Below are 63,230 nucleotides of genomic sequence, written 5' to 3' on the forward strand. Positions count from 1 at the left end.
TTCTAACACTTCCACCCTCACCCCCTCCCCTGCTGCTTCTCCCAGTCTTCTCAGCACACTCACTGCACCTCCAACCCTTCCCCTCCCTGCTGCCCCCCCACAACCCCCCAGCCCACTCATAGCACCTTCTACCACCCACCCTGCTGCCCCTCCACCTAGCATGGTGTTCTCCACAGCACAGGTAGAGGGAACTGGCCAGGCTCAAGATCAAGAAGGCGTGGTCCAGATGGCACCAGCTCTCGGCTCCTCAGATCCAACTGTGTGGGATTGTGGAGCACATCTTCAGCCTGAGCGTGCAGAAGGTACCGCTGCTATGGAAGACATCCTGTGTAGTACCGGTGCCTAAGTCATCTGGCCCCAGGGATTTAAACCACTACCGCCCAGTGGCTCTGACAGCCCACCTGGCAAAGACCTTGGAGAGGTTGGTCCTCCATCATCTACACCCTCTGGTGAGCTCAACTGCAGACCCACTGCAGTTCACCTACCAGCCAAACATCGGGGTTGAGGACGCCGTCATCTTCCTCACGCAGAGATCCCTGTGTCACCTGGAGAGGCCTGGAAGCACTGTGAGAATCATGTTCTATGATTTCTCCAGTGCTTTCAACACCATCCAGCCAGCTCTGCTGAAGGACAAACTGGACCATGCAGGAGTGAGCCAACAACTGACACCATGGCTCGTAGACTTCTTAACCAACAGGCCACAGTTTGTGAGGACAAAAGGCTGTGAGTCTGACACTGTGGTCTGCAGCACGGGGGCTCCACAGGGGACTGTCCTGGCCCCTCTCCTGTTCACCATCTACGCAGCAGACTTCACACACCACACAACAAACTGCCACCTGCAAAAGTTCTCGGATGACTCAGCCATTGTCGGTCTCATCAACAATGGAGACGAAAATGAGTACAGAGAACTGAACCAGAACTTTGTGGCCTGGTACCAGCGGAACTGCCTCCAGATTAATGCTGGAAAACAAAGGAGCTGGTGGTGGACTTTCGCCGGCACAAGGCCTCCCCTCCCTCCCCAGTGAACATCCAGGGTACAGACATTGAGATAGTGGACTCTTACAAGTACCTGGGTGTTCACCTGAACCAGAACCTGGACTGGGCTGCCAACACCCAGGCCCTTTTCAAAAAGAGCCAAAGCAGACTCCACCTACTGCGGAGACTGAGGTCCTTCAGAGTGCAGGAAGCTCTCCTGAGGACCTTTTACAACTCTGTAGTAGCATCTGCCATCTTCTACAGTGTGGTCTGCTGGAGCAGCAGCATCACGGCAGCAGAGAGGAAGAGACTGAACAAACTGGTGAAGAAAGCCGGTTCGGTTCTAGGCTGCAGTCTCCATCCAGTGGAGGTGGTGGGGGACAGAAGAATGACAGCGAAGCTGTCGTCAGTCATGGACAATGTGTCCCACCCCCTACATGAGACTGGAAGAGCCTGGGAAGCTCCATCAGTGAGCAGCTTCTTCACCCACGCTGTACGAAGGACAGATACCGCAGGTCCTTCCTTCTGCTGTCAGACTGAACAGTCAGTCCTGCTCCCAGAAGATCACCACATATGTGGAGGAAGAACAACCTTCACTGCATTCCATCTAATGTTGTATATATTCAAATTCATATTTATATATGTATATATTTTTCTATATTTATAACCATTGCACTACATACCAAACCATATTTGCTCTCTCCTTTTTAAACTCTTTCTTTCATTCAAATTTATACGACTGTTTGTTTTATGTGTATGTTTCTATGCTGCTGTTAACACTGGGAATTCCCCCATTGCAGGATCAATAAAGGAATATCTGATCTTATCTTATCTTATCTGATCTTATCTTATCTTATCTGATCTTATCTTATCTTATCTTATCTTATCTGATCTTATCTTATCTTATCTGATCTTATCTTATCTTATCTTATCTGATCTTATCTTATCTTATCTTATCTTATCTTATCTTATCTTATCTTATCTTATTTATGCACATTTTTGTTCGTTTTGATGATGAGCAACACAAATCTTTGTCTCCTGGAAACTAAACCATCTAATTATTTATTTTTAAAATTAATATATTTATTTATTATTTATTTATTCCACAAGAATTAGGCTCAAGTTTCAGGAAATATGGAAGATTTTCTACAACTCTAATAAAAATGGTCATAAATTCACTCTTTTTCTTTTATGTTCATGTGCTCGGTATCCTGCTTTTATATGTTGTATTTTTTTTCATCCTTTTCGACTTGTGTTCTGATTAAATACTTTAAAAGGATGTTTTTTTTTTTTACACCGTTGTGCCTGTTTTGTTTCACATCCTTCAGTCACGTTATTCTTTCAGTTTTTGTTCCTTAACTCTGTTCCTCTGTTTTTTAATGCGTGGGATTTTCTACAGACATTTTCTGTGGCTAAAATACAAACAGACTCTGATCACCACGTTCTCAGGTCGTGTTTTTTATACGACTAACGCTAATTCAGTTTTTTCATCTTTCATTTGTGAAGCATCATTCTAACCTGAGCATGAAACCACCTCAGGGCTGAGGAAAATGTCTAAAAAAATAGATATAACGTTAGCTTTTCGCCATTTCCCAACATGAGATCATTAAATCGCATAAATATACGTGCCACTTTTAATTGATGCGTATATTTATGCATTATAAGTGTTCAGCTTGTATGTTCACACTGCATAAAACACCACATGATTAGCGGTTAGGGTTAGGGGTCAGCACAATTAGTGGTTAGCATGATTAGGGGTTAGGGTTAGATTTAGCAGTTAGCACGATTAGCAGTTAGGATTAGGGTTAAAGTTGGGGTTAGCCGTTAGCATGATTAGCGCTTAGGGTTAGAGTTAGGGTTATCAGTTAGCATGATTAGAGTTAGGGTTAGCAGTTAGCCCGATTAGCGGTTAGGATTAGGGGCTAGGGTTAGCACGATAACTGGTTAGGGTTAGAGTTAGCATTTAGCACAATTAACGGTTAAGTTAGGGGTTAGAGTTAGCAGTTTGCACGATTAGTGGTTACAGTTAGAGTTAGCACGATTAGCAGTTAGGATTAGTGTTAGAGTTAGGGTTAGCAGTTAGCATGATTAGCTGTTAAGGGTTAGGGTTACAGTTAGGGGTTAGCATGATTAGCACCTAGGGTTAGAGTTAGGGTTAGCAGATAGCATGATTAGCAGTTAGGGTTAGAGTTAGTGTTAGTGGTTAGCATGATTAGTGGCTAGTCGTTAGGATTAGGGTTAGCGGTTACGGCTATGTGGAGCAGAGATCTTGGCGTACGTTGACATGTGAAAGGATGAAAATGCGTACGTAAACCACATCCAACACAATGTGAACTGGTGTGACTGACGTGGTTTCATCAGATCTGTGTGGTTTTACCGTTTTTCCTGAAATGACTGAACAGCCCCATCTAGAGGAGGACTGAAGCACCGATGTTCACGCACATACACTGTAAAAAATACAAAACTAAAACAGATTCACAAGAGCAGGAAGCAGTTTTCAGAAAACCAAACCAAACCAAACCAAAAAAAAGTATGTTTAAAACCTTAAATCTACGTGTTACTCTGTAAACATGTTCACAGTTTCATGTGGTTTTTTTGGGGTTTTTTTGGTCAGAAATGGTGTCAAACCTTTAATCAATGATCTTAAAAAAAAAAGACAGAACTTTATGGTCCGCAAAAACACAAATTTGGTTCACAGATCTGTGAGATCAGCCCAAGATAAAAACAAAAACATGACGACGACGAACGACATTTAACATTTAATTAAGGTCATGTTTAATGTGACTGTGCTTCAGTCTGATTCGACATCAGGTTGGAGGTTTTCCAGGGTTTGAAATAAACACACACTTACTCCTCAGTCTGTTTTCTTCAGATACAACGAGAAAAAAATACAGGAAATATGTGCACAGCCTTAAAAGACAAACACACACCAAAAACAGAATTAAAAGGGTCAAAGGTTACAGTCAGTGTTTGGTTTGACCTTTGACCCCATGACCATAAACAGCACAAACATAAAAACAACTGATGAGTTTAAAAGAGGAAGAAAACGGAAAACTAACATCACACATGTCATAAGTACAGGTCACACACTGGTTTATTCTGTTGTTACAGCTGTGTATGAAACACATAAATGCAGACATGTATATATTCATGGAAGTACACAGACAAAGCCATATGTGTGAACATTAGAACAAGAAGAAACAAACCAACACTGTTAAACATGTAAATAGAACAGATCCTCTGTTGTCCACAAGGAGGCACAATTCTATTATAATACAGATGAAAGAAACAGGAAAAAGAATGTGAGTAGGACTAGGAAAAGTAAAACTGAATAAGTAAATAAATAGGAAAAGTGACAATAATAATAATAATAATAATAATAATAATAATAATAATAATAATAATAATAACAATAATAATTTAATAACTAGTAAACTATTAAATAAAATAAATAAAATACAAAAATAGAAAATTAAAATAAAATAAATTAAATGCTATTAAATAAAATTTAATAGTAACTTTTAATAATAGTAAAAGTAATAATAATAATAATAATAATAGTAGTAGTAGTAATTTGATAACCAGTAAACTATGAAATAAAATTACCATAAAATAAAATAAAATATAAAAAATAAAGTATAAAAAACAGTATTAAATAACATTGTATAGCAACTTTTAATAATTATAAAAGTAATATTAACAACAGTAGCAATTTAATAACTAGTAACCTATTAAATAAAATTACAATGAAATAAAGTACAATAGTTTTTTTTTTTTGCCACTTATGAGTATGGAACCAAATATGGTAACTTCACTGATCTAATCGACATAATAAAAAATGTGAATAATTTCCCTGAAGAACATTAGAACCTGGATTTGAAAACTCGCCCCCCCCCCCCCCCCTCCCTCTCTGACCCAGTACCAGACCTGTTTCTCTTAAAGTGGATCTGAGGGCTCTGATTGGTCAGTGGCGTCCCTTCCATGGGCTCTGATTGGCTGGACCAGTTGGACGGAGCAGTGGAAAAAGAACTGGTCTATTTATAAAACCACCAGGACCACATGACCAGGACTAAACCACCAGGACCACATGACCAGGGCTAAACCACCAGGACCACACGACCAGGACTAAACCACCAGGACCACATGAACAGGACTAAACCACCAGGACCACTTGAACAGAACTAAACCACCAGGACCACATGACCAGGACTAAACCAGCAGGACCACATGAACAGGACTAAACCACCAGGACCACACGACCAGGACTAAACCACCAGGACCACATGACCAGGACTAAACCACCAGGACCACATGAACAGGACTAAACCACCAGGACCACATGACCAGGACTAAACCACCAGGACCACATGACCAGGACTAAACCACCAGGACTACATGAACAGGACTAAACCACCAGGACCACACGACCAGGACTAAACCACCAGGACCACATGAACAGGACTAAACCACCAGGACCACTTGAACAGAACTAAACCACCAGGACCACATGACCAGGACAAAACCACCAGGACCACATGACCAGGACTAAACCAGCAGGACCACATGAACAGGACTAAACCACCAGGACCACATGACCAGGACTAAACCACCAGGACCACACGACCAGGACTAAACCACCAGGACCACATGACCAGGACTAAACCAGCAGGACCACATGACCAGGACCAAACCACCAGGACCACATGACCAGGGACAAAACCACCAGGACCACATGAACAGGATTAAACCACCAAGACCACATGAACAGGACTAAACCACCAGGACCACTTGAACAGAACTAAACCACCAGGACCACATGACCAGGACAAAACCACCAGGACCACATGAACAGGATTAAACCACCAAGACCACATGAACAGGACTAAACCAGCAGGACCACATGACCAGGACTAAACCATAGGGTCCTCCAATCCTGCCCCCCCCCCGCACTGGGCTGGAACCCAAGTCCCACAGCTGGACCACATAAACCACATGGAGCCGACCTCCTGAAATAAAAACCCACAAATCCACACTCCATGGAGGTCACCGCCCCTCTAAAGGCCACCGCCCCCTGAAGGTCACCGCCCCCTGAAGGCCGCCACCCCCTAAAGGTTGCCTCCCCCTGTCCCGTCTCCAGGGTAATCGCTGCAGAGGCTCCCAAAGACCCCCACAGACCACCGGTCCAGTTCTACCACAAGACCCTGGATCTGGAAAAAGACCAGAGGAGGTTTGGACGACCTGGTAGACAGTCCTGAAAGAGACAGAAGGAAAGAAGGATGGGAGGAAAGAAGGACAGAAGGATGGTAGGAAAGAAGGACAGAAGGATGGTAGGACAGAAGGATGGTAGGACAGAAGGACAGAAGGATGGTAGGACAGAAGGATGGTAGGACGGAAGGACAGAAGGACAGAAGGATGGTAGGACGGTAGGACAGAAGGATGGTAGGACGGTAGGACAGAAGGACAGAAGGATGGTAGGACAGAAGGATGGTAGGACGGAAGGACAGAAGGACAGAAGGATGGTAGGACAGTAGGACAGAAGGATGGTAGGACGGAAGGACAGAAGGATGGTAGGACGGTAGGACAGAAGGATGGTAGGAAAGAAGGACAGACGGATGGAAGGACGGAAGGACAGAAGGATGGTAGGACAGAAGGACAGAAGGATGGTAGGACAGAAGGATGGTAGGACGGAAGGACAGAAGGATGGTAGGACAGAAGGACAGAAGGATGGTAGGACGGAAGGACAGAAGGATGGTAGGACAGAAAGATGGTAGGACAGAAGGACAGAAGGATGGTAGGACGGAAGGACAGAAGGATGGTAGGATGGAAGGACAGAAGGATGGTAGGTCGGTAGGACAGAAGGATGGTAGGACAGAAGGACAGAAGGATGGTAGGATGGAAGGACAGAAGGATGGTAGGACGGTAGGACAGAAGGATGGTAGGACAGAAGGAAAGAAGGATGGTAGGACAGAAAGACAGAAGGATGGTAGGATGGAAGGACAGAAGGATGGTAAGACAGAAGGATGGTAAGACAGAAGGATGGTAGGAAAGAAGGACAGAAGGATGGTAGGACGGAAGGACAGAAAGATGGTAGGACAGTAGGACAGAAGGATGGTAGGACAGAAGGATGGTAGGACGGAAGGATGGTAGGACAGAAGGACAGAAGGATGGTAGGACGGAAAAACAGAAGGATGGTAGGACAGAAGGATGGTAGGACAGAAGGACAGAAGGATGGTAGGACAGAAGGACAGAAGGATGGTAGGACGGAAGGAAAGAAGGACAGAAGGATGGTAGGACGGTAGGACAGAAGGATGGTAGGACGGTAGGACAGAAGGATGGTAGGAAAGAAGGACAGACGGATGGTAGGACAGAAGGATGGTAGGACGGAAGGACAGAAGGATGGTAGGACGGTAGGACAGAAGGATGGTAGGAAAGAAGGACAGACGGATGGTAGGACAGAAGGATGGTAGGACGGAAGGACAGAAGGATGGTAGTACAGTAGTAGAGTAGTGCAGTAGTAGAGTAGTGCAGTAGTACAGAAGTACAGTAGTGCAGTACTACAGTAGTACAGTAGTACAGTAGTGCAGTAGTACAGTAGTAGAGTAGTACAGTAGTACAGTAGTGCAGTAGTACAGTAGTACAGTAGTACAGTAGTAGAGTAGTGCAGTAGTACAGTAGTGCAGTAGTACAGTAGTACAGTAGTAGAGTAGTGCAGTAGTACAGTAGTACAGTAGTGCAGTAGTACAGTAGTAGAGTAGTACAGTAGTACAGTAGTGCAGTAGTACAGTAGTACAGTAGTAGAGTAGTGCAGTAGTACAGTAGTGCAGTAGTACAGTAGTACAGTAGTAGAATATTACAGTAGTACAGTAGTAGAGTAGTGCAGTAGTACAGTAGTGCAGTAGTACAGTAGTGCAGTAGTGCAGTAGTACAGAAGTACAGTAGTGCAGTAGTAGAGTAGTGCAGTAGTAAAGAAGTACAGTAGTGCAGTAGTACAGTAGTGCAGTAGTAGAGTAGTGCAGTAGTACAGTAGTAGAGTAGTACAGTAGTACAGTAGTGCAGTAGTAAAGTAGTACAGTGGTACAGTAGTAGAGTAGTGCAGTAGTAGAGTAGTGCAGTAGTGCAGTAGTAGAGTATTACAGTAGTACAGTAGTGCAGTAGTACAGTAGTACAGTAGTGCAGTAGTAGAGTAGTGCAGTAGTACAGTAGTACAGTAGTGCAGTAGTACAGTAGTACAGTAGTAAAGTAGTGCAGTAGTACAGTAGTACAGTAGTACAGTAGTACAGTAGTACAGTAGTGCAGTAGTAGAGTAGTGCAGTAGTACAGTAGTACAGTAGTGCAGTAGTACAGTAGTAAAATAGTACAGTAGTACAGTAGTGCAGTAGTACAGTAGTACAGTAGTAAAGTAGTAGAGTAGTGCAGTAGTAGAGTAGTGCAGTAGTACAGTAGTAGAGTAGTACAGTAGTAGAGTAGTGCAGTAGTACAGTAGTACAGTAGTACAGTAGTGCAGTAGGACAGTAGTACAGTAGTACAGTAGTAGAGTAGTGCAGTAGTAGAGTAGTGCAGTAATACAGTAGTACAGTAGTACAGTAGTGCAGTAGTACAGTAGTAGAGTAGTGCAGTAGTACAGTAGTGCAGTAGTGCAGTAGTACAGTAGTACAGTAGTACAGTAGTGCAGTAATACAGTAGTAGAGTAGTGCAGTAGTAGAGTAGTGCAGTAGTACAGTAGTACAGTAGTGCAGTAGTACAGTAGTGCAGTAGTATAGTATTACAGTAGTACAGTAGTGCAGTAGTACAGTAGTACAGTAGTAAAGTAGTGCAGTAGTACAGTAGTACAGTAGTGCAGTAGTATAGTATTACAGTAGTACAGTAGTGCAGTAGTACAGTAGTACAGTAGTAAAGTAGTGCAGTAGTACAGTAGTACAGTAGTACAGTAGTGCAGTAGTAGAGTAGTGCAGTAGTAGAGTAGTGCAGTAGTAGAGTAGTGCAGTAGTACAGTAGTGCAGTAGTAGAATAGTGCAGTAGTACAGTAGTGCAGTAGTACAGTAGGACAGTAGTACAGTAGTACAGTAGGACAGTAGTGCAGTAGTAGAGCAGTGCAGTAGTACAGTAGTACAGTAGGACAGTAGTGCAGTAGGACAGTAGTACAGTAGTGCAGTAGTACTGTAGTGCAGTAGGACAGTAATACAGTAGTACAGTAGGACAGTAGTGCAGTAGGACAGTAGTGCAGTAGTACAGTAGTACAGTAGTGCAGTAGTACAGTAGTGCAGTAGTACAGTAGGACAGTAGTGCAGTAGGACAGTAGTACAGTAGTACAGTAGTACAGTAGGACAGTAGGACAGTAGTGCAGTAGTAGAGTAGTGCAGTAGTACAGTAGGACAGTAGTACAGTAGGACAGTAGGACAGTAGTGCAGTAGTACATTAGTACAGTAGTGCAGTAGGACAGTAGTACAGTAGTGCAGTAGTACAGTAGTGCAGTAGTGCAGTAGTAGAGTAGTGCAGTAGTACAGTAGGACAGTAGTGCAGTAGTACAGTAGTACAGTAGTGCAGTAGGACAGTAGGACAGTACGACAGTAGTGCAATACTACAGTAGTACAGTAGGAAAGTAGGACAGTAGTACAGTAGTACAGTAGTGCAGTAGTACAGTAGTACAGTAGTGCAGTAGTACAGTAGGACAGTAGGACAGTAGTGCAGTAGGACAGTAGTGCAGTAGTACAGTAGTACAGTAGTACAGTAGGACAGTAGTACAGTAGTGCAGTAGTGCAGTAGTACAGTAGTACAGTAGGACAGTACTACAGTAGGACAGTAGGGCAGTAGTACAGTACGACAGTAGGACAGTAGTGCAGTAGTACAGTAGGACAGTAGTACAGTAGTGCAGTAGTAGAGTAGTGCAGTAGTACAGTAGTACAGTAGTGCAGTAGTACAGTAGTTGAGTAGTGCAGTAGTAGAGTAGTGCAGTAGTACAGTAGTACAGTAGTGCAGTAGTATAGTAGTACAGTAGTACAGTAGTGCAGTAGTACAGTAGTACAGTAGTAAAGTAGTGCAGTAGTACAGTAGTACAGTAGTACAGAAGTACAGTAGTGCAGTAGTAGAGTAGTGCAGTAGTACAGTAGGACAGTACGACAGTAGTGCAATACTACAGTAGTACAGTAGGAAAGTAGGACAGTAGTACAGTAGTACAGTAGTGCAGTAGTACAGTAGTACAGTAGTGCAGTAGTACAGTAGGACAGTAGGACAGTAGTGCAGTAGGACAGTAGTGCAGTAGTACAGTAGTACAGTAGTACAGTAGGACAGTAGTACAGTAGTGCAGTAGTGCAGTAGTACAGTAGTACAGTAGGACAGTACTACAGTAGGACAGTAGGACAGTAGTACAGTACGACAGTAGGACAGTAGTGCAGTAGTACAGTAGGACAGTAGTACAGTAGTGCAGTAGTAGAGTAGTGCAGTAGTACAGTAGTACAGTAGTGCAGTAGTACAGTAGTTGAGTAGTGCAGTAGTAGAGTAGTGCAGTAGTACAGTAGTGCAGTAGTACAGTAGTACAGTAGTAAAGTAGTGCAGTAGTACAGTAGTACAGTAGTACAGAAGTACAGTAGTGCAGTAGTAGAGTAGTGCAGTAGTACAGAAGTACAGTAGTGCAGTAGTACAGTAGTAAAGTAGTAGAGTAGTGCAGTAGTACAGTAGTGCAGTAGTAGAGTAGTGCAGTAGTACAGTAGTACAGTAGTGCAGTAGTACAGTAGTAGAGTAGTGCAGTAGTAGAGTAGTGCAGTAGTACAGTAGTAGAGTAGTGCAGTAGTACAGTACTAGAGTAGTACAGTAGTAGAGTAGTGCAGTAGTACAGGAGTAGAGTAGTACAGTAGTAGAGTAGTGCAGTAGTACAGTAGTACAGTAGTGCAGTAGTACAGTAGTACAGTAGTGCAGTAGTACAGTAGTACAGTAGTAGAGTAGTGCAGTAGTAGAGTAGTGCAGTAATACAGTAGTACAGTAGTGGAGTAGTGCAGTAGTACAGTAGTAGAGTAGTACAGTAGTAGAGTAGTGCAGTAGTACAGTAGTAGAGTAGTGCAGTAGTACAGTAGTACAGTAGTGCAGTAGTACAGTAGTACAGTAGTAGAGTAGTGCAGTAGTAGAGTAGTGCAGTAGTACAGTAGTACAGTAGTGCAGTAGTACAGTAGTAGAGTAGTGCAGTAGTAGAGTAGTGCAGTAATACAGTAGTACAGTAGTGCAGTAGTACAGTAGTACAGTAGTACAGTAGTAGAGTAGTGCAGTAGTAGAGTAGTGCAGTAGTACAGTAGTAGAGTAGTGCAGTAGTAAAGTAGTAGAGTAGTACAGTAGTAGAGTAGTGCAGTAGTACAGTAGTACAGTAGTGCAGTAGTACAGTAGTACAGTAGTACAGTAGTGCAGTAGTAGAGTAGTGCAGTAATACAGTAGTACAGTAGTGGAGTAGTGCAGTAGTACAGTAGTAGAGTAGTGCAGTAGTACAGTAGTGCAGTAGTGCAGTAGTACAGTAGTAGAGTAGTGCAGTAGTACTGTAGTACAGTAGTGCAGTAGTACAGTAGTGCAGTAGTATAGTATTACAGTAGTACAGTAGTACAGTAGTAAAGTAGTGCAGTAGTACAGTAGTGCAGTAGTAGAGTAGTGCAGTAGTACAGTAGTGCAGTAGTACAGTAGTACAGTAGTAGAGTAGTGCAGTAGTAGAGTAGTGCAGTAGTACAGTAGTGCAGTAGTACAGTAGTACAGTAGTACAGTAGTAGAGTAGTGCAGTAGTACAGTAGTGCAGTAGTACAGTAGGACAGTAGTACAGTAGTACAGTAGGACAGTAGTGCAGTAGTAGAGCAGTGCAGTAGTACAGTAGTACAGTAGGACAGTAGTACAGTAGTGAAGTAGGACAGTAGTACAGTAGTGCAGTAGTACAGTAGTACAGTAGTACAGTAGTACAGTAGTACAGTAGGACAGTAGTGCAGTAGGACAGTAGTACAGTAGTACAGTAGTGCAGTAGTACAGTAGAACAGTAGTGCAGTAGTACAGTAGTACAGTAGGACAGTAGTACAGTAGGAACGTAGGACAGTAGTGCAGTAGGACAGTAGTACAGTAGGACAGTAGTGCAGTAGGACAGAAGTACAGTAGTACAGTAGTGCAGTAGTACAGTAGGACAGTAGGACAGTAGGACAGTAGTGCAGTAGTAGAGTAGTGCAGTAGTAGAGTAGGACAGTAGGACAGTAGGACAGTAGTGCAGTAGTACAGTAGTGCAGTAGGACAGTAGTACAGTAGTGCAGTAGTACAGTAGTGCAGTAGTGCAGTAGTAGAGTAGTGCAGTAGTACAGTAGTACAGTAGGACAGTAGTGCAGTAGTAGAGTAGTGCAGTAGTAGAGTAGGACAGTAGGACAGTAGGAAAGTAGGACAGTAGTGCAGTAGTACAGTAGTGCAGTAGGACAGTAGTACAGTAGTGCAGTAGTACAGTAGTGCAGTAGTGCAGTAGTAGAGTAGTGCAGTAGTGCAGTAGTACAGTAGTACAGTAGGACAGTAGTACAGTAGTACAGTAGTGCAGTAGGACAGTAGTACAGTAGTACAGTAGTACAGTAGGACAGTAGGACAGTAGTGCAGTAGTACAGTAGTACAGTAGTACAGTAGTGCAGTAGTACAGTAGGACAGTAGTACAGTAGTGCAGTAGGACAGTAGTGCAGTAGCACAGTAGTACAGTAGGACAGTAGTACAGTAGTGCAGTAGTGCAGTAGTACAGTAGTACAATAGGACAGTAGTACAGTATGACAGTAGTGCAGTAGGACAGTAGGACAGTAGGATAGTAGGACAGTAGGACAGTAGGACAGTAGGACAGTAGTGCAGTAGTGCAGTAGTACAGTAGGACAGTAGTACAGTAGTACAGTAGTGCAGTAGTGCAGTAGTACAGTAGGACAGTAGGACAGTAGTGCAGTAGTACAGTAGTAAAGTAGTACAGTAGTGCAGTAGGACAGTAGTACAGTAGGACAGTAGGACAGTAGTGCAGTAGTGCATAAGTGCAGTAGTAAAGTAGTACAATAGGACAGTAGTACAGTAGGACAGTAGGACAGTAGTACAGTAGGACAGTAGGACAGTAGGATAGTAGTACAGTAGTGCAGTAGGACAGTAGTACAGTAGTACAGTAGTACAGTAGTTCAGTAGTACAGTAGGACAGTAGGACAGTAGTACAGTAGGACAGTAGTGCAGTAGTACAGTAGTAAAGTAGTACAGTAGGACAGTAGTACAGTAGTACAGTAGGACAGTAGGACAGTAGGACAGTAGTGCAGTAGGACAGTAGTACAGTAGTACAGTAGGACAGTAGTGCAGTAGTAGAGTAGTGCAGTAGTACAGTAGGACAGTAGGACAGTAGGACAGTAGTGCAGTAGTACATTAGTACAGTAGTGCAGTAGGACAGTAGTACAGTAGTGCAGTAGTACAGTAGTGCAGTAGTGCAGTAGTAGAGTAGTGCAGTAGTACAGTAGGACAGTAGTACAGTAGTACAGTAGTACAGTAGTGCAGTAGGACAGTAGTGCAGTAGTACAGTAGTACAGTAGTACAGTAGTGCAGTAGTACAGAAGTACAGTAGTGCAGTACTACAGTAGTACAGTAGTACAGTAGTAAAGTAGTGCAGTAGTACAGAAGTACAGTAGTGCAGTACTACAGTACTACAGTAGTACAGTAGTACAGTAGTGCAGTAGTACAGAAGTACAGTAGTGCAGTACTACAGTAGTGCAGTAGTACAGTAGTACAGTAGTGCAGTAGTACAGTAGGACAGTAGTACAGTAGTGCAGTAGGACAGTAGTACAGTAGTACAGTAGTGCAGTAGTACAGTAGTACAGTAGTACAGTAGTACAGTAGGACAGTAGTACAGTAGTACAGTAGGACAGTAGGACAGTAGTACAGTAGTACAGTAGTGCAGTAGTACAGTAGGACAGTAGGACAGTAGTGCAGTAGTACAGTAGTGCAGTAGTGCAGTAGTAGAGTAGGACAGTAGGACAGTAGGACAGTAGTGCAGTAGTACAGTAGTGCAGTAGGACAGTAGTACAGTAGTGCAGTAGTACAGTAGTGCAGTAGTACAGTAGTACAGTAGTACAGTAGTGCAGTAGTACAGTAGGACAGTAGTACAGTAGTACAGTAGTACAGTAGTACAGTAGTGCAGTAGGACAGTAGTGCAGTAGTACAGTAGTACAGTAGTACAGTAGTGCAGTAGTACAGAAGTACAGTAGTGCAGTACTACAGTAGTACAGTAGTACAGTAGTAAAGTAGTAGAGTAGTGCAGTAGTACAGTAGTACAGTAGTGCAGTAGTGCAGTAGGACAGTAGTACAGTAGTAGAGTAGTGCAGTAGTACAGTAGGACAGTAGTACAGTAGTGCAGTAGGACAGTAGTACAGTAGTACAGTAGTGCAGTAGTACAGTAGTGCAGTAGTGCAGTAGGACAGTAGTACAGTAGTACAGTAGGACAGTAGGACAGTAGTGCAGTAGTACAGTAGGACAGTAGGACAGTAGGACAGTAGTACAGTAGGACAGTAGGACAGTAGTACAGTAGTGCAGTAGTACAGTAGTACAGTAGTACAGTAGTGCAGTAGTGCAGTAGTACAGTAGTACAGTAGGACAGTAGTACAGTAGTACAGTAGTGCAGTAGTGCAGTAGTACAGTAGTACAGTAGGACAGTAGTGCAGTAGTACAGTAGTACAGTAGTGCAGTAGTACAGTAGGACAGTAGTACAGTAGTGCAGTAGGACAGTAGTACAGTAGTACAGTAGTGCAGTAGTACAGTAGTGCAGTAGTACAGTAGTGCAGTAGTACAGTAGTACAGTAGTACAGTAGGACAGTAGTGCAGTAGTAGAGTAGTGCAGTAGTACAGTAGTACAGTAGGACAGTAGGACAGTAGTGCAGTAGTACAGTAGTACAGTAGTGCAGTAGTACAGTAGTACAGTAGTGCAATAGTGCAGTAGTAGAGTAGTGCAGTAGTACAGTAGGACAGTAGGACAGTAGGACAGTAGGACAGTAGTGCAGTAGTACAGTAGTGCAGTAGGACAGTAGTACAGTAGTGCAGTAGTACAGTAGTGCAGTAGTACAGTAGTACAGTAGTACAGTAGTACAGTAGTGCAGTAGTACAGTAGGACAGTAGTACAGTAGTACAGTAGTACAGTAGTGCAGTAGGACAGTAGTGCAGTAGTACAGTAGTACAGTAGTACAGTAGTGCAGTAGTACAGAAGTACAGTAGTGCAGTACTACAGTAGTACAGTAGTACAGTAGTAAAGTAGTGCAGTAGTACAGAAGTACAGTAGTGCAGTACTACAGTACTACAGTAGTACAGTAGTACAGTAGTGCAGTAGTACAGAAGTACAGTAGTGCAGTACTACAGTAGTGCAGTAGTACAGTAGTACAGTAGTGCAGTAGTACAGTAGGACAGTAGGACAGTAGTGCAGTAGGACAGTAGTACAGTAGTACAGTAGTGCAGTAGTACAGTAGTACAGTAGTACAGTAGGACAGTAGGACAGTAGTACAGTAGTACAGTAGTGCAGTAGTACAGTAGGACAGTAGGACAGTAGTGCAGTAGTACAGTAGTGCAGTAGTGCAGTAGTAGAGTAGGACAGTAGGACAGTAGTGCAGTAGTACAGTAGTGCAGTAGGACAGTAGTACAGTAGTGCAGTAGTACAGTAGTGCAGTAGTACAGTAGTACAGTAGTACAGTAGTGCAGTAGTACAGTAGGACAGTAGTACAGTAGTACAGTAGTACAGTAGTACAGTAGTGCAGTAGGACAGTAGTGCAGTAGTACAGTAGTACAGTAGTACAGTAGTGCAGTAGTACAGAAGTACAGTAGTGCAGTACTACAGTAGTACAGTAGTACAGTAGTAAAGTAGTAGAGTAGTGCAGTAGTACAGTAGTACAGTAGTGCAGTAGTGCAGTAGGACAGTAGTACAGTAGTAGAGTAGTGCAGTAGTACAGTAGGACAGTAGTACAGTAGTGCAGTAGGACAGTAGTACAGTAGTACAGTAGTGCAGTAGTACAGTAGTGCAGTAGTGCAGTAGGACAGTAGTACAGTAGTACAGTAGTGCAGTAGTACAGTAGTGCAGTAGTACAGTAGTACAGTAGGACAGTAGTACAGTAGTACAGTAGTGCAGTAGTACAGTAGTACAGTAGGACAGTAGTGCAGTAGTAGAGTAGTGCAGTAGTACAGTAGGACAGTAGTGCAGTAGTACAGTAGTACAGTAGTGCAGTAGTACAGTAGGACAGTAGTACAGTAGTGCAGTAGTACAGTAGTACAGTAGTGCAGTAGTGCAGTAGTAGAGTAGTGCAGTAGTACAGTAGGACAGTAGTACAGTAGTGCAGTAGTACAGTAGTACAGTAGTACAGTAGTACAGTAGTGCAGTAGTACAGTAGGACAGTAGTACAGTAGTACAGTAGTGCAGTAGGACAGTAGTACAGTAGTACAGTAGTGCAGTAGTACAGAAGTACAGTAGTGCAGTACTACAGTAGTACAGTAGTACAGTAGTAAAGTAGTAGAGTAGTGCAGTAGTACAGTAGTACAGTAGTGCAGTAGTACAGTAGGACAGTAGTACAGTAGTGCAGTAGGACAGTAGTACAGTAGTACAGTAGTACAGTAGTACAGTAGTACAGTAGTACAGTAGGACAGTAGTACAGTAGTACAGTAGGACAGTAGGACAGTAGGACAGTAGTACAGTAGTACAGTAGTGCCGTAGTACAGTAGGACAGTAGGACAGTAGGACAGTAGTGCAGTAGTACAGTAGTGCAGTAGTGCAGTGGTAGAGTAGTGCAGTAGTACAGTAGGACAGTAGGACAGTAGGACAGTAGTGCAGTAGTACAGTAGTGCAGTAGGACATTAGTACAGTAGTGCAGTAGTACAGTAGTACAGTAGTACAGTAGTGCAGTAGTACAGTAGGACAGTAGTACAGTAGTACAGTAGTACAGTAGTACAGTAGTGCAGTAGGACAGTAGTGCAGTAGTACAGTAGTACAGTAGTACAGTAGTGCAGTAGTACAGAAGTACAGTAGTGCAGTACTACAGTAGTACAGTAGTACAGTAGTAAAGTAGTAGAGTAGTGCAGTAGTACAGTAGTACAGTAGTGCAGTAGTACAGTAGGACAGTAGTACAGTAGTGCAGTAGGACAGTAGTACAGTAGTACAGTAGTGCAGTAGTACAGTAGTACAGTAGTACAGTAGGACAGTAGGACAGTAGTACAGTAGGACAGTAGGACAGTAGGACAGTAGGACAGTAGTGCAGTAGGACAGTAGTACAGTAGGACAGTAGTACAGTAGTACAGTAGTACAGTAGGACAGTAGGACAGTAGTACAGTAGGACAGTAGTACAGTAGGACAGTAGTGAAGTAGTACAGTAGGACAGTATCCTAAGCCGCCATGTTTCCATCCGTGCTCTCTTAAACAGTCCTGTGTGGAAGCTCCTGCTGTTTCAGTCTAAATGTGGAGAACAGAGGCTGAAGCAGAATGTGGGAGAAGAAGCCCACAGAAGCAGGAGGACTGCCAGAGGAAACAGCTGATCTGAGGGGGGAGACTTCACACCCCCACCCCCCAATATGTCAAAAATATGGAAAAAATGAAGCAATAAACCATGAACTATGATGTAAAAGTGAATAAATCACATTAAAGTTAAAAGAAAATGAGAAAAATACCTGAAAAATGTGGAAAAAATGAAGCAATAAACCATCAACTATGATGTAAAAGTGAATAAATCACATTAAAGTGAAAAGAAAATGAGAAAAATACCTGAAAAATGTGGAAAAAATGAAGCAATAAACCATGAACTATGATGTAAAAGTGAATAAATCACATTAAAGTGAAAAGAAAATGAGAAAAATACCTGAAAAATGTGGAAAAAATGAAGCAATAAACCATGAACTATGATGTAAAAGTGAATAAATCACATTAAAGTGAAAAGAAAATGAGAAAAATACCTGAAAAATGTGGAAAAAAATGAAGCAATAAACCATGAACTATGATGTAAAAGTGAATAAATCACATTAAAGTGAAAAGAAAATGAGAAAAATACCTGAAAAATGTGGAAAAAATGAAGCAATAAACCATGAACTATGATGTAAAAGTGAATAAATCACATTAAAGTGAAAATAAAATGAGAAAAATACCTGAAAAATATCGAAAAAATGAAGCAATAAACCATGAACTATGACGTAAAAGTGAATAAATCTATGTAGAGAGAAGAGAAAATGAGGAAAAATTACTTGAAAAACAGTGAAAGGATGAGAAGATGACTGGACGAGAGGATGAGAAGGTGAAAAGATGACAGGATGAGAAGATGAGGGGATGAGAAGATGAGAGGATGAGAAGATGAGAGCATTAGAAGCTCTACTCAGTTGTACAATCAGAGACGTTGCCATGGAGACGACCTGTATGTGACAACAGACAGTATTTAATATAAGTGCTGCTGATTCAGTTGTGTTGGTGAGTCACTTAAATGAATCAGTTCTTTTTTGGAATCTGTTTGTGAACCTCCCACCAGTATTAGTGACTGTGTGTGTGTGTGTGTGTGTGTGTGTGTGTGTGTGTGTGTGTGTGTGTGTGTGTGTGTGTGTGTTTCTGTGTGTGTTTCTGTGTGTGTGTGTGTGTGTGTGTGTGTGTGTTTCTGTGTGTGTTTCTGTGTGTGTGTGTGTGTGTGTGTGTGTGTGTTTCTGTGTGTGTGTGTGTGTGTGTGTTTCTGTGTGAGTGTGTTTCTCTCTTTGTGTGTGTGTGTGTGTGTTTTCTGTGTGACTGTGTTTCTGTGTGTGTGTGTGTGTTTTCTGTGTGACTGTGTTTCTGTGTGTGTGTGTGTGTGTGTGTGTGTGTGTTTTCTGTGTGTGTGTGTGTGTGTGTGTGTGTGTGTGTGTTTTCTGTGTGACTGTATTTCTGTGTGTGTGTGTGTGTGTGTGTGTGTGTGTGTGTTTTTTCTGTGTGTGTGTGTGTTTTCTGTGTGACTGTGTTTCTGTGTGTGTGTGTGTGTGTGTGTGTGTGTGTCTGTGTTTTCTGTGTGTGTGTGTGTGTGTGTGTGTTTTCTGTGTGTCTGTGTTTTCTGTGTGACTGTGTTTCTGTGTGTGTGTGTGTCTGTGTTTTCTGTGTGTGTGTGTGTGTGTGTGTGTGTGTGTTTTCTGTGTGTCTGTGTTTTCTGTGTGTGTGTGTGTGTGTGTGTGTGTGTGTGTCTGTGTTTTCTGTGTGTGTGTGTGTGTGTGTGTGTGTTTTCTGTGTGTCTGTGTTTTCTGTGTGTCTGTGTTTTCTGTGTGTGTGTGTGTTTTCTGTGTGTGTGTGTTTTCTGTGTGTCTGTGTTTTCTGTGTGTGTGTGTGTTTTTTGTCTGGCTCTCTCTCTGCTTGTTTGTGTGTTTTCACTTGTAGGTCAGATTCTTCTTCTTCTCTGTGTCCATGTAAGGCTGCAGCTCCTCTGCACATCAAAAAAAGCCAAACTGCAGCAGAAGTATGTGTTGGAACATGACGTTCAGCTGGAATAACAGAAGGAGTGTGTGCAGATAAGGAGGACCACTGCAGCACAGGATGGAGACCACCTTAACAACGACTGAAGGACTGGGTGTGGGCTTGAATGGTGCATTCACTGTCATCTGTGCTTTTCACTTTGGTGCATTCACTGTCACCTGTGCTTTTCAGTTTGGTGCATTCACTGTCATCTGTGCTTTTCACTTTGGTGCATTCACTGTCACCTGTGCTTTTCAGTTTGGTGCATTCACTGTCATCTGTGTTTTTCAGTTTGGTGCATTCACTGTCATCTGTGCTTTTCAGTTTGGTGCATTCACTGTCATCTGTGTTTTTCAGTTTGGTGCATTCACTGTCATCTGTGCTTTTCAGTTTGGTGCATTCACTGTCATCTGTGCTTTTCAGTTTGGTGCATTCACTGTCATCTGTGCTTTTCAGTTTGGTGCATTCACTGTCATCTGTGTTTTTCAGTTTGGTGCATTCACTGTCATCTGTGCTTTTCAGTTTGGTGCATTCACTGTCATCTGTGCTTTTCAGTTTGGTGCAGTTCAAAATGCACAGACCTACAGTTCAGATGAACATGAACGTTAGTCCAGTGATACTGAAGAAACCCAAGAACTGGGAAATGAACCCTTAATAATAATAATAATAATAATAATAATAATAATAATAATAATAATAATAATAATAATAATAATAATAATGATAATGATAATAATAATGATAATGATAATAATAATGATAATACAAGTTCAGAATCACTGGACTAAATCAGACCTCTAGTCTCCAAATGAAAGAAAAGGCAAATAAGTTTTAAAGTAGAAAATAGGGCTTAAATCACACAAATAGAATGTTGTCCTTATTGTGTGGAAGAGGATAAGGGCCACTGGAATGAATGAATGAATGAATGAATGAATAAATAAATAATAAAAAATGGTTCCATATATTTTCATTATTATTATTATTAGGAGAAAAAAAAGTCAGAATTCTGAGATTAAAGTCAGAATTCAGACTTTTTTGCTCAGAATCCTGATTTTAATCTCAGAACAAAAATAATATATTTTAAACAATCAGAATTCTGAGAAAAAAGTCAGAATTCCAAGATTAAAGTCAGAATTTCAAGATAATAATAATAATAATAATAATAATAATAATAATAATAATAATAATAATAATAATAATAATAATAATAAACCACTACTCTTGCCTATTTACAGCTTCCACATGTTTATAAAATGTGTCTGAACCAGTGGAACCAACAGGAGGAACAGGATTGGACCAGATTTAATGTGGGAGGAAATGACCAAATATAGACACTTGGCTGATAAAGGGTTAAGGCAGATAGATGTGAGGTTTTCTGGGTTAGGGTGGTGGGGTTATTTTTACTCCTTCTGTCTGTTTTGATTCCAGTCCAGTGACAGATGCTGACCATGACACAGAAATGGAATTGAACCGACAACCACTACATGACTGAGATTTAAGAGATTTAACCCAACAGACGAGATGTGGACAGAAGTACTGGGACACTTTGGACAATACAACCAGTGGAAGAGTTATGGGTTTAGTAGTTTGACTTCAATTCTGTTCATGTTACTGATTATTTTGTTGATTTATTATTTATTTTTGTTTATTTTTAATTGGTTAATTTGTCTGTTTTTTTTTTGTTTTTTTTTATTTTGTGTCTTTTTTTTTCTTTGTTTACCTAATCTTGGTTAATTTATTGTTGTGTGTAATTCTAATCATGTGGAATTAAACCATCTGATGGACACAGGCAGGAAGGATTTACTGTAAGAAAAGAAAAGAAAAGAAAAGAAGAAAAGGAAAGGAAAGAAAAGAAAAGAAAAGAAAAGAAAAGAAAAGAAAAGAAAAGAAAGGAAAGAAAGCAAAACAAAACAAGAAAAGTTAAGAGAAGCTAAGATAGATGAGATAAGAAAAAATTATAAAAAAAAAAAGAAAGAGAAAAGTGAAGGAAATTTAAAAGATCAGATAAGATCAGATAAGATAATCATTAATTTGCTTCTCATGGACCAAACCCCACTAAAGGGACTACAGGGACTACAGGGACTACAAGGACTACAGTGACCCCGTCAGGACTCCACATGTCCCCAGTAAAGTCATGGTTGTGTCAGTGCAGATCCACCACAGTCCCCATCCCCCAGGCTCAGTCCCCAGTCCCCATCCCCCATGCTCAGTCCCCATCCCCCATGCTCAGTCCCCAGTCCCCATCCCCCATGCTCAGTCCCCAGTCCCCATCCCCCATGCTCAGTCCCCAGTCCCCATCCCCCAGGCTCAGTCCCCAGCCCCCATCCCCATGCTCAGTCCCCAGTCCCCATCCCCCATGCTCAGTCCCCAGTCCCCATCCCCCATGCTCAGTCCCCAGTCCCCATCCCCCAGGCTCAGTCCCCAGTCCCCATCCCCCAGGCTCAGTCCCCATCCCCCAGGCTCAGTCCCCAGTCCCCATCCCCCATGCTCAGTCCCCATCCCCCATGCTCAGTCCCCAGTCCCCATCCCCCAGGCTCAGTCCCCAGTCCCCATCCCCCAGGCTCAGTCCCCAGTCCCCATCCCCCAGGCTCAGTCCCCAGTCCCCATCCCCCATGCTCAGTCCCCAGTCCCCATCCCCCAGGCTCAGTCCCCAGTCCCCATCCCCCAGGCTCAGTCCCCAGTCCCCATCCCCCATGCTCAGTCCCCAGTCCCCATCCCCCATGCTCAGTCCCCAGTCCCCATCCCCCAGGCTCAGTCCCCAGTCCCCATCCCCCAGTCCCCATCCCCCAGTCCCCATCCCCCAGGCTCAGTTCCCAGACTCACCAGTTCCCAGGCTGGTCTGTGGTGCGTTCAGGGCCACACAGTCTATTTCCAGTCCTGATCAGCTGTTGAGCAGAACCAGGATCAGGAAGACAATAGAGGGATGAGGACCAGGATAATCCACAGGATGAACTACTGCACACCATCTGCAGCAGACCAGGACCAGGACCAGGACCTGGACCAGGACCTGGACCAGGACCATAATGTCGTGGGTTCACCACAGTCCCATCCATCCCTTAACCCTCCTCTGTGTTGGCTCCAGTTTCTCAGATCCAACTGATCAGTTTGAGCTGGTGTTGTGTTCTACAGTCTGTCAGCGAAGAGGACCCACAAGTTATTGAGTCATAGATTTACACCTGAACGACTGAACTGCCAAGAAAGAAAGAAAGAAAGAAAGAAAGAAAGAAAGAAAGAAAGAAAGAAATAAAGAAAGAAGGGCTGGGTAAAAAACAAAATTGATTTAATCGATCTTAGCTCAATTTCGTTTTCATTTTTATTTCTTTATTTGTTTAGATTTGTACATGAATAATGAAATCATCAGCCATTTTTTCGTTTTCCAGTTGTTAATTCTGAATTAAATATGAAAACAAACTAATGACCCACAGATTTCTTTGATCCGTTCTTGCTTTCGTTTCCTTTTCCAGATCTAAACCTTTCTTTTGTCAGTTTCTATAGAAGGTCCAGTTCTGCTCCAGATGCTGAAGTCTGTGGAATTCATTTGACCTGATGAAACCCTGGCATCTACAGCTCTGGTCCGGCCCCTCCCCCCCTCCCCCCTCCCCCTCCCTCCCTCTCTCCCTCCTACCTCTGTCTTCTGTCGAGCTCTCAGACTCAGATGCCGTTGCATATCTGACATTTCTCCAACTCCGACTCTGACTGGATCTGTTCTCATCTGAAAGGTAAGACCAGCATCATCATCATCATCATCATCATCATCTTCATCATCAAACACACACTTCCATGTTCTGTCGCTGAGTCCAGTCGGTTCAGAAACAGTAAAGTTCGGCGTCAGATCCTCGTCCTCAGTTCAGACAGTTTTATGATCGGACACATTATCCACATTCAGTCACCACTGGGACGAATGGAAACTGGACCAGGATCCCACTGGGACAAACTGGTATTTATAGACGCTGAACTAAACCAAACTGAAGTTTACTGTAGTTTGGTTTAGTTCAGACGCTAACATAAAACAACAACAGCGAGGGGAAAAATAAAACAAAATAAATATAAAAAACAGAATGATAGAAAAATAGAGAAAAAGGAACAACTGTTGTGTCTGAAAGGGAGTCAGAAGTCAGCATGAAGAAAAAAAAAAACAGCCCTCGGTTTAATATTAGGGCTGAATTTATTTATTACACGACGGATGGATAAAAAAACGTCGAAAAAAAAGTAAAGTAAAAAAAACAAAAAGTAAAAAAAGTAAAAGTGATGTTCTTTTCACCTGACATGTTTTTCTTACATTTTTAATAAATACTTCTTAGATTATTTATTTATGTATTTATTTTTAGCCACTTTTGGTCAAGGAACCGAATATGGTAACTTGATTGACCTTGATTTTTTTCCATAACAATAAAAAAATTGAAAAATTGTACAAGAGTAATAAAGTCATGTTCTGTCCTCCAATAACTACGGAAGAGGATTAGGGCCACTGGGGGAAAAAAAAAAAAAAAAAAGATTTAATATATATATATTTTTTTAATTATTCTGAGAAAAAGTCAAAATTCTGATTTTAATCTCAGAATTCTAACTGTTTCACATACTTTTTTTTTATTATGGCTCTGAGATTAAAGTCAGAATTCAGAGAAAAAAAGTCTGAATTCTGACTTTTTCTCATAACAATAATAATAATAATATATATTGGACCTTAATTTAATTTTTTCCCCAGTGGCCCTAATCCTCTTCTGTAAATAACAGACTAAGGTTTAAATGTTGAATTTCAGAGTATTTCAATGAGTGACCTATAAAGCACAGATGTCAAACAGGATGAATTTGTAAATGAAAAAAAAAAAAAAAAAAATCACTTAAGATAATAAAAAGTCATTTTAGTTCAGGAGTCAAATTCAGAGTTTGGATCAGATCAGTAAAATACTATCATAATAACCTGTAAATAATAACAAATTTAGAGTAAAAAAAATTAAAATATATAAACATGTTTACATTTACAAACTACCCTTTCACCAAAAATGTGAAAAACCTGAACAAATATGAACAACATGAAATGTCTGAAGAGAATTAAATGTAATTTTAACCAGTATTCTGTGTATTTGTACATTCACTTTGAAGCGGAGGCAGAATACTGTTAAAATTGTACCTATTTTTGTTAATAAATTCATTTTTTTCATGGTTGTTCATGTTATTCACTTTTTTTAAAAGAATAGTTTGTAGCTGTAAACATTTTTATCATGTAACTGTACTTTTTTCACTCAAAAATATAGAAGTTTAGTTTATTTCAGACACAAACATAATACAAAACATAGGGAAGAAAAAAACACAATACAAAAATTAAAAATCAAATAATAGAAAAAAGAACAACTGTTGTGCCTAAAAGTTGGAAATAAAAAGTTTGGAATTGATATATTTTTATATATTATTCTGTTATTCAGGTCATACTGGTCCCTGAACTAACATGAGTTCGACGCCCCAATTTTAGAAAAAGTAGAAAAATAAATAGATAAATAAAGAATGACTTGGGAAAAAACAAATAAACAAACAAAAAAAACTATTTATTTTTACACCCCAATTTTAGAAAAAGTAGAAAAAAAAGAATGTCTTGGGAAAAAAAAAAATTCTTTATATTTACACCCCAATTTTTGTAGAAGTAGGAAAAAAGAACGACTAGGGGAAAAGAAAAGAAATGTATTTGTTATTTTTACACCCCAATTTAAGAAAAAGTAGAAAAAAAAAAACACTTGCGAAAAATAAAATAAATGTATTTGTTAGTTTTAGTGACTTAGCATCACAACAGTTTTTAGATATGATGTAATTTTTTAAAACAAATCTAATTAGTAATTATTTTAACGTTAAGTCAAAATGTCGACATTTGAGAAATATTAAGACTCTTTATTTGTGTAAACATGGCAGAAATGGGCTTCCATATTCTGGAACTAAACTAGTGATTTCAATGTAAAAAGCACCAAAATAAATAAATAAACAAATAAATTTAGAAAAAAGGTTTAAGACTTAATGATTTTTTTTTTTTACTTTGATGCCTTATCTTCTCACAACCTCGTACTTCTATTGTTTGAATATTTCAGACTCCATCTCTTCCTAATCCTGTAAAATCTCACCAGTATTTTCTTTTTTTTAACGTCACTCAAACAGAACATCAGACTGAACTGAAGAATCAGTCCAAAATCCTGACTGCAGACTGACACAGACCAGCTCTAAGTACAGAAATACACAAATACATACATAAATAAATAACTAAATAAATAAATAAATAGATGCTAAACTGGGTGTGGATCATCTGCTCATGTGTCAGCTGATGTGAAAACCTCCATCTGTTCAAAACACACACACACACACACACACACACACACACACACACACACACACACACACACACACACCTGTGGAATGACAGGCATCTCCCATAATGCACCACTGTCAGCCTCTGTGTCGTTATCTCAAAGCAGAGACAGCGGACGGAAGAAGATTAGGAGCACTGGAAAAAAAAACACAAACAGGTTGAATATATTTATTATTATTATTATTATTATTATTATTATTATTATTATTATTATTATTATTATTATTATTATCATCATCATCTCGGAATTCTGACTTGTAAATATTTTTCTTTTTATTATTGTTTTGAGATTAAAGTCAGGATTCTGAGCAAAAAAGTCTGAATTCTGACTTTAATCTCAGAGTTTCTGACTTTTTCCTCAGAATTCTGACTTTTTTCTCCTAATAATAATAATAATAATAATAATAATAATAATAATAATAATAATAATAATAATAATAATAATAATGAAAGTATATTGGACCTTAATTTTGTATTCATTTGTTTTTCCAGTGGCCTTAATCCTCTTCTGTATAATAAGGACAACATTCTGTTTTCTTGATTTAAGCCTCATTTTCTACTTTAAAACTGGGATTTACTTTTTTATTTGGATCATAGAGGTCTTATTTAGTCCAGTGGTTCTGAACTGGTCTGGGTTCAGGACCAGACCAGACCCACTTCAGGGTTAAGTAAGTGGTAAACTTTACACATAAACAAAAAATAAGAGCTAATCCTTCTAAACAAACTGGAGCACAGTGAGATATTTCTGGGCTGTTTGGTGGAAGTCACACTGGAGACGCTCAGCTCCAACAACAGCTGTATTTACAGAAGTAGAACCGGGTCCGTTAAACAGACCGGACCTGGACTGGAGCCGGAACACTCAGACCCACGTAAACAGAGGCGCTCATGGGTAAACACCAAGAACCAAAGCTCCAAATCATAGTCTGTGTAACGCTGCGTTCAAGGGGCGTTAGTCTGTAACGCTGCGTTCAAGGGGTGTTAGTCTGTAACGCTGCGTTCAAGGGGTGTTAGTCTGTAACGCTGCGTTTAAGGGGCGTTAGTCTGTGTAACGCTGCGTTCAAGGGGTGTGTTAGTCTGTGTAACGCTGCGTTCAAGGGGTGTGTTAGTCTGTGTAACGCTGCGTTCAAGGGGCGTTAGTCTGTAACGCTGCGTTCAAGGGGCGTTAGTCTGTAACGCTGCGTTCAAGGGGTGTTAGTCTGTAACGCTGCGTTTAAGGGGTGTGTTAGTCTGTGTAACGCTGCGTTCAAGGGGTGTGTTAGTCTGTGTAACGCTGCGTTCAAGGGGCGTTAGTCTGTGTAACGCTGCATTTAAGGGGCGTTAGTCTGTGTAACGCTGCGTTCAAGGGGCGTTAGTCTGTGTAACGCTGCGTTCAAGGCGCGTTAGTCTGTGTAACGCTGCGTTCAAGGGGCGTTAGTCTGTGTAACGCTGCGTTCAAGGGGTGTGTTAGTCTGTGTAACGCTGCGTTCAAGGGGTGTTAGTCTGTAACGCTGCGTTCAAGGAGCGTTAGTCTGTGTAACGCTGTGTTCAAGGGGCGTTAGTCTGTGTAACGCTGCGTTCAAGGGGCGTCAGTGTGTGTAATGCCGCGTTTAAGGGGTGTCAGTATGTGTAATGCTGCGTTTAAGGGGTGTCAGTATGTGTAATGCTGCGTTTAAGGGGCGTTAGTCTGGGTTTTATTATTTTTCTTCAGTTTCTTTCATTTTGCGTCTTATTTTGTTTTTTTTACTTAATAATAATAATAATAATAATAATAATAATAATAACATGAATAGAATTAAGTGAAAAAGAATTAAATTTGTGAAAAAATGAACAAAAAAGCCAAAGAATACAATAAAAATGAATAACATATTAACAGAAAAATAAGCAAAAAATAAAAAAATAATAAAATAAGCCAAAAAATTATAAAACTAAAGAAAAACAATAAACCCATGGAGTTGGATCAGTGACAGTGGATGGAAACACTGGTTGTTGTTATTTTTTCAATTATATATATTAAATAGCTATCAAAATGAGAAAATAATAATAATAATAATAATAATAATAATAATAATAATAATAATAATAATAATTTAGTTTAGTCCCTGGTGTGTGTGTTTGTTTTTAATAAAGGTCATCATCTGTGGTTTGTCACCCCGCCAAAATAAAAGTTCTCATGCCGTTAACGTGTCCCTGGTGGTTTCAGTGTTTGTAGATGTTTGAGTTGGACTCATGTTCCATCTGCTCCAGTCTGAGTGTTGTGGTGTTTTCACTGTGGGCGGGGCTGTAGACTGGATTATACTGGATTACACATGTTACTGACCACCACATTAAAGGTGTGTATGTAGGGTTTGTCCTTTCACATGTTAAACAGGAGCTGAACTGACGTGTGTGTTGTTCAGAATAAACTGTTGTGTATTTGTTGTGTATGTGGTCTCCCACGGCAACCAAAACTAACACCACAGGAAACGGACCAGACCGGATGAGAACTGTTAAGAAACAACATTTACAATCAAAGAACATGACTGATGAGATTTTATACATATATATATATATATATATATATATATATATATATATATATATATATATATATGTGTGTGTGTGTGTGTGTGTGTGTGTGTGTGTGTGTGTGTGTGTGTGTAAAATCTGTCATTTTCATCACTGGACGGAATGCTAAATGAAAAGAATATCAGTCAGTCAACCAACCAATAAACCAACCAACCAATTAATCCATCCATTCTTACATCATTAGTTGTGGGACCACATATGAAAGTGGCCTGGGTCGGATTTGAAAAAATCGGATTCGTGCTGTTCAAACCAACATGATGTCATGAAATGCGTGCCGATAACACGCCAGTTAAAAGTGGCACCAACATCATAGTTATCATGTGACTAGGGGTGCAGCGCCACGGTGGACGGCAAAAAAGACACAACAAACAAATGAATGAGCGACGGATTATGGCTACCAGCTAGCTAGCTGTGTATGTTTTTAACATGTTTCCCCCATCATGCTGTGTTGCCTAAAATTAACGTTTATTTGCAACATACTATAGCAAACTATTACACGATCAAAACCAAATTAATTTTAGCAAAACAAAGTCTCCATTTTGAATGTCTGGGATTGCCTGAAATTTATAATAATTTATATAAAAAATTAAAACTTACAAATAAAAAATTACATTATATAGTCTAAATGTTGCCTAAAATTAACGTTTATTTGCAACATACTATAGCAAACTATTACACGATCAAAACCAAATTAATTTTAGCAAAACAAAATGTCTTCGTTTTGAATGTCTGGGGTCGCCTGAAATTTGTGATGTTAAAATGTGGTCAGGAGTAAAAAAAAGTTTGGAAAGCTCTGGTGTCATAAATACCATGGTGTAGCGGGTCCAAAGGCAGCCGCTACAACAGAGCTAATGTTAAAGGCTACTTCTGACACACACTGGAACAGAGGGGATCAGAGTGGTTAACCCAGGCTAACACCGAGCTAGCATTTGGTGGAGCTAATGCTAATGGACCCAAACAGAGCCTGTTCTATCTGTAATATCAGCTCCACCTAGCTAGCGTCTAATCAAATTCGACATTAGCCGGTTAGCGGTCCGTCATGGTGCGAACAGAGCGTGACGTAACCGTGCAAAGGGTCAGTTCAACCCAGTTCCTCATCAGTAAACACACACACCTTCACATCTCCAGTTCCATTATTAGCTAACTGTGCTTCATTTCAGTTCAGCTAGCTGTAGCTAGTACCATCAAACAGTTTTTTAACCTTATAAAAGGTTCCATAGCTGTGCAATTGGATTACTTTTCTTCTCCCCTCTTCTAAACTGTGCAGTTCAGTCCTTCAGAGGCCCTCTCATGGTGTTAAATTCTCCATCTTCTACCTGGATGTTCAGGTCCACACCTGTCTGTCTGCTGCTGTCCTTTAGCTCCGCCCTGTCTCTGTCTGTCACTCACACATGTGCAGTGAGCTCCAGGTGTGGGAGAGTCCACCTGAGAAATAACAGGGGGGGGGGGGGGGTTGTTTTGTTTTTTCATTTCTTTGTTTTTCAGACGGTTAATGAGAAATGATCACATTATCAGTACTAGTGTTTCTTTATTTATTATAATTGTGATTATTATTACTATTGTATTTTATTGTATTTTATTGTATTTTGTTGTATTTTGTTGCCTATCGGTGGCTCCTCCTCCTGCGGTTGGCACCTGAGTCGACTGCCTATGTGGACCACACCATGACCCGTGTTCTGGGTCTGCTGTCTGGTCTGAAGCTGAATCACCTGCTGTTGTTTCATCCACAACTGCTGACGTCTACTCCTGTTGTTTTTTTGTTTTTTTTCTCAACTTTATTGAAAATATTCAGGAATACAAGACACATGAATTTTGAACAAATATTAAGATTTAAGATTTATTTTCTTAATTCAAGATTTTTTGCTAAATTTAACATTTTTTGCTAAATTCAAATTTTTTTTGTGCTAAATTTCAGGGTTTTTTTTGCTTAATTCAAGATTTTTTTTTGCTTAATTGAAGATTTTTTTTTTTTACTTAATTGAAGATTTTTTTTCTTAATTCAACATTTTTGCTTAATTCAAGCTCATTTTTAATTTTTAATTTTTTGCTTAGTTCAATTCAAAACTGGAATTTTTGACAGTGCAAAAACATCCCACAGGCCAGATAGGAACACATGATACAGGATAGTTTGTAAATGTAAATATTTTTGTAATTTAATGTAATTTTTTTGCACTACAACAAAGAAAAAAATGAAAAAAAATGTGAAGTTGTTAATTCACAATTTCTTGCTTAATTCAAGATTTCTTGCTTAATTCATGATTTTTTGCGAAATTTAAGATTTTTATGTATTTATTTATTTTATTTTATTTTTTTAAATTTGACATTTTTTCCGTAATTCAAGCTCAATTTTTTTGTTTTTTTGCTTAGTTCAATTCAAAACTGTGGAATTTTCAACAGTGCAAAAACATCCCACAGACCAGATTGGAACACAGGATACAGGATAGTTTGTAAATGTAAATATTTTCATAATTTAATGCTATTTTTTGCAAGAAAAAAAAAAAATGAAGATGTTAATTTAAGTTTTTTGTTTTTGGCTTAATTCTACATTTTTATTTTATTTTTTACTTATTTGAACATATATATATATATATATATATATATATATAAATATAAATATAAATATAAATATATATACACACACACACATATATATATATATATATATATATATATATATATATATATATATATATATATATATATATATAATTTGATATATATCATTTTTTAATTTCCTTTATTCAAGCTCTTTTTTTTTTTTTTTTTTTTTTTTTTGCTTAATTCAGTTGAAGACTGTGGAATTTTTGACTTTGTAAATGTATCCCATGGGGCCAGATTGGACCCTTTGGTGGGCCACATTTGGCCTGTGTTTGGGCCCCATGTTTGATACCCCTGGTGTAAATAAATGCACCGAGGCCAGAATGCGACACAAACACAGAAGTGTCTCCTTATATGTAAACTGTCGTAGGTTTTACAGGTGATTTCAGCTGCGACATGAGTGCGTTCAGTATTTTTTACAGTGGATGGAAGGGTTGAGTTCAGTCCCTGCTGATAACCTCCTGTTCACAGACTCAGCTGTGGACATGAGTGAACGTGTGAACATGTGGAGTAATAACAGCACAGATTAACAGGAGGGGAGTTGGAATAAAGAGTTAAAAATAGACCTGTTGAAAGGGCCATAAAAGGAAGGAAAGTGTTGGAAAGAACCACCACGCTGCTGCTGCGACCTGTTATCTGGACTGAGTTCAGTTAAAGAAACCCAAACAAAGAAACAAACGGCAGATTTAGAGGAAAAAAAACAACATTTATGAGGCACAGAACTGTTTGTACAGAAGAGAAAAGACCAAATGTACAGACAGAGGGTTCAACACTGACACAACAAATACAGAAGAAAGAAGAAGGAAGGAACAGGAAAGAAGAGGAAGGAAGGAAGGAAGGAACAGGAAAGAAGAGAAAGGAAGGAACAGGAAAGAAGAGGAAGGAAGGAAGGAAGGAACAGGAAAGAAGAGAAAGGAAGGAACAGGAAAGAAGAGGAAGGAAGGAACAGGAAAGAAGAGGAAGGAAGGAAGGAAGGAAGGAAGGAAGGAAGGAACAGGAAAGAAGAGAAAGGAAGGAACAGGAAAGAAGAGGAAGGAAGGAACAGGAAAGAAGAGGAAGGAAGGAACAGGAAAGAAGAGAAAGGAAGGAACAGGAAAGAAGAGAAAGGAAGGAACAGGAAAGAAGAGAAAGGAAGGAACAGGAAAGAAGAGGAAGGAAGGAACAGGAAAGAAGAGGAAGGAAGGAAGGAAGGAAGGAAGGAACAGGAAAGAAGAGAAAGGAAGGAACAGGAAAGAAGAGGAAGGAAGGAAGGAAGGAACAGGAAAGAAGAGAAAGGAAGGGACAGGAAAGAAGAGGAAGGAAGGAAGGAACAGGAAAGAAGAGAAAGGAAGGAAGGAACAGGAAAGAAGAGGAAGGAAGGAAGGAAGGAAGGAAGGAACAGGAAAGAAGAGAAAGGAAGGAACAGGAAAGAAGAGGAAGGAAGGAAGGAAGGAACAGGAAAGAAGAGAAAGGAAGGGACAGGAAAGAAGAGGAAGGAAGGAAGGAACAGGAAAGAAGAGAAAGGAAGGAAGGAACAGGAAAGAAGAGAAAGGAAGGAACAGGAAAGAAGAGGAAGGAAGGAAGGAACAGGAAAGAAGAGAAAGGAAGGAAGGAACAGGAAAGAAGAGAAAGGAAGGAAGGAACATGAAAGAAGAGGAAGGAAGGAAGGAACAGGAAAGAAGAAGGAAGGCAGGAAAGAGAGAAGGAAGGAAGGAACAGGAAAGAAGAGAAAGGAAGGAAGGAACAGGAAAGAAGAGAAAGGAAGGAAGGAACAGGAAAGAAGAGGAAGGAAGGAAAGAAGAGAAAGGAAGGAAGGAAGGAACAGGAAAGAAGAGGAAGGAAGGAAGGAACAGGAAAGAAGAGAAAGGAAGGAAGGAACAGGAAAGAAGAGAAAGGAAGGAAGGAACAGGAAAGAAGAGAAAGGAAGGAAGGAACAGGAAAGAAGAGAAAGGAAGGAAGGAACATGAAAGAAGAGGAAGGAAGGAAGGAACAGGAAAGAAGAGGAAGGAAGGAAGGAACAGGAAAGAAGAGAAAGGAAGGAAGAACAGGAAAGAAGAGGAAGGAAGGAAGGAACAGGAAAGAAGAGGAAGGAAGGAAGGAAAAGGAAAGAAGAGAAAGGAAGGAACAGGAAAGAAGAGAAAGGAAGGAACAGGAAAGAAGAGGAAGGAAGGAAGGAACAGGAAAGAAGAGAAAGGAAGGAAGGAACAGGAAAGAAGAGAAAGGAAGGAACAGGAAAGAAGAGGAAGGAAGGAAGGAACAGGAAAGAAGAGAAAGGAAGGAAGGAACAGGAAAGAAGAGGAAGGAAGGAAGGAAGGAAGGAACAGGAAAGAAGAGAAAGGAAGGAAGGAACAGGAAAGAAGAGAAAGGAAGGAAGGAACAGGAAAGAAGAGGAAGGAAGAGGAAGGAACAGGAAAGAAGAGGAAGGAAGGAAGGAACAGGAAAGAAGAGAAAGGAAGGAAGGAACAGGAAAGAAGAGGAAGGAAGGAAGGAACATGAAAGAAGAGAAAGGAAGGAAGGAACAGGAAAGAAGAGGAAGGAAGGAAGGAACAGGAAAGAAGAGAAAGGAAGGAAGGAAGGAAGGAAGGAAGGAACAGGAAAGAAGAGAAAGGAAGGAAGGAACAGGAAAGAAGAGGAAGGAAGGAAGGAACAGGAAAGAAGAGAAAGGAAGGAAGGAACAGGAAAGAAGAGAAAGGAAGGAAGGAAGGAAGGAACAGGAAAGAAGAGAAAGGAAGGAAGGAACAGGAAAGAAGAGGAAGGAAGGAAGGAACAGGAAAGAAGAGGAAGGAAGGAAGGAACAGGAAAGAAGAGAAAGGAAGGAAGGAACAGGAAAGAAGAGAAAGGAAGGAAGGAACAGGTGGAAGGAACATAAAAAATAAAACACACATTCTGTGGTACTAACAAAACAAGTATTACAAAGTACTAGTATACTAACAAAACAAGTATTACAAAGTACTAGTATACTAACAAAACAAATATTACAAAGTACTAGTATACTAACAAAACAAGTATTACAAAGTACTAGTATACTAACAAAACAAATATTACAAAGTACTAGTATACTAACAAAACAAATATTACAAAGTACTAGTATACTAACAAAACAAATATTACAAAGTACTAGTATACTAACAAAACAAGTATTACAAAGTACTAGTATACTAACAAAACAAATATTACAAAGTACTAGTATACTAACAATACAAGTATTACAAAGTACTAGTATACTAACAAAACAAGTATTACAAAGTACTAGTATACTAACAAAACAAATATTACAAAGTACTAGTATACTAACAAAACAAATATTACAAAGTACTAGTATACTAACAAAACAAGTATTACAAAGTACTAGTATACTAACAAAACAAATATTACAAAGTACTAGTATACTAACAAAACAAATATTACAAAGTACTAGTATACTAACAAAACAAGTATTACAAAGTACTAGTATACTAACAAAACAAGTATTACAAAGTACTAGTATACTAACAAAACAAATATTACAAAGTACTAGTATACTAACAAAACAAGTATTACAAAGTACTAGTATACTAACAAAACAAGTATTACAAAGTACTAGTATACTAACAAAACAAATATTACAAAGTACTAGTATACTAACAAAACAAGTATTACAAAGTACTAGTATACTAACAAAACAAATATTACAAAGTACTAGTATACTAACAAAACAAGTATTACAAAGTACTAGTATACTAACAAAACAAATATTACAAAGTACTAGTATACTAACAATACAAGTATTACAAAGTACTAGTATACTAACAAAACAAGTATTACAAAGTACTAGTATACTAACAAAACAAATATTACAAAGTACTAGTATACTAACAAAACAAATATTACAAAGTACTAGTATACTAACAAAACAAGTATTACAAAGTACTAGTATACTAACAAAACAAATATTACAAAGTACTAGTATACTAACAAAACAAATATTACAAAGTACTAGTATACTAACAAAACAAGTATTACAAAGTACTAGTATACTAACAAAACAAGTATTACAAAGTACTAGTATACTAACAAAACAAATATTACAAAGTACTAGTATACTAACAAAACAAGTATTACAAAGTACTAGTATACTAACAAAACAAATATTACAAAGTACTAGTATACTAACAAAACAAATATTACAAAGTACTGGTATACTAACAAAACAAATATTACAAAGTACTAGTATACTAACAAAACAAATATTACAAAGTACTGGTATACTAACAAAACAAATATTACAAAGTACTAGTATACTAACAAAACAAATATTACAAAGTACTAGTATACTAACAAAACAAATATTACAAAGTACTGGTATACTAACAAAACAAATATTACAAAGTACTAGTATACTAACAAAACAAATATTACAAAGTACTGGTATACTAACAAAACAAATATTACAAAGTACTAGTATACTAACAAAACAAGTATTACAAAGTACTAGTATACTAACAAAACAAGTATTACAAAGTACTAGTATACTAACAAAACAAATATTACAAAGTACTAGTATACTAACAAAACAAGTATTACAAAGTACTAGTATACTAACAAAACAAATATTACAAAGTACTAGTATACTAACAAAACAAATATTACAAAGTACTAGTATACTAACAAAACAAATATTACAAAGTACTGGTATACTAACAAAACAAGTATTATAAAGTACTAGTATACTAACAAAACAAGTATTACAAAGTACTAGTATACTAACAAAACAAATATTACAAAGTACTAGTATACTAACAAAACAAGTATTACAAAGTACTAGTATACTAACAAAACAAATATTACAAAGTACTAGTATACTAACAAAACAAATATTACAAAGTACTAGTATACTAACAAAACAAATATTACAAAGTACTGGTATACTAACAAAACAAGTATTACAAAGTACTAGTATACTAACAAAACAAATATTACAAAGTACTAGTATACTAACAAAACAAATATTACAAAGTACTAGTATACTAACAAAACAAATATTACAAAGTACTGGTATACTAACAAAACAAGTATTATAAAGTACTAGTATACTAACAAAACAAGTATTACAAAGTACTAGTATACTAACAAAACAAATATTACAAAGTACTAGTATACTAACAAAACAAGTATTACAAAGTACTAGTATACTAACAAAACAAATATTACAAAGTACTAGTATACTAACAAAACAAATATTACAAAGTACTAGTATACTAACAAAACAAATATTACAAAGTACTAGTATACTAACAAAACAAATATTACAAAGTACTGGTATACTAACAAAACAAGTATTACAAAGTACTAGTATACTAACAAAACAAATATTACAAAGTACTAGTATACTAACAAAACAAATATTACAAAGTACTAGTATACTAACAAAACAAATATTACAAAGTACTGGTATACTAACAAAACAAATATTACAAAGTACTAGTATACTAACAAAACAAATATTACAAAGTACTAGTATACTAACAAAACAAATATTACCAAACAGAACTACTATTACCCAAACAAAGGTATAGAATGTATAGAATGTACAGAATGTGTGTTGAGTGTCAGTTCTTCATTAAACACATGTCCGTGGTGACATCACTGGGACTCTCTCTCTCTTCAGTCGGTGCCTCCGAGTCTGAGTCTTATCAACAATATAGATATAGATATATATAGTTCATTATACTTTATTACTGCAGTTCTAATTACCTCCACTAGGAGTTATTGTGATCACTTTGCTTTGTGTGTTTGTTTGTTTGTTTGTTAGCAAGATAACTCAAAAAGTTCTGGACAGATTTTCAGGAAATTTTCAGGAAATGTTGAAACTGGCACAAGGAAGAAATGAGTAAATTTTGGTGGTAATTGGGGGGGGGGGGGGGGGGGGCAGATCTGTCATGGTGGAGGTCTGCACTCTGATAGTGTTTTTGTTGTTTATTATGTTTGCTCTTGTATTCTATTATTATTATTATTATTATTATTATTATTATTATTATTATTATTATTATCTACTGTATTCTATTCATTAACCATCCATCCATCTGGACCTAAAACACTGTTCTTTTTTTCTGTTTCTTTTTTTTTTCCTAATGTTCTTTTCTTTTTTCAGTAGAACACCCAGAGGACTGTTGGTGTCGTCTAATCTGGACTGAAGATCTGCATCCACCCAGTCCAGTCCAGTCCAGTCCAGTCCAGTCCGGGGTCCACCTGCTCCTCCTCCTCCTCCTCCGTCTCCATGGAGCGTGTCCAACACATGACTAAGTCGGCCATCCGCCGTGCGTCTCAGATCGAAGTCAACCCTCAGGCCAAGAGGAACCTGCAGGAGCTGTTCGTCAACTTCACGCTCATCCTCATCTGTCTGCTGCTCATCTACATCATCGTTCTGCTCAGCAGCTGAAGGAACATGGACCTGGATCCGGTCCGGTCCGGTCCGGTCCAAGGAACATGGACCTGGATCTGGTCCGGTTCAAGGAACATGGACCTGGATCTGGTCCGGTTCAAGGAACATGGACCTGGATCCGGTCCGGTCCCAGGGGTTCCCACTGGTTTTACGCTCAGTTTTTCAGACCTAGACCACGTCCGCTCTGGATTCCAGCTCACCAAAAAGGTCCGAATTCCACCAGGATTCAACCGACTGCCCTTGAGCCAGATGTGATTGAACCTGCAAACACTCAAACCCAATAAAAGTTCACTGAAACCCAAAACCACTTCAGACCGGCCTTCACTGATTGGTTCATATTTCAGAAGTGTCGCAGAAACACAACACAACACATAATGTCGGATTTTAATGAAGTAAAGGTCAGATAAACGTGACCTGGCCGTTCAGACTGAAGTCGCATTGCAAAAATATCGGATACGTATCGGATTTAGGATCAACATATGAAAGTGACCTGGGTCGGATTTGAAAAAACGTGATATTGTGAATTGCGTAACAGATAACACACCACTTTTAATTGGCGTATTATCTGTTCATGTTATAAGCTGTCCACGTGTATGTTAATGCCACGTAAAATACACTGCGATTAGCGGTTAGGGTTAAGTTTAGGGTTAGGGGTTAGAGCGATTAACGGTTAACATAATTAGCAGGTAGGGTTAGCAGCTAGCACGATTAGTGGTTAGGGTTAGTGTTTGGGTTAAGGGTTAGTGGTTAGCACGATTAACAAATAGCAATTACCGAAATTAGCGGTTAGGGTTGGTGGCTAGCGCGGTTGGCAGTTAGGGTTAGTGTTTAGGGTTAGCAGTTAGTGCTTAGCGCGATTAAGAATTAGCAGTTTGCGCAATCAGTGGTTAGGGTTAGCAGCTAGCGTGATAGTGGATAGTTCACGTAAACCCAAAACCGCTCGGACCAGGCGTCACTGGTTGGTTCTGTATTGGTTTCATTCTATTTTCCCTCAAATCTGTGTTTAAAGTCCAGACTGAAACAATATTTGAGTAAATTTAAGGTTTAATACAGATGTGTAGACGTGTTCGGATCAACTCTGGAACAAGGCTATTATCATTAACAAAAACTAACAAAATGACGAAAACTAGAATTGTAAAAACATTTTTGTTAACTGAAATAAATAAAAACTATTATTAAAAGAAAAAAACGATAACTGAAACTGTACTGTGTGTTTACAAAACTAACTAAAACGGATAAAAATTATGGATAAAATTCCCTTTGTTTGCGTCTTTGTCAATGTCGGATTAATACGAAAGCAATTTATTTCACTCTAGCAATTTTAGCTAGCAGCACCATATGATATTTAACAGTCTGTCACTTGTCGTGACGTGTCGTTTAGTCGTCTTCTGGTCCGAACTCTACCTGGAAACATGGAGACTAAAGTTGGGAAAGAGCAGCAGAGTCCTGTCTGGGATTTATTTGAATACGACGACAGAGAAGAAGAGAAAAGAGACCACTGAACTACAACTGAACTACAACTGAACTACAACTGAACTACAACTGAACTACAACTGAACTACAACTAAATTACAACTGAACTACAACTGAACTACAACTAAACTACAACTGAACTACAACTGAACTACAACTGAACTACAACTAAACTACAACTGAACTACAACTGAACTACAACTGAACTACAACTAAATTACAACTGAACTACAACTGAACTACAACTAAACTACAACTGAACTACAACTGAACTACAACTAAATTACAACTGAACTACAACTGAACTACAACTAAACTACAACTGAACTACAACTGAACTACAACTAAACTACAACTAAACTACAACTGAACTACAACTGAACTACAACTAAATTACAACTGAACTACAACTGAACTACAACTAAACTACAACTGAACTACAACTGAACTACAACTGAACTACAACTAAACTAAACTACAACTGAACTACAACTAAACTACAACTGAACTACAACTGAACTACAACTAAACTACAACTGAACTACAACTAAACTACAACTGAACTACAACTGAACTACAACTGAACTACAACTAAACTAAACTACAACTGAACTACAACTAAACTACAACTGAACTACAACTGAACTACAACTAAACTACAACTGAACTACAACTGAACATTTAGAAAAAAAAAAAGAAAAACTAACAAAAACTATCAAACCTGCTGTAAAAACGAATTAAAATGAACTGAATTAGAGAAAAAAAGTCCAAACTAAATAAAACTAAACTAGAATGAAAAATCTAAAACTATTAGAACCTTGAATCTGGAATTCTGAAAAAAAAAAAAAAAAAAAAAAAATCTGGGAATGATCGGATGAAGTAAAATGTAGTTATGACCTCTTCCTGTTTCGTGGCGAGTCGTTAAAACGGGCAGCGTCAACACGAAACGGATGATTGGATAAAGTATTAATGCATTTAATAAAGAATAAATGTTGATAAATTAGTTAAAAATAGAGAAAACGTCCTTCATGAACTGACTTTAACGTAACACTGGGTTTTTAAGGGTTAAACAATAACAGTGTGTGACACAAATAACACTCCATGATTTTGTGTTTGACTTTCATTTCCCACGAGCACTTGCTTCCTGTTTCCTGAACCCGGCGGGAAAATAAACATGCTCCGAGTCGTTTCTTTTTTCCATCCGACGTCACAGCTCACATAAATATTACATAACACATTCACTATTTTCTGTCACTTTTCCTGAAAGTTTCTGTGAAAGAAACATTACTCACTTTTCATGTGATCCTCAAAATGCGCAAATTTAATGTTAGCATAAAAATTTGCCTAATAGAAAAATGTCAATTTTGCTAAAACTCTCGAAGAGGTGGTTTTTTCGGGCGTAGCGTAATTGGTACATCGTGCAAAAGTGCAATGCACAATTAGAGTCACGTGAACAAGAAAAAACAAAACAAAAAAATGGATGTTGTAACAATTTTGTACGGGATACAGGAGTAACGAGAATTGTAGATTCCAAACAACAAATATTTATGTTCGACGACATCTCACGATTATAATAAACAAATCATCGCATTTTTGATTTAAAGGAAAACCCCACATTACGCACTTCTGTTGTTTTTTTTTTTTTTGACATTCAGTAAATATCAGTAAAGTTTTGTGCAGATGCCCAATGGAAAAGTGACTACTGTTAAATTTATCGTAAAATAACACTTTGGAGAACATGCGGCAGAAACTCATCAGTAGTCGTTTTTCCATTGATCCTCAAATTGCGCAAATATATCTTGCACATAAAAATTCATCAAATGGAAAAATTACAATTTCGTAAAAACTCTGGTTATTCGATTAAAAGTTTTTGTGCTAGCAAAAGTTGGTTTTTCAGATGTAGCGTAAATGGTATGTCATGTAAAACTGAAAAAAGAAAAAAAAAAAAAAACGATGTTGACGGACGTTACAACAAGCGAAAAAGAAGAGTTTCAAAGAAACGTGTCGGTATGTGTGGACACACCAGAAAACTTAATCATTTTAGAATTTCGTACGAGATAGAGGGGTAATATAAAGTAATAATGAATACATCTGTAAATAAAGACCATATTGACATTCGACATGTTTATGGAACGATTTCTCGTGTCAATTCGCAATAATAAATAAACAAATCATCGCATTTGTGATTGAATGGAAAAACCGGCATTGCGCACTACTGTTTGTTCGGCATTTAGTAAATATCGGTAAAGTTTTACGCAGATGTCTGATGGAAAAGCGATTACTTGTTTTGAATTTTTTAAGCAGGAAAGACAAACTGTTTTAATGGAGTTAAAATGTCGCAGCAGAATCTCCGATATCGCGGATCTGTGTGGCCGTTCATTTAAACTGTATCAAAAAAAGTGAATTATTTGGCAACAAAGTAAATGTGGGGTGGGGGGGTGGGGGTCCAGTGGGGACAGGGTAGAAGTTCGGAAAATTTGGTGTAAGATCCGATAAAATAAGATAATAGAGGCACAGAAGCCGGGAGTCGGACGTTGGAAGTATGTTAGGTTTCACTTTCGCTTCACACTAGTGTTAGTTACGTTAGTTTTGGACCGTACCCCCACGTATATAACTCCCCCCCCAGCTCCAACAAATCGACAAGATACCGAATTTTTTGAAGGGCCCACCACAAATGCTAGCAGCGCCCCATACAATAATACTTAATTTAATACATAATATGACCCATCAAAAACTAGCTAGCTACTAAATACAATATTCTATTTATATGTTTATTCGACCTTTAAACAAAATCCAAACAAAACATTTTGTCGTATCGCTCATCATACATTGGGCGTTTTTATAAACTATCTCACATCAAATCGGATTCACACGTATTTAACTGTATTTTATAAAATCAACTATACATTATTTCCGTACATATTAAAAAAACAAAACAAAAAACTAATAACAAATAAAATGTTCTTCTTAACGTAACTTTTAGAAAATTACTAAAGACTTTCCCGCAAAAAAATGTGTGGACGATTTCATGATAGCGGCCATTTTGAAAAATTTAACAATGCTGCAGTGTGATGATACGCAGAAAACATGTATTGGGTCAAATACAACCGGTTTATACGGAAAGTATTGATTTTATTGATTCGATAAAGCTTTAGAACCCGGTGTAGCAAATATGATACGGATGGTTTTAAAGGGTTAAACACCTCTGACCCAAAACCCAGCACGTATTTATTTATTACTTATGACAAAAATGTTCACGTTTGCACGGTGTGACTTCACATTTCACTGGTTCGGTTTAATCCGATTCTGCTCACGATGTCAAATATTCAAATGTTAATGGTTTATTTTTAAATTGTAGTGGTTGATGATGTAGAAAACTATATAAATGACACTTAAATATCGGATTATGACGGTAAAACTAGCCTTTTTCAGCGCAGTTTTCTCTGATCGTCGATGTGTGTGATTGGATGATTTTATCGCATTTTTGTGTTCCATGAATTACGTGTCAATAAAAGTGATTTTGACACAAATTAATGACTCGTTTATGTTTTTACATCACATAAAAATGAGAACACAGAGGAAAAGGTTCTAATGGAACCAAAAACAGGTTCTAACGGGATCAAATAGAGGTTCTAATGGGACCAAAATCAGGTTCTAATGGGATCAAAAACAGGTTCTAATGGGATTAAATACAGGTTCTAATGGGACGAAAAAAAAGGTTCTGATGGGATCAAATACAGGTTCTAATGGGACCAAAATCAGGTTCTAATGGGATCAAATACAGGTTCTAATGGGACCAAAATCAGGTTCTAATGGGACCAAAAACAGGTTCTAATGGGATCAAATACAGGTTCTAATGGGATCAAAAACAGGTTCTAATGGGATCAAATACAGGTTCTAATGGGACCAAAATCAGGTTCTAATGGGATAAAATTCAGGTTCCAATGGGACCAAAATCAGGTTCTAATGGGATCAAAAAAAGGTTCTAATGGGATCAAATAGAGGTTCTAATGGGTCCAAAATCAGGTTCTAATGGGATCAAAAACAGGTTCTAATGGGATCAAATACAGGTTCTAATGGGACCAAAATCAGGTTCTAATGGGATCAAAAACAGGTTCTAATGGGACCAAAACAGGTTCTAATGGGATCAAAGGAAGGTTTTAATGGGACCAAATAAAGGTTCTACTGGGTCCAAATACAGGTTCTAATGGGACCAAAAACAGGTTCTAATGAGACCAAAAACAGGTTCTAACGGGACCAAAAACAGGTTCTAATGGGATCAAAAACAGGTTCTAATGTGATCAAATACAGGTTCTAATGGGACCAAAAACAGGTTCTAATGGGATCAAATACAGGTTCTAATGGGACCAAAAACAGGTTCCAATGGGATCAAATACAGGTTCTAATGGGACCAAAATCAGGTTCTAATGGGATCAAATACAGGTTCTAATGGGACCAAAAACAGGTTCTAATGAGACCAAATACAGGTTCTAATTGGATTAAATACAGGTTCTAATGGGACCAAACACAGGTTCCTTTTACATTACATTTGTTTATTATTGTGTTTTTTATTTATACTGTTTTTTTCCGCTTATCAGTGTTCTTTAATAGTTCCACAGACGGTACAGGTTTATCGTATGGGTTCTAACAGTTACAGTCGTATTAACATTACTGGACATTTGTTCTAGATATTGGTTAATTATCCGAACAACAGCAACCCCCCCCCCCCCCACCACACACACACACACACACACACACACATAATAAAAACATGACACCAGTTTTTTTTTCTCACAATCATTTTACTGTTCAATAACATACAACAGAAATGATATAAATATAAATAAATATCGTTATTGTCGTCGATAGAATATATTTACTTCCAAAAATGGAAAAGACAGACATCAGTAAACGATGAATCCAAACCCTCCGCCTCTGTCCGTCAGAGCATCAGCTGATCGTCAGTCCGACCAAAACTGAAGCCATCGAAAACGAAGATGAAACGAAACAAAGCCTGCGTTCGGAATTTTTGGAGTTTCCTGTTGGAACGTTCCGGAGGAAACACGGCTGGTGTGTTTTATGGAAATGACGGACAGCGGAAAGAGTCAAAAAGAGGAAAATATCACCCAGTGTTAGCAAAAAAATAAGACGAAGGACGAGTCGTGCAGTTGAAGAAACGAGAAATGAATAAACGACGTAAAAATAAAGAAAAAACAAAACACAGGATTAAAGATAAATGGACAGACTGAGTACGGAAGTAAATCTGTGGCATCAGAGTCTGAGTTATAAAAGACACTGAACTTTTATGCACTGAAATTAAGTATCTGAATTTTTTACGTCTGAATTATTTTATTCTACATTTATGAACATAGTTGAATTCGGAGAAAAACAATTCAGATACTTAATTTCAATGAAAAAAAAAAAAAAAAAATCAGATACTTAATTTTAGGGCCAAAAAATTCCAGATACTTAATGTAATTAAAAAAAAAAAAATCAGACTCTTAATTTAATTGGAAAAAAAGTCAGATACTTAATTTCAGTGCAAAAAAAAAAAAAAAAAAATCAGACTCTTAATTTAATTGGAAAAAAAAATCTGATACTTAATTTCAGTGCAAAAAACATCAGTGCTACAAATTCAGTGTCTTTTATAATTCAAAATCTGATGCCACAGATCTCCTTCCATACTTGAGCCTTAAACTGAGTGACATTCTCCTTTAAAACCCGACATTTGTCAGTTTGATCTGAATTAAAATGAAAAACACAAAGAATCAAACGTACACGAACAAATGCGCAAAACAGGAAGTCATTCCATAAATAAATAAATAAATAATCTATGTATTGCAAAATCCTACGGTGGCAGAAGCCGCCATTACCGCCCTTTAACGTCAGTATGTACAAATACAGGTGTGTGTTTCTGCTTTAGCCCCTCCCACTTTGTTTCACGTATTATCTACGGTGGCCGAGAAGTGCCAAACACATTTACAATTAAAAAACAAAACAAAAGACACATTAACATATTCGAAAATAAAATAGCGTTTTGACAACACTTTTACATTTTTACGTTCTGTACAGACTGATCTCATGACATCGCATTGTATGTCAAGTTCTTCTTGCGTTTGGCGTGCTATACGTACGCATTTTCATCCTTTCACGTGTTATTCAATGCCATTTGATCGCATGTCAATGTATGCTAAGATCTCCGGTTTACATTTCCGTAACCCCTAACCCTAACCGCTAATTGCGCTACCCGGTAATTATGCTAATTGCTAATGCTAACCTTAATTGCTAATTGAGCTAGCCACTAATCGCACTAATCGCATGTTATTTTATGTGGCGTGAACATACACACGAAAAGCTTATGATGCGTACGGATAACGGCGTGTTATCCGTACACAATTCACGATATTGCGTTGTTTCAGAAAATGCATTCGCAAATGTGAAAAACAAATTTACAAAATATTAAACATTTGTAAATATGTCTCGGTGCTCGTACAAGTGGCAAAAACACAAATACAAATCCCGAAAAACAAATTAACAAAAGGCAGCTCTTTGCGAACACCAGAAGTGAGAGCAGAAACTGCTGTGATTGGTCCGATTGAGCCGCCAATCAAAACAGAGGAAAGGCGGGACAAGTAAGCGCTAAACGGCTAACGGTGTGCTAACAAACACCAATGGTGCTAACTGTGTTCATTGCGGGAAAGTGAGTTTATTTTCCAGTTTTTAAAAAAATATAAAAGTGTTTTCTAAATGCGATTTTGTTTTCAGATTTCTTAATGTGTTTTTTTCTTTTGCACTTCTCGGCCACCGTAGTTATTTAATACAGTACAGTTTACGTCTGTACCAAACTGTGCACGATCAACAACAACGGAAGCACATGAAAAAAGGCAAAGTCATAAATAAAACACAAATGAAATACCAAACATATGCATATATATATATATATATATATATATATATATATATATATATATATATTCAGAAAAATAGATCTAATGAATTTATTTGTATTTAAATACTGGTCAAACGGCTTCATTTTATTTTCACAATAAAATCAGGAATGCAGATTAATTTGGAAATGAAGGAGTTTTTACTTCTTTTTTTTTTCTTAATTTTTCCTAATTATTGCATTTTGTTCATTTGTTTCAGATCATATTTAACCGTTAAAGACCCAAATGTCCACCTTTAGCCTAAACCATCTACGGCTATACAACATAAATAAAACAAGCAACAATGGATGAAAAAAAATTACAAAATAAGAAATAATGTGAAAAACGTAATAAAATGTTTAAATTAAATAAATAAAAAGAAATAAGCAACAAAATGAACAAAAAGCTAAAGTGATCAATAAATGAACAAACATGGATAAAAAAAATTACAAAATAAGAAATAATGTGAAAAATATAAGTAAAACAAATATTAAAATTAAATAAATAAAAAGACAATAAGCAACGAAATGAATAAAAAAGCAAAAGTGATCAATAAAATGAACAAACATGGATAAAAAAATTCAAAATAAGAAATGTGAAAATATTTAAATTAAATAAATAAAAAGAAAATAAGCAATGAAATGAACAAAAAGTCAAAGTGATCAACAAAATGAACAAAAATGGACAAAAAAAAAAAGATAATAATGCGAAAAACATAAGTAAAAAAAATAATTAAAATTAAATAAATAGAAAATAAGACACGAAATGAACAACAAAAGCCAAAGTCATCAAGAAAATGAACAAAACTGGATAAAAAAAAATTACAAAATAAGAAATAATGTGAAAAATGTAATTAAAAAAAAAAAAAAAGAAAAAAGAATTCTTTCTTTCTTATAGTGGATTATTTTTTGGGCTGTTGCACCTATGGGCCACCATGGGGGGGGGGGGGTAAAAAATAGACAAAAGCTGTCATCATGTGGGCACTTTTGGGTCTTTATGGGTTAAATATAAAATACTCACATAACATGAACTAAAAGGATAAAATATATGTAAACGGACACGATATTAAAGATTCAACTGTGCATCATGAGCTAAAATGTTCATAATGACATGAACAGTTTGACCATAAATGTGGGTTTAAATGTTCACAGTGTGTATGGGGGGGGGGGGCATATATACAGATCAACCTGGGCTCAGATGGACCTGGACCTGGATCTAGACCTTCTGTTCAGGACCGTGGCTGATGCAACAGTTGGCAGTTCATGTGCAAATATGTTCCAAAAATTCAAAAAAAAAAAAAAAAAAAAAAATTAAAATAAGGTCTAATGCATGGAAGTAAATCTGAGTCATCAGATTTTGAATTATAAAGGAACTGAAAAAAAAAAAAAAATCAGTGCTACAAATTCCATGTCTTTAATAATTGAAAATCTGATGACACAGATTTACTTCCATAGTCGAAGGTCGTCAATATAAATGTTCCCTTCTGGAAGATGAGCGTCCATGTTTGTCCATGCTGGAATGACCTCTGACCTGTGACCTGTGACCTCTGCCGTCTGCTGGTCATAAACAGATGAAGGACCATGCGTTTGTAAAGTGTACAGCGTCTGAAACGGATTCCACCGCCTCCAAAGGTCCTGACGACGGCGTCGACCTCAGAGTGGAGGGAAATGGAAGGAAACCGACGGAACGGCGACAGAGCAGAGACACCAGGAGTTCAAGTGACGTGATGACGGCAGCGTCATGACAGTGTTTTCTGTTTTCACATGCTCTATGGTCTGACCACGGCCGGACACCGGCAGTCTGGACGGCGGACCGGACGCCGACAAGGACCCCCGGGTAACCCTGAAAAGACAGACCACCAACCAACCAACCAACCAACCAACCTCCAGTGGAGAAAACAGAGAACGGAAGGAGGGAAAAAAAGGACAAAAAGGACCGAAACAGTGAAAAGAGGTAGGAAATGAGAAATAATGTGGAAAAACGAGCCAAAAAATGAAGTAAAAAAGAATAAATTAAACAAGAAAATGAACACAAAGGACCATATATGTGTGTGGTGTGTGTGTGTATATATATATATTTATATATAGTAATAAAATGAAGGAAAAAATTTCAAGATCATAAATAACATGAAAACAGTGAGTGAAATTAAGTAAAAAAGACAAAAAGCCAAGCAACAAATGTACAAAAACAGCCAAAGTGATCAGTAAAATGAAAAAAAAAATGAAAAAAAAAAGGTAACATGAATAAAACTGAAAAAGGTCACTTTTTGTTCAGTTTTCCCTGTTTTTAATAAAAACCCTCAACTTTAATCGGAAGTTTATGAACGTTTTTTACACCATCAGTGAATTAAATATAAGAAAATATATGATTACACTGAAAACAAAACACAAAATAAAGGAGATAATATTAGAATAAATGTCGATAAATAACTAAATAATGGTTAAATCTGGAGTTAAATTCCGTGTCGTGGCTCTGGCTCTTTAAGGGTTAACCAAACTCTCCTTGGCATTAAATGGAATATTTCCCAGGGGTCCTTGAACACCTCGTGTCGGCGTTGGCGTCTCCTCGTCCCCTCGTCTGCGGCGTTTCCGGCGTCACAAACAGACCGTAGAAAAAACAGGAGTTCATTACGTTATAAATACTGGAATAATAAAAAATAGGAAGGGGCGCTTGGTTTAGCTGAGGGGGTGGGGTTAAGGTGGGGGGGTGGGGTTAAGGGTCTGGGTGGGTAAACCAAGCGCTCCTCTTTGACTTTGAAACCGATACTGTATGTACACGTTGGAAGCGGTGGGACGGCGTTAAAAGGTCTGCAAAGGCCTGAAGGTGTCAACACGCCCCCCCCCCCCCCCCAGCCGCCCCCCCCCATCGGCCAAGTGACTATATTGATCACTTCCTCCCACATTAAACCTCCTCAGTGGTCGCTTTTTCCATATAAGTGGTTTTTGGTCCGTTTATGATGGGATGTTTTTACAGGAAGAGGAGGGGAGACTGTGAGACTGTTGTCACGGCAACCAAGCAGGAGGTAGATGAGGTCGTCCAATACAGACTGAAGTTGAAACTGTTGAATTTCACAGGATTTCATTCAATGTGTGGACTGTAAAGGGTTAAAGAAGGTTAGAAAAGGAGAACAAATGATTAGATTTCATACTGGAAGCTCTGTGGGGAGGAGGATACGTCCTGGATTATTCTGGAGAACAACTGGAGCATTTTTGCTTTAAAAAAAAATAATAATAATAATAATAATAATACAAATAAAAATAATAATTATAACAATTTTAAACTTTTCCACCTCATGAAAAACTGAGGGTTCTTTCTTTTGTCCCAGAACATATATTCATATTGGAAGCACTATAATGTCCACACTCCTGCAGGACCAGACTAATCTCTGGATATATTATTATGAAGAGCAAATGGAACGTATTTATTTTATTTTATTATTATGTATTTTTTAAAATAAAATGTCAGAAATCAGTAAGCTATGGTTTAAAATAAGCTGTTTTAAAGAACCACTGACTTAAAACTGTTTAAATATTATATTTATAATAATATATAGCGTAACAAAAGTACTTACTTTACTAAATAAAGCATATTTAACTATTTAAAAAAAAAAACAACTACAAATTCCCAGTTTGTGATCAATAAAAAGTATATCTAAAATAAATAAATAAATAAAACAAATTCAGTTTGCGATTCAATAAAATTGCATCTAAAACAAATAAATACATAATGAATGAATGAATGAATAATAAATAAATAAATAAAACAATTCTCAGTTGTGTTCAACAAAAATTGCATCTAAAATAAATAAATAAATAATCCCAGTTTGTGATCAATAAAAAAGTATATCTTCCTAAAAAAAAACAACAAAAAAACAACAAAAACAAAAAAAAACAATTTAAATTATTACATTTTTCCCGCCCTGTTTTTAAATTACGATGTTATTCTTGAAATATTACGACTTTCATCTCATAAAAGTACAACATTATTTTCATTAAATCGTTTTTTTTAAACTACATCTTTATTCTCGAAATACTTTACTCTTGTAAAATTAGTTTTTTTTTCTTGTTATTTTACAACTTCATTTTCATAGTGACAAGTGTTTTTATTTTCTTATGTGGCGCTAATATGCTGTCTTAGTGATCAATAAAGTATATTTATCTAAAAAAAAAACAAACAAACAAACAAAAAAACCCCAGAAAAAACAGAATTTCCCAGTTTGTGATCAATAAAGTATATCTATTTAAAAAAACCAAACATTTAAAAAAACATAATTTCTCAGTTTGCAATAAATAAGTACGTCTGTTCTACATCTAAATATTATTCTCGATCGTGGCGATTGCGATAGAATTGCTCTACAAACATATATGTTCTGAATGGAGTCATGTGGACCAGTCCTTTTATCGACTAGTACTTCTCTATTGTCTCAAAACATCGTTAACGTCGGTGTTTTCGTAGCCGATGCCCACTTTTCCACATGAATCTGAAAAGAACGAAAAACGCTGGAGGCCGGGTTTACGATAAAGGGGTGAACGGTCATGTGACGCTGACCCCGTACGAAGCACAAACCAGCCCTCAAACCCTTCAACCCGCGTTAGCTCCGTCCCCATCACTCGTTTTGTTTTGTTTTTTTTTGTTTGTAGTTTAGTGTTTTGTTTTTTTGCTGTTCAGAAGGAGAAGTAGCGGGCGTCCAGCTCCTCCTCTTCTTCTTCGTTGGTGTGTTCTTTGTGTTTTTTTCCTGTGTCGGACGGTTTCACAGCGTCGACTTCAGGAAGGCTGAAGAAAAACGAAGGAGAACGAAAGACGAGTTAGAATGAAAAAAAACCAGACGTCAACACTAGGTTCAGATTATACAGACGAAGAAAAAAGATTAACGTCCAGAATTTAAAGAATCTGAAGGAAAAACAACCACAAAGACAAACGTTTAACCCTTAAAGACCCAAACATCTACTGATCTAAACGGTTTAATTCCTGTTTATCCACGAAAACTATCAGAGCATGGAAATAACTGGAGTCAGATACAGTCTGACCTGAATTATGACCACAATAAATGTACACAAACATGGAAAATGAGAAGAAAATGAGCAAAATACTTGAAAAATGAGGAAAAATTAACCAAAAAACCTTGAATGAGTTTAAAAAAAAAAGAAAAAAGTCAACAAAATGAACAAAAATCCCAAAAGTGATCAATAAAAGGAACAAAAATTAAAAATAAACCAATAAAATAATAAGGAACATGAACAAAATACACAAACTGAACAAAACTGAAAAAAGAAAAAAATTCATAAAAAATAATAATAATAAACCCATGGAGTTGGATCAGTGACACACTGGGTTTATGCAGATTAAAGAAAAAAAACAAAAACAAAATGAATCAAATATTGGAAAATTCTAAATAACATTAAAAATAAGCCAAGAAATGAACCAAAATTAAGTAAAAAAAAAAAAAAAAAAAAATATTTTCAGTAGGAAAACAGGTGAACACTGGAGAAAAAAAAGGTAAAATATAGAAGATAATATTCTAATAAATGTTCATCAATCACTTAAAAACAGTTAAATCTAGAAAACCCCACATATGTTCGTTAACGTTGGTCTGTAAGGGTTTAATCCACTTCCTGGTCATGTGACTGACTGTGTTTGTACAAAATACTGACAGAAACAGAACAGAATAAAAAGAACAGTTTGTTTCTATCAGTTCATCCAGTAGATGACAGTGTTTGACCAGCAGATGGAGACAAAGGACAAGAAAAGAACCTGGACCAGAACCTGGACCACACTGAGCAGAACCAGGTCTGGGTTCATCTGAAGATGAAAGGTTCACAGAAACACAAGTGACGAAAACAAACAAACAAAACAAACAAACAAACAAACAACAAACAAACAAAAACAGTTCAGACTCTAAATTAAATAATAATTATTAGTAGTATTTATTTATTTATTTGTTTATTTATTATTTTGGTCTCCAACTGCCTCGGTCTTGGTCTTGACCTGCTTGGTCTTGGTCTCATCTTGGTCTTGTGTGGGTTTGGAACCCTCTGGTCTTGGTCTTTTCTTGGCCTTGGAACCCTCTGGTCTTGGTTTTGGAACCCTCTGGTCTTGGTTTTGGAACCCTCTGGTCTTGGTCTTTTCTTGGCCTTGGAACCCTCTGGTCTTGGTTTTGGAACCCTCTGGTCTTGGTCTCATCTCGGTCTTGGTCTTCTGTGGTTTTGGAACCCTCTGGTCTTGGTCTTTTCTTGGTCTTGGTCTTTTGTCTTAGAACTCTCTGGTCTTGGTCTTTTCTTGGTCTTGGTCTTTTGTGGTCTTAGAACCCTCTGGTCTTGGTCTTTTGTGGTCTTAGAACCCTCTAGTCTTGGTTTTGGAACCCTCTTGGTCTTGGTCTTTTCTTGGTCTTGGTCTTTTGTGGTCTTGGAACCCTCTGGTCTTGGTCTTAGAACCCTCTGGTCTTGGTCTTGGAACCTTCTGGTCTTGGTCTTGGAACCCTCTGGTCCTGGTCATGGTCTTGGTCTTGGAACCCTCTGGTCTTGGTCTTGGAACCCTCTGGTCCGGGTCTTGGTCTTGGTCTTGGAACCCTCTGGTCCTGGTCTTGGAACCCTCGTCCTGGTCTTGGAACCCTCTGGTCCTGGTCTTGGTCTTGGAACCCTCTGGTATTTGTCTTTGTCTTGGAACCCTCTGGTCCTGGTCCTGGTCTTGGTCTCAGATGCGGTCTTGACGACAGTCCCCTTCAGTTCTAATACCAGATGACGTTCTGCTGTTAGCTCTGACGCTAGCTTCACAAACATCGCTAAGTATCGTATCAAACACCAAACATTCCAACAAACGCCAAACGTTTGCACACATTAGAGGGATTTGAACAAACAGAAGCTCTGACAGGGTTCTGAGCGGACCTGGTGGGAAATACCCAGACTTCAGCGATTCGGCTTCGACGCCATGTTTTCTACGTTCTAAACCAAACAACAAAGCAACGTACGTGTGACGTCAACAGGCATGTGCAGCGAAGGCGGAATCGATGAGTAGAATCGATAAACAGGCAAATGATTCTAAAGAACTGAGCTACTGGGAACTGGTTCTAAAAAAGAACCGGTTCTAAAAAAGAACTGGTTCTCAAAAAGAACTGGTTCTCAAAAAGAACCGGTTCTCGATTCCCATCTCGAAAAATGTTGTGACGTTATAGTGAAAGTGAAGTACAACTCGTCCCCAAACATACTCCAGTCCAGTAGTATTAGTACTGTAGTATAAGTACTGTAGTATAAGTATTGTAGTATAAGTACTGTAGTATTAGTACTGTGGTCTTAGTCCAGTAGTATTTCTACAGTAGTATTAGTACTGTAGAAAGTGCTGTAGTATAAGTGCTGTAGTATTATTACTGTAGTATAAGTACTGTAGTATTATTACTGTAGTATAAGTGCTGTAGTATTATTACTGTAGTATAAGTACTGTGTATTAGTCCAGTAGCATTACTACAGTAGTATTAGTCCTGTGGTATTAGTACTGTAGTATAAGTATTATAGTATTAGTACTATAGTATAGTACTGTAGTATTTGTACTGTAGTATAAGTACTGTAGTATTAGTCCAGTTGTATTAGTACTGTAGTATTAGTCCAGTAGTATTACTACAGTAGTATTAGTCCTGTAGCATTAGTACTGTAGTCTTAGTCCAGTAGTATTACTACAATAGTATTAGTGCTGTAGTAGTCCTGTAATAAGTATTATAGTATTAGTACTGTAGTCTTAGTCCAGTAGTATTACTACAGTAGTATTAGTACTGTAGTATTACTACAGTAGTATTAGTACTGTAGTAATACTACTGTAGTATTAGTCCTGTAGTATAAGTATTATAGTATTAGTACTGTAGTCTTAGTCCAGTAGTATTACTACAATAGTATTAGTACTGTAGTATTAGTCCTAGTATTAGTCCTGTAAAAAAGTATTATAGTATTAGTACTGTAGTCTTAGTCCAGTAGTATTACTACAGTAGTATTAGTACTGTAGTATTAGTCCAGTAGTATTACTACAGTAGTATTAGTACTGTAGTATAAGTATTAGTATTACTACAGTAGTATTAGTACTGTAGTATAAGTATATAGTATTACTACAGTAGTATTAGTCCTGTAGTATAAGTATTAGTATTAGTACTGTAGTCTTAGTCCAGTAGTATTACTACAATATTAGTCCTGTAGTATTAGTCCTGTAGAATAAGTATTATAGTATTAGTACTGTAGTCTTAGTCCAGTAGTATTACTACAGTAGTATTAGTACTGTAGTATAAGTATTATAGTATTACTGCAGTAGTATTAGTCCTGTAGTATAAGTATTATAGTATTAGTACTGTAGTCTTTGTCCAGTATATTACTACAATATTAGTACTGTAGTATTACAGTAGTATTAGTAATGTAGTATTAGTACTGTAGTCTTAGTCCTCTTAGTCCAGTAGTATTACTACAGTAGTCTTAGTCCAGTAGTATTACTACGGTAGTATTACTACAGTAGTATGTACTGTAGTCTTAGTCCAGTAGTATTAGTCCTGTAGTATAAGTATATAGTATTAGTATTGTAGTCTTAGTCCAGTAGTATTAGTACTGTAGTATAAGTATTTAGTATTAGTACTGTAGTCTTAGTCCAGTAGTATTAGTACTGTAGTTAAGTATTATAGTATTAGTACTGTAGTCTTAGTCCAGTAGTATTAGTCCTGTAGTATAAGTATTATAGTATTAGTACTGTAGTCTTAGTCCAGTAATATTAGTACTGTAGTATAGTATTATAGTATTAGTACTGTAGTCTTAGTCCAGTAGTATTAGTACTGTAGTATAAGTATTATAGTAGTACTGTAGTCTTAGTCCAGTAGTATTAGTCCTGTAGTATAAGTATTATAGTATTAGTACTGTAGTCTTAGTCCAGTAGTATTAGTCCTGTAGTATAAGTATTATAGTTAGTACTATAGTCTTAGTCCAGTATATAGTCCTGTAGTATAAGTATTATAGTATTAGTACTGTAGTCTTAGTCCAGTAGTATTAGTCCGTAGTATAAGTATTATAGTATTAGTACTGTAGTCTAGTCCAGTAGCATTAGTACTGTAGTATTAGTACTGCGTTACTATACAACACTGGTTTTGGATGTTTGGAGGATCTGGATCTGGATGAGGGACGTGGACTAGGTTCTTGTCCGTGTTTGTCATGAGTCCAGGATGGGGGTCAGGTGGATTTGGATCAGTGGAGGTGGAGGTGCCAGGTGAGGATGGTGGGGGGTAGCGGGCTGGGGGGGGGCAGCAGGATCAGATATCAGGATGGGTCTCACCTCCTAACGCTCTGCTGGACCTGGACCTGGACCTGGACTTCCTGAGGATGAGGAGCATGAGGAAGAGCGAGGCGGGGCTGAGGGGCGGGATGAGGAGGAGGATGAGGGTATGGAGGAGGAAGAGGAGCAGGGGGAGGGCCCAAGGACGGGGCGGGCTTTCTGAGGCTGGGGGAGGGACCAGTGGTAGGGGGAGGTTCGGAGGCGCACCACCGCCTCCTGGTCCCACCCCCTCCACTTCCTGTCCCGCCTCCACCGCTGCGTCCTGACTCAGGGTGGGCGGGCTGATGATGAAGCGCAGAGCTGATTGGCTGCCTGAGTTTAACTACAGACACAGAAACGCAGAAACATGACTATATATGGTCATTTCCACACAGACAGTGACAGTAAGAGTTCCAGTGAGGACAGTGAGTCCCCGATCTGAGGTCCAGTGTGGTCTGCAGGGTCTGTAAGGGTCCAATGTGGTCTAGAGGGTTTATAAGGTCCAATGTGGTCTGCAGGGTCTGTAAGGGTCCAATGTGGTCTAGAGGGTCTATAAGGTCCAATGTGGTCTAGAGGGTCTGTAAGGTCCAATGTGGTCTAGAGGGTCTATAAGGGTCCAATGTGGTCTAGAGGGTCTGTAAGGGTCCAGTGTGGTCTGCAGGGTCTTTGAGGTCCAAGGTCCAATGCAGTCTCCAGGGTCTAAGGTCCAATGTGGTCTACAAGGGCCTTCAGGTCCAATGTGGTCTATAGGGTTAGTAAGGTCCCATGTGGTGTCCAGGGTCTATAAGGGTCCAATGTGGTCCAGAGGTCTGTAAGGTCCAATGTGGTCTAAAGGTTCTGTAAGGTCCAATGTGGTCACCAGGGTCTATAGGAAGGTTCTAACAGGACCCAAGGAAGGGTCTAACAAGACCAAGAAAAGTTCTAAGAGGACCAAAGGAAGGTTCTGACAGGACCAAAGAAAGGTTCTAATGGGACCGAAGAAAGGTTGTAATGGGACCAAGGAAGGTTCTAACAGGACCAAAGAAAGGTTCTAATGGGACCAAAGGAAGGTTCTGACAGGACCAAAGAAAGGTTCTAATGGGACCAAAGGAAGGTTCTAATGGGACCAAAGGAAGGTTCTAATGGGACCAAAGAAAGGTTCTAATGGGACCAAAGAAAGGTTGTAATGGACCAAAGAAAGGTTCTAATGGGACCAAATACAGGTTCTAATGTTCTAAAAGTCATGTTCTAATGGGATCAAACTCAGTAAATAAAAACCCATGTGATGTGAACAGAACCTGTATTTGATCCCATTAGAACGTGACTTTTAGAACATTAGAAACACTCACATCTTAGTTTTTTATTGGACGACGGAACCAGAGTGAATTCAGTGAAAAAAAAAAAAAAAAACCCAAAAACCTATTGTCGTGTAGAAAATCTAGGTTAGTGAAGTTACCATATTTAGTTCCTTACCTGTAAGTGGCAAAAAAAAAACAAAACCCAACCTCTAAGCAGTGTCATTCCACAGTGTTAATCTGAGTGAACTGTCCATGTTCCTGTTCAGCTCCCCCTGCAGTACGGTGGACTCATGCCATCTGCTCATGCTCCACATCCTGTTAGTGTTCAGTGTTAACGAGTCACATGACCATGCACTGACCTTAATGAGTGGGTTAATGACGCCCACGTTAGCGCTGGAGTTGAACACCTTACTGAAGCCCGTTTCTCTGTTACCAACTCCACTGGTAGAACTTCTTATCATCCTTAAAAAACAAAAACAACAACATTTACTTTAGTTTCTGACAGAAGGTCAAAGGTCGTCGCTGTCGGATGGAAACCTCGTAAGTCCAAAACGGTTTAATTTTCAGAAAACTGGAAAAACGACGTCTATTCAAAATAAATGAATGGAGTTTTCAACACTTTTATCAGCGAAATGTTTATAAACTGTCAGAAAACGTGAGAACTGACCAATAGAACCATGTTTACAACAAAAAAATAAAGACAAAATGGACTTACGAGGTTTCTGCCCGACAGTGACGGACTATAAGAGAAACACACAGAGGTTAAAAAAAAGATGGATCTGATTTAGGGATGATTTGTCCTGTTATTTATGAACCCTGGGATTAAAACAAGGTTCTGGTTCTGATGGGTCTGGTTCTGGTGGTTCTGGTTCTGATGGTCTGGTTCTAATGGTTCTGGTTCTGATGGTCTGGTTCTGGTGGTTCTGGTTCTAAAGGTTCTGGTTCTGATGGCTGTGGTTCTAATGGTTCTGGTTCTGGTGGGTCTGGTTCTAATGGTTCTGGTTCTGATGGGTCTGGTTCTGGTGGTTCTGGTTCTAATGGTTCTGGTTCTGATGGGTCTGGTTCTAATGGTTCTGGTTCTGGTGGGTCTGGTTCTAATGGTTCTGGTTCTGATGGGTCTGGTTCTGATGGTTCTGGTTCTAAAGGTTCTGGTTCTGATGGCTGTGGTTCTAATGGTTCTGGTTCTGGTGGGTCTGGTTCTAATGGTTCTGGCTCTAATGGTTCTGGTTCTGATGGGTCTGGTTCTGGTGGTTCTGGTTCTAATGGGTCTGGTTCTGATGGGTCTGGTTCTGATGGGTCTGGTTCTAATGGTTCTGGTTCTGATGGGTCTGGTTCTAATGGTTCTGGTTCTGGTGGGTCTGGTTCTAATGGTTCTGGTTCTGATGGGTCTGGTTCTGGTGGTTCTGGTTCTAAAGGTTCTGGTTCTGATGGCTGTGGTTCAAATGGTTCTGGTCCTGGTGTCTGGTTCTAATGGTTCTGGCTCTAATGGTTCTGGTTCTGATGGGTCTGGTTCTGGTGGTTCTGGTTCTGATGGGTCTGGTTCTAATGGGTCTGGTTCTGATGGGTTCTGGTTCTGATGGGTCTGGTTCTAATGGTTCTGGTTCTGATGGGTCTGGTTCTGGTGGTTCTGGTTCTAAAGGTTCTGGTTCTAAAGGTTATGGTTCTGATGGCTGTGGTTCTAATGGTTTTGGTTCTGATGGGTCTGGTTCTGATGGGTCTGGTTCTAATGGTTTTGGTTCTGATGGTTCTGGTTCTAATGGTTCTGGTTCTGATGGGTCTAGTTCTGGTTGTTCTGGTTCTGGTTCTAATGGTTCTGGCTCTAATGGGTCTGGTTCTGATGTCTAGTTCTGGTGGGTCTGGTTCTAATGGTTCTGGCTCTAATGGCCTGGTTCTGATGGGTCTGGTTCTGGTGGGTCTGGTTCTAATGGTTCTGGCTCTAATGGTTCTGGTTCTGATGGGTCTGGTTCTAATGGTTTTGGTTCTGATGGGTCTAGTTCTGGTTCTGATGGTTCTGGTTCTAATGGTTTTGGTTCTGATGGTTCTGGTTCTAATGGTTCTGGTTCTGATGGTCTAGTTCTGATGGGTCTAGTTCTGGTTGTTCTGGTTCTGGTTCTAATGGTTCTGGTTCTGGTTCTAATGGTTCTGGTTCTGGTACAGTTCTCATACTCACCACCAGTTTTTTGACCAGTGCTTCTCGTTCCGTCACCATCTCTGGTTTTAATGGTTCTGGTTCTAATGGTTCTGGTTCTGGTACAGTTCTCGTACTCACCACCAGTTTTTTGACCATGCTTCTCGTTCCGTCACCATCTCTGGTTCTGATGGTTCTGGTTCTAATGGTTCTAGTTCTAATGGTTCTAGTTCTAATGGTTCTGGTTCTATGGTTCTGGTTTTGGTACAGTTGTCGTACTCACCACCAGTTTCTTGACCATGCTTCTCGTTCCGTCACCATCTCTGGTTCTGATGGTTCTGGTTCTAATGGTTCTGGTTCTACTGGTTCTGGTTCTAATGGTTCTGGTTCTACTGGTTCTGGTTCTAATGGTTCTGGTTCTGGTTCTAATGGTTCTGGTTCTGGTACAGTTGTCGTACTCACCACCAGTTTTTTGACCATGCTTCTCATTCCGTCACCATCTCTGGTTTTAATGGTTCTAGTTCTAATGGTTCTGGTTCTAATGGTTCTGGTTCTGGTACAGTTGTCGTACTCACCACCAGTTTTTTGACCAGTGTTTCTCGTTCCGTCACCATCTCTCTCAGTTCTGATGGTTCTGGTTCTAATGGTTCTGGTTCTGGTTCTAATGGTTCTGGTTCTGGTACAGTTGTCGTACTCACCACCAGTTTTTTGACCAGTGCTTCTCGTTCCGTCACCATCTCTGGTTCTAATGGTTCTGTTTCTAATGGTTCTACTTGTAATGGTTCTGGTTCTAATGGTTCTGTTTCTGTACAGTTGTCGTACTCACCACCAGTTTTTTGACCAGTGTTTCTCGTTCCGTCACCATCTCTGGTTCTAATGGTTCTGTTTCTAATGGTTCTACTTCTAATGGTTCTGGTTCTAATGGTTCTGGTTCTGGTACAGTTCTCGTACTCACCACCAGTTTTTTGACCAGTGCTTCTTGTTCCGTCACCATCTCTGGTTCTAATGGTTCTGGTTCTGGTTCTAACAGTTCTGGTTCTGGTACAAGTCTCGTACTCACCACCAGTTTTTTGACCAGTGTTTCTCGTTCCATCACCATCTCTGGTTCTAATGGTTCTGTTTCTAATGGTTCTACTTCTAATGGTTCTGGTTCTAATGGTTCTGGTTCTGGTACAGTTGTCGTACTCACCACCAGTTTTTTGACCAGTGCTTCTCGTTCCGTCACCATCTCTGGTTTTAATGGTTCTAGTTCTAATGGTTCTGGTTCTAATGGTTCTGGTTCTGGTACAGTTCTTGTACTCACCACCAGTTTTTTGACCAGTGCTTCTCGTTCCGTCACCATCTCTGGTTCTGATGGTTCTGGTTCTAATGGTTCTAGTTCTAATGGTTCTAGTTCTAATGGTTCTGGTTCTAATGGTTCTGGTTCAGGTACAGTTGTCGTACTCACCACCAGTTTCTTGACCAGTGCTTCTCGTTCCGTCACCATCTCTGGTTCTGATGGTTCTGGTTCTACTGGTTCTGGTTCTGCTGGTTCTGGTTCTAATGGTTTCTGGTTCTACTGGTTCTGGTTCTAATGGTTCGGTTCTGATGGGTCTGGTTCTGGTGGTTCTGGTTCTAAAGGTTCTGGTTCTAAAGGTTATGGTTCTGATGGCTGTGGTTCTAATGGTTCTGGTTCTGGTGGGTCTGGTTCTAATGGTTCTGGTTCTGATGGTCTGGTTCTGGTGGGTCTGATTCTAATGGTTCTGGCTCTAATGGTTTGGTTCTGATGGATCTGGTTCTAATGGTTTTTGGTTCTGATGGGTCTGGTTCTGATGGGTCTGGTTCTAATGGTTTTGGTTCTGATGGTTCTGGTTCTAATGGTTCTGGTTCTGATGGGTCTAGTTCTGGTTGTTCTGGTTCTGGTTCTAATGGTTCTGGCTCTAATGGTTCTGGTTCTGATGTGTCTAGTTCTGGTGGTCTGGTTCTAATGGTTCTGGCTCTAATGGTCCTGGTTCTGATGGGTCTGGTTCTGGTGGGTCTGGTTCTAATGGTTCTGGCTCTAATGGTTCTGGTTCTGATGGGTCTGTTCTGATGGTTCTGGTTCTAATGGTTCTAGTTCTAATGGTTCTGGTTCTAATGGTTCTGGTTCTGATGGGTCTAGTTCTGATGGGTCTAGTTCTGGTTGTTCTGGTTCTGGTTCTAATGGTTCTGGTTCTGGTTCTAATGGTTCTGGTTCTGGTACAGTTTCATACTCACCACCAGTTTTTTGACCAGTGCTTCTCGTTCCGTCACCATCTCTGGTTTTAATGGTTCTAGTTCTAATGGTTCTGGTTCTGGTACAGTTCTCGTACTCCCCACACCAGTTTTTTGACCAGTGCTTCTCGTTCCGTCACCATCTCTGGTTCTGATGGTTCTGGTTCTAATGGTTCTAGTTCTAATGGTTCTAGTTCTAATGGTTCTGGTTCTAATGGTTCTGGTTTTGGTACAGTTGTCGTACTCACCCCAGTTTCTTGACCAGTGCTTCTCGTTCCGTCACCATCTCTGGTTCTGATGGTTCTGGTTCTAATGGTTCTGGTTCTACTGGTTCTGGTTCTAATGGTTCTGGTTCTGGTACAGTTGTCGTACTCACCACCAGTTTTTTGACCATGCTTCTCATTCCGTCACCATCTCTGGTTTTAATGGTTCTAGTTCTAATGGTTCTGGTTCTAATGGTTCTGGTTCTGGTACAGTTGTCGTACTCACCACCAGTTTTTTGACCAGTGTTTCTCGTTCTGTCACCATCCTCTCAGTTCTGATGGTTCTGGTTCTAATGGTTCTGGTTCTGGTTCTAATGGTTCTGGTTCTGGTACAGTTGTCGTACTCACCACCAGTTTTTTTGACCAGTGCTTCTCGTTCCGTCACCATCTCTGGTTCTAATGGTTCTGTTTCTAATGGTTCTACTTCTAATGGTTCTGTTTCTAATGGTTCTGGTTCTGGTACAGTTGTCGTACTCACCACCAGTTTTTTGACCATGTTTCTCGTTCCGTCACCATCTCTGGTTCTAATGGTTTGTTTCTAATGGTTCTACTTCTAATGGTTCTGGTTCTAATGGTTCTGGTTCTGGTACAGTTCTCGTACTCACCACCAGTTTTTTGACCATGCTTCTCGTTCCGTCACCATCTCTGGTTCTAATGGTTCTGGTTCTGGTTCTAACAGTTCTGGTTCTGGTACAAGTCTCGTACTCACCACCAGTTTTTTTGACCATGTTTCTCGTTCCATCACCATCTCTGGTTCTAATGGTTCTGTTTCTAATGGTTCTACTTCTAATGGTTCTGGTTCTAATGGTTCTGGTTCTGGTACAGTTGTCGTACTCACCACCATTTTTTGACCAGTGCTTCTCGTTCCGTCACCATCTCTGGTTTTAATGGTTCTAGTTCTAATGGTTCTGGTTCTAATGGTTCTGGTTCTGGTACAGTTCTTGTACTCACCACCAGTTTTTTGACCATGCTTCTCGTTCCGTCACCATCTCTGGTTCTGATGGTTCTGGTTCTAATGGTTCTAGTTCTAATGGTTCTAGTTCTAATGGTTCTGGTTCTAATGGTTCTGGTTCTGGTACAGTTGTCGTACTCACCACCATTTTCTTGACCATGCTTCTCGTTCCGTCACCATCTCTGGTTCTGATGGTTCTGGTTCTAATGGTTCTGGTTCTAATGGTTCTGGTTCTGGTACAGTTGTCGTACTCACCACCAGTTTTTTGACCAGTGCTTCTCATTCCGTCACCATCTCTGGTTTTAATGGTTCTAGTTCTAATGGTTCTGGTTCTAATGGTTCTGGTTCTGGTACAGTTGTCGTACTCACCACCAGTTTTTTGACCAGTGTTCTCGTTCCGTCACCATCTCTCTCAGTTCTGATGGTTCTGGTTCTAATGGTTCTGGTTCTGGTTCTAATGGTTCTGGTTCTGGTACAGTTGTCGTACTCACCACCAGTTTTTTGACCAGTGCTTCTCATTCTGTCACCATCTCTCTCAGTTCTGATGGTTCTGGTTCTAATGGTTCTGGTTCTGGTTCTAACAGTTCTGGTTCTGGTACAAGTCTCGTACTCACCACCAGTTTTTGACCAGTGCTTCTCGTTCCGTCACCATCTCTGGTTCTAATGGTTCTGTTTCTAATGGTTCTACTTCTAATGGTTCTGGTTCTAATGGTTCTGGTTCTGGTACAGTTGTCGTACTCACCACCAGTTTTTTGACCAGTGTTTCTCGTTCCGTCACCATCTCTGGTTCTAATGGTTCTGTTTCTAATGGTTCTACTTCTAATGGTTCTGGTTCTAATGGTTCTGGTTCTGGTACAGTTGTCGTACTCACCACCAGTTTTTTGACCAGTGCTTCTCGTTCCGTCACCATCTCTCTCAGTTCTGCGATGACGTGCAGGTCTTCAGGTCGACTCTCTCTGTTCCTCAGTTTCTCCTCCCCGTTCCCTCCACCCTGGAAACACACAACAGGACATGACACACCACTAAACTGGACTGGACTGGACTGGACCCAACTGGACTGAACTGGACTGACCCAACTGGACTGAACTGGACTGGACTGGACCCAACTGGACTGAACTGGACTGGACTGGACCCAACTGGACTGAACTGGACTGAACTGGACTGACTGGACCCAACTGGACTGAACTGGACTGGACCCAGCTGGACTAAACTGGACTGGACCCAACTGGACTAAACTAGACTGGACCCAACTGGACTAAACTGGACTGGACAACTGGACTGGATTGGACCCAACTGGACTGAACTGGACTGGACTAAACTGGACTGGATTGGACCCACTGGACTGAACTGGACTGGACCCAACTGGGACTAACTGGACTAAACTGGACTGGATTGGACCAAACTGGACTAAACTGGACTAAACTG

General features: G+C 39.1%; 1 protein-coding gene and 1 long non-coding RNA gene across 5 annotated transcripts; one reads left to right on the plus strand and one right to left on the minus strand.

Moving 5' to 3' along the window:
* Window positions 1-23,003: 23,003 nt before the first annotated feature.
* On the plus strand, window positions 23,004-38,500 carry pln2 (phospholamban 2). Of its 4 annotated transcripts, none has more exons than XM_030130007.1 (3): window positions 23,004-23,115; window positions 36,997-37,331; window positions 37,363-38,500. In XM_030130007.1, exon 2 carries the CDS (start codon window positions 37,123-37,125, stop codon window positions 37,282-37,284), a length of 162 nt encoding a protein of 53 aa, XP_029985867.1. In that variant the 5' UTR covers window positions 23,004-23,115; window positions 36,997-37,122; the 3' UTR covers window positions 37,285-37,331; window positions 37,363-38,500. The 4 variants fall into 4 exon arrangements, with proteins under 4 accessions (XP_029985867.1, XP_029985868.1, XP_029985865.1 ...); XM_030130008.1 differs by having other exon boundaries at window positions 36,997-37,315; window positions 37,421-38,500; XM_030130005.1 differs by having other exon boundaries at window positions 36,997-38,500.
* An 11,886-nt stretch (window positions 38,501-50,386) lies between these two features.
* LOC115416256 (uncharacterized) lies at window positions 50,387-56,661 on the minus strand. The gene is made up of 2 exons (XR_003934934.1): window positions 56,590-56,661; window positions 50,387-50,459 (listed from the first exon to the last, which is right to left on the minus strand). It is a non-coding gene; the product is annotated as an uncharacterized LOC115416256 (long non-coding RNA).
* Window positions 56,662-63,230: the final 6,569 nt, after the last annotated feature.

The sequence above is a fragment of the Sphaeramia orbicularis genome, unplaced genomic scaffold, assembly GCF_902148855.1.
Source record: "Sphaeramia orbicularis unplaced genomic scaffold, fSphaOr1.1, whole genome shotgun sequence".
NCBI lineage: Eukaryota > Metazoa > Chordata > Actinopteri > Kurtiformes > Apogonidae > Sphaeramia > Sphaeramia orbicularis.

Excerpts from the sequence above, each read along its gene's own strand:
- pln2 (XM_030130005.1), top strand. The coding sequence starts at position 37,123 with ATGGAGCGTGTCCAACACATGACTAAGTCGGCCATCCGCCGTGCGTCT.